The following is a 63,358-nucleotide window of genomic DNA, read 5'->3' on the forward strand; positions in this document are numbered from 1 at the left end:
AGACTTTTACATGTAAATTTCGTATGTGAAATTACCCGTTATTTTTCCTCGTCTGTATATAAACCGGTTGGTTTTTTTACTGGTAGGTATTTGGTGTCTAGGAAAATATATTTTTTTGAAACAATTTGTTTTTCATTTTCGTGTGTAAGATGCCTATAGCTATAACCGAGCAATTCATTCGAAGACAATATCCATTCGCTACTTGCACACACTTAAAAACGATTTTTAAATATAGATAGAAGGCACATTATGTGATACGTGTGATATAATATAATTTATAAATTATCGCCCTGTTGAATTGTTCTAGTCTACATGAGTTACAGGGTCCGTAGACTGCCTTAAGTTTAATTAACTTGACATTCTTAACCTAAAGGACTTAGAAATTCCAACACAATGTCAAGAATTTGGGCTATAGATTTATGTCATGCCAGATACCCTTGATCAACCCTTGACCTTTACTAGAGAGCCGCTTGAAATTAAATCAATGAAGAATTTTGTATTTAGCGTTAAGGCTTTTACAACTGTGCATGATGTCTATCATCCTGAGTTCTAGCTTTTTTAACTGATACTGTACTACACTTAATACCTAGATGTGGGACACCAGCTTTGTTATGTTGAATTTTATTCAACCAATCTTAATAAAGCCGTAAGCCGTGGCGGCCTACTGGTTTGACCTATCGCCTCTCAAACAGAGGGTCGTGGGTTCAAACCCCGACTCGCACCTCTGAGTTTTTCGAAATTCATGTGCGGAATTACATTTGAAATTTACCACGAGCTTTGCGGTGAAGAAAAACATCGTAAGGAAACCTGCACAAACCTGCGAAGCAATTCAATGGTGCGTGTGAAGTTCCCAATCCGCACTGGGCCCGCGTGGGAACTATGGCCCAAGCCCTCTTGCTCTGAGAGGAGGCCTGTGCCCAGCAGTGGGACGTATATAGGCTGGGATGATAGCAAACTTACTAAGTTAAATTTTGTTTTGGATTAAAATTTAAAGTTAAAAATACGCGTTACAGGTTGGCAGGCTATGGATTATGTTTTATGGATTATGTTCGTATTTTGTACGGAATATTCCAAGTTTAGGTATATTTTATACCTTAGGCTGCTATTTACTCTTAAACTGTTGATAGTTCTCAAGAAAACTTAACCGTTATAGTTTTCCTTGTAAGTTTGTTATACTTACTACCATTCGGATTTTTTTCAATATTTTTCCACCCACCGGTTTAGATTTTAAAGGGGGGGGGGACGCTCGATTTTAATGAAAATTTGCAATTTAAAGTTGAATATTTTGCAAACAAATCACTCAATCGAAAAATCGTTTTTGCAATCCCCTTTTGGTTTTAAAAGACCTATCCAACGATACCCCACACTACAAGATTAGAGAAGAAAAAAAAAATCCCCCCCCACTTTACGTGAAATTAACGATAATAACGCCTAAAATGTACTTTACAAAGAAAACTTTTATTTTCAGACTGTTATGTCCATACTCGTGGTTTGAGTTGCCTGGCTTTACGAATATGCTAAGATCACAATTTAAATGCCCAGCAATGGGACGTAAATAGGCTGGGATGATGTTGATGATGACAATTTAAATAAAATACAAATTGTTCATTGGATAAAGATTTTTTTCCTACACCTACTGTTATCAGTGATTTACTTATTCACGAACAGTAATACATAACAATATTCTGGAAAAGTCTATATTTGTCTAGTCTCCATAACAGCACTCTATCGTAATGTTGCTAAAACGGCAACCACTTACTTTTTAGGGTTCCGTAGCAAAAACCCTTATAGTTTCGCCATGTCTGTCTCTGTCTGTCTGTCCGTCCGCGGCTTTGCTCAGGAACTATCAATACTAGAAAGCTGTCATTTTGCACAAAAATGTATATGTAAATTATGCCGACAAAATGGAACAATAAAAAAATCATTTTTTTTTTGTAGAGTACCTCCCATAGACGTAAAGTGGTAGTGTTTTTTTTTTTCTCCTCTAATCATGTAGTTTGGGGTATCGTTGGATAGGTTTTTTAAAACCATTAGGGGGTAGCTAAAACGATTTTCCGATTCAGTGACTTGTTTGCAAAATATTCAACTTTAAAATTCAAAATTTCATTAAAATCGAGCGTCCCCTCCCCCCCTCTAAAATCTAAGCCGGTGGGTGGAAAAATTTGAAAAAATCAGGATTGTAGTAAAGTATAGCAAAAGCCGTGGTGGCCTAGTGGTTTGACCTATCGCCTCTCAAGCAGAGGGTCGTGGGTTCAAACCCCGGCTCGCACCTCTGAGTTTTTCGAAATTCATGTGCGGAATTACATTTGAAATTTACCACGAGCTTTGCGGTGAAGGAAAACATCGTGAGGAAACCTGCACAAATCTGCGAAGCAATTCAATGGTGTGTGTGAAGTTCCCAATCCGCACTGGGCCCGCGTGGGAACTATGGCCCAAGCCCTCTTGTTCTGAGAGGAGGCCTGTGCCCAGCAGTGGGACGTATATAGGCTGGGATGATAGCAAAAGTTTACCCTTAATAGTTTTTCTTGTAAGTACAAGAAAAACTATTAAGGGTTAAGTTTTCTTGAGAATTATTAGTACTTTAATAGTAAATAGCAGCCTAAGGTATAAAATATACCTAAACTTGGAAGATTCCGTAAAAAATACGAAATCCTTAGAAAAATATTACTTAATTTTTTCGTAATGGCTAAGGAAACCTGTTTCGGGCGTGTCCGACACGCTCTTGGTCGGTTTTTTTTTCACTACTTACAACCTTAGAATGGACCCGGGAACTTTTTCGAATACAACCAAATTAAATAATGTTGAAATATTAAAATTTAATAAAACAGTAAAAATCATTTATTGTCCGTTATGCAAGTATTCATTATTCAATAATTCTTTATGTAAACATATTCAAATTAATCTATAAAGTCGATTTAACAATAATTAAGTATATAAAATAGAAGAATAGAAGTTTTTTTTTTATTCCCGCCATTTGCAGTGCGAAAAATAACGTTGTGACATGTTTCATAATGAAATGTCAAAGTTGCGATCACACAATGCACCTCATTGGATTACCGATAGCGATATCGTTAGAAGCACATTGTAATACGCGAGTAGAAAAAAATATTATCTAAATCATGCCGTCGTTCGGAAGTTATGCGCATACATAAATATGGTAACCACTATAAACTACTATTACGCACTAGACCCGGTTCTCGTCATCAAATTTTTTACACCATAATGAACTTTCAAACTCATTTTTAATTACGAAAAAAAAGGAAATTTAATGAGAATATAAGAGATACTGGAAATTTATAGCGAAAAACTAGTGCTATTTTGTGAATGACAAATCATTAATAGATATATTTGTAGAATTAGATGGCCCACAATATTAATTATTACCTATTGCCACTGTATTACTCAATTCCAATATAAGTATACAATATACTGAAGATGTGCAGTCAGCATCAAAAGCAGCTGGTTACTTTAGTACTTTGTCGTTTTACAGCCACTTTCTTAGCGCCATACAAGATTGACAGTGTTAATCTGACAGAGTAAAAAAGTAACCAGCTACTTCTGATGCTGACCGTACAGTCAATGGCAAAGATATCAAGGGAGTCTGCAAGAAAGAGTCAAGGGATAAGGTATATAGGGATAAAGATATTGAAAATCAGCGCCACGGCTTGCCGTGGCATTTTGCTGAGTGGGGACCTATTTAGCGTCATGTATGTCTTTATCTATTCTATTTTTGTTTCTATGTTTGTTTTATGGCGTTATATAAATGTATTTTCTTTCTTTCTTTTTCTTTCAAAGATATCGACACGGCCAAAGTTGCAAAAATATGTATTCACGGCCTTAAGGCTTAGGGCTTAGGGGTTTGTAACTTTGGCCGTGTCGATATCTTTGCCCTTGACTGTACCTACCCAAACAAAAACCCCAGAACTATACCTAATATCCTTTCCTTATATTATGTTTTGTTCGAGAATTCGATTTTGGTGTTTCACTACGTCGTAGTATTTGGGGTACCAAGTAACCGGTATTCCACCAAGCCAAGCCGTAGCAGGAAAATCATCAAACATGTTTTAGCAATGTAGTGGTACAGATTTACCATATAAAAATCATCTTTAATACCTGCAACATGAGAGATTGACTTTAGTAGTTTGATTAGAATGAGTTAAGGAGTGAAGTGTTGCAGACGTGAAATTGAGGCAGACTTACAAAAAATAAGTTTGAATAATGCCAAAACGGGGTGATTATAAATAAGTCATCCTTCTAAAAATCTACGTAAATACGGCTGCCGCCTTTATTCAACAGTTATTTTCGATAGTTTAGAGGATTCTATAGTACCTTACACGTGTGATACGAAAAAAATAGTGAACTGATAATTTACATGATGGCGAACATAGTCAATGAGTACGTAGACAATTCTCATTATAAGAGTAGTGTTTTTTTACTGAAAGTAAGAATTTGGCTTCGGAGTTTCGTTTTCTTGTTTATGACTGTAATTGGATTCATCCTTCTGCGAATAGATTTTACTGTGTCAAAGGATCCTGTGGTCAGAATCTATCAGAAAAACAGATGGCTCCTGATCACTACCTGGTTTAACGTGAGTATGAAGCAAATCATATTTTTAAATATGAATATGAATATTAAGTTCACATAAATCACTTGAAACCTTTTCAATCAATTGACACGTTTCTTTAAATAAATAAATATCACGGGCCAATTCACACCAATTGACCTAGTCCCAAAGTAAGCTTAGCAAAGCTTGTGTTATGGGTACGAAGCAACGGATAAATATAATTATATAGATAGATACATACTTAAATACATATTAAACACCCAAGACCCGAGGTACATGTGTACATTCGTATTTTTCATACGAATAACTGCCCCGACACGGGAATCGAACCCGGGACCTCAAGCTTCGTAGTCAGGTTCTTTAACCACTAGGCCATCTGGTCGTCTAAAATGAATCTTGTGTGTCTAAAATGTATTCTTTAACGAATATTGAATTGTCGTGGAATGTCTATACACCATAACATATTCAAGTTAATTTATAAGTTGGGAGATAATTTAACTTGCATAATAGTAGATATTTCGATGGAGAGGGGGACAAAACCTTTAAAGTTTCTTAATTTTCACAGCTTTTCGCTATTACTGCTTAAACTAAGTAGCTGTACATTTGTGTAGTTACCACATTATTTACAATGTGATTGTGTGTTAAATTTCGAAAAGTAAAAAAAAAAAAACTTGAAAAATTTTATGTTTTAATTTATGCATTATATAAGGAACCCTATTGCACACCAAAAATTCTAAACTTGTACACACAATACGGTGTTACCAGGGGAAAGGGTGAGAGATGTTTTTGAAGTACAGTGCCTAATACTTTATTTATTGACAATGATATTACATATCAACAGGGAGTAGATATTATGTTACTGCCGCCCCCGAGTTGAAGATTCATGGCCCAAATGTCTCATGTCGCAATTAGTTTACCTCAAACAAGCCACAGTGCGAGTAGTTCCTGACAGTCAATGTGACAGTTGAACAAATCAATGTAAATGCCGTCGTGTGTGTTTCGAAAGTGTACGAATTATGGTGATAAAGTGAATAAAGCTCAAGGGATCACATATCACATGTAATGTTTGTTTTTTACTACGTATTTTTAGTTAATATCTAAGTTTTTTGTAAAAAATACAAATGCTAATACGGCAACATAGATTAAAAAATCAGATGCGACAACGTAGGTATCAATATGGCCGGGTGAATCATATCTTAGTGGTATTCATTTACTATTGACACAAAGGGTGGGCCTAACTTTGAGCATTCTCCTTTGAGTAGTCAGTTTAAGTAGCTAATGTGGAACTTTAGTACCCCGTTAGTGTAAAAATTAACTATTCACAACTTTTTTATAGATTTCCTTGTAATGAGGTCAGAAAAGAAGAGTGGATCGCAATGGTGCGGTGCCTTATACCGTGTTTATTACTTTTAAGCAGTTGTTTTATTAAGTCGAAATAAATTCGGAATAAGTATATGTAGTATAAGGTAACTTCCAAAGTTGTTTAATATACTTTTGTGAAAAATGTACCTTCATAAATATTTCTGCTCGAAATTGTGACAAAATTCAAACATCGTTTCATTTAACACAAACACAACCTGTTTTATTTATGTCTGTTTTCTATCTCCTTTCCAATATCCGTTCTGCGCGAAGAATTAATTTGTTGTTATCCTGCAAAAACTTTGTATATTAAATTTTAATCTAGGCTATACTTTATCTGTTTGCCACGTCCAAATTGTAATAACCATTTTTTCGCGATAGAGTAACAAAGATGTAAGCATCCAAACTTTCGCATTTATAATATTATACTGGCTTTCGACTCCCTACAACTTCATTATAATTATTATGTTTAAATGCATGATATGCATTAAATATTATAGTATAACATGATTAAAATAAAATATAGTGCTATATAATAATCATGTTGTACCTAGGTATACCTAATCAATCTTCACCATCAAAAGGTTATGGTTGCGAACAAATACGATACCTTGTTTTTATTTTTATGTTATTTTTATTTGCTTTCAGTTATTATGCCTTGTGTACACTCCGGTTGGCATATACTGCGACTGGCGCGAGTTGCGTCGCACCAACAATGTCAAACATGTGAAGATTCTCAATCAAATTAGATTCGTCTTCTTTTCGAGTATACTGTATCCGTCCACCATGGTAAGTTATCTTGCCGATTGAATTAACTTGAATTATACTTAACTTAACTAGGGCACAAGGTAAATGTGGTGCAAGGACTTCACACACATGTAGTAGATCACCTCCTGTCCCTTCTTTCTCCACTAACTTATTTTTTAACCTGGCGATCAGTTTACAAGTCTGTGGATAAGAAACATCTTTCCAAAAAGGCTTGATTAATAAATAATAAATTGGCACATTATCTAACTAAATTAATTCACTAATTAAACTACCTATTATTAATTTAAAATTGAAACAATTGAACAAATTGAAGTCCGACAAGCATAAATGGAATAGAATAATTATATGACTTGTAATAGGAATGACTATCACTATGTAATATAAAATTTAACAGCGACTAAAATTGTAAACAAAAGGTAATTATGACCGAAAATAAGCAATTATGTTTTGTGTCAAGGCTAGGGCCCCTCCTCCGCCCTGGAGTTTTCTCCCTGGTTAATTTACCAGTAGCTGTGTCTCTCGTTACATAGACCATAAGAGACTCCAATACAAGACAGTAGAATGTACTTGTCAATAACTAGTCGTTAAGTTACGTAATAGTTTATCAAAGGGAAAAGAGGATACAAGAAACCAGGTTTCCTAGAACTCTAATTACCTGATGCTGTTATATTGGTTCAGAAGGTAAACTACTATAATAGTTATTTGGGTGTTTCTTTGTTTTAATGAATGCAAATAGTTCCTTATAAAGCTGTTGCATTTAACTCTAGTTTCAAATGCACGTAATGGGATCTAAGAAATATAGAAATTATGTATGTACTCGTACGTACACCCAATGCCACTGAAAGTTAAGCAAAGATTAATAGAGTAATGAAATCTCACAAAAAGTTCAGTTTTAGATGATTTCAGTCAGTAATCTGTCATCAACTGAGACTGATATATTTATTTATAAAATAATAATCAGTCGTTCTTAGACCAAAGAATATTTATTACATATATAAATGTCATAAGTAGTTATTCTTCCCATGGTTTGGTAAAGATAGCTGTGGTCGTATCCTGATTTAATTCTTAGTAAAAATGGTAAGTATTTATTTGCATGTATTCAATCTCAGCAAATGACACATTTTAAAATGTAATTAAAATGTAATAACACAAATGACTTATTTAAATAGAAATAATAAACACTACCCTCCTTTTAAATAAAAGCCGGACAGTTTAATGGCTCAAGTCAACAAAATAGAACCTGAAAGTCTTAATCAAAACACTATCAAATACTATGTAAAATTCTGAAGTCCTAGTAAACTAAACTTTGCTCGCGACTTTGTCCGAACTGAGATAAAAATAAATTATTTGAGTTTAATAAACTCATAAAAATATAAAAAATAATTGTGAAATTTACCAGAATATTTCGACTGAATACCACTGTTTCATTGGTATTTCTGATTCTTTTTGGTACTCTAAATACCAATCAATGTATGAAAATGTGTGTCAACTACAATTCCAACATCCTCAAAAACATTTACTAGGATGTTCAGTCAAACAAAACCAATCATCTACTGAATCATTCCAAATAATTTTATAGACACCTTGTATAGTTAAGACAAGCATGAAAATATTCACATTATCGAATCTTGATGTGCCTAAAAGTGATGGAATATTCGGTGTAAATAAGGTGTTTTAATGCCGGAGCCAACCGCAAAAAGCCGCGGGAACAGCTGGCACACTAACATAAATATCACTTACGTTGTTTGCAGTTTTCCGACTGTCTGTTCTGGAAACTATGGATAAAGAATCGCGAGCTGGTGGCACCATCTGCCATAGATGTCCTTGTCCCGCTGTGGCTGCAGCACTGTCTTCACACTTTTACCTTGGCAGCGACATTCTTGGATTTACTGCTTGTACCCCGCAGGAGACCTAAGAACCTCACGCTTGGTGCTTCGATTTTAGCGGTGTTTCTCGCTGTATACGGTGTTGTGTAAGTAATTTATGCCAATGTTTATAATTGATTTGCAGTAACAAGTACCTATTGTTGTTTTTTAGGAGAGTGTTGGGACAAATTAGAACCTTAGTAGAATTTTAAAGCAGCTGACGACATGTTCATACCGCACTACTATCTTTTTGATAAATTCAATTTTGGCACGAAAAGATTCCAATTATTAGTTACGCTCGTCGTTTCGCCAAAACTCCCTACCCTGAAGTTCATTTGATAAAATAAACAACTACCTATGCAAAATTTCAGGTTTCTAGCTCCAAGAGTTTGAACTGGACGTACTCGTAGGCGAGTCGGTTAGAATAGACAAAGAAACGTAATGATTTATAATTATGTAATTATGTTTAAAGTGTGAGAAGTTAAACCAAAATACAGTTATGTTAATAAGAATCATTATTTTACAGATGTGCCCGCAGTATTACAAACGAGGAATACATATATCCACTTCTGAAGATATTCAGTGGATATCAATTCATTGTCTTAGTAGCTTTTGTCTCCGTGGAACACTATTTATTCTTTACTACGCAGTGGTTCATCATAGAGTATGTATGGGGCCCAAAGACGAAGTTTCATACATTTTTGTCCTCCGTTTCGCTTCCAGCAGGAATGAAAAAATATATAAGCGAGGCGAGCGAGGCAAAGAGGATAAATTAAACTTAAGTAATGTAACAAAAGGCCTTTTGTTTCGTCGTTTTTGGGTCTTTAGCATTTAATATTAGATGTTTTGATGGTTTCAGGCTTTAGGTATAGGTTATAGCTTTCGTTTAATGGATATTGTTTTAACATTAATTTATTCTTTACTTTTTTTTTCATTTTTTTTTCGAATTATCCCCTTAGTCACGAAAGCATAACAGTATAAGATGAATTGTGTTAGTCAATTCTGTGATACCTTAACATAAGACGACTTATTCCCTTAACTACGACTGTTCTACGGTTATAACAACACTTATTCTACCCAACTTATGCCTTTATCAACCTACACCGTGCTATAAGGGAATAATCGCTTTTAGTTCTATTTATATCTACAATGTTACGGAACAGCACAAGTTGTTTCTTTTTGTAAAAAAAATAACTGCAGACGTGTCTTTAGGTTGGATGTTTTTTTTGAGTTAAAAGCACTTCTACCTTTAGACTGATAAAAAATTGCAGATAAGTAGAAATATGCCTTTAGAAACGGTGAGTTATGCCCATAGCGTAATCGAAAAAACTGGTTTAGGGGATAGCCAGAGATATGTCCTTTTGTCACAATATATAACCAAACACGCTGAATCCAATGATGTAATAAAAGCATAAGGACATAACTCGTCTTATTCCCCTTTTCACTGGAGGCACTGAATTTACGCCTTCGCTATCGAGTACGGTCCTTAACTCATGGTAGTGGTACTGGTAACCACTGCGGCGAAGGCGATTATTTTAGTCCCGCTTTCCAGTATATAAAAAGTACTCTGTGGGTCCCGCCATGAATCCGCGAAAAACCGCGGACGGTCAGACAGACGGACAGACATGGCGAAACTATAAGGGTTCCGTTTTTGCCATTTTGGCTACGGAACCCTAAAAACCGTATTCATGCGCAGTAACTAGTTCATTTTGGCGAGAATAAAATCTAAGTATTTTATTTTTTTAATTAATTGGTACTACAGAAAAATCTGATATTTTTTTCCATTGACTACTATAAGCTTATTCCTGTCGATAAAAAAAAATCAGCCGCTTTTAAAAATGTCATCCATCGCCCATCATTACATAAATTGGATGTAATTAAGTAAGTAAATAAAGTTTGACCTTGGTGCACAAGCGCGTTTGTCGTTTTCCACATATATCTCGTGGCACTGTAAAATTCTGTGTCGAGTTTACAAAAATGTCGTATCTATTATTGGTTCTAGAACTGTTTTAATTTGTACTCCAAAAGTCGCCAGATAAACCATTTTATTCGTCAAAACTTTTTTGCGGTCGCTAAGATTTAAGCAAAAGTCGTCACTTCTTGGGACTAAGTCACTAAACTGGCAACATTGATAGCCGCCAGGAGCCCGTCGCGGTTTAAGATGGTGAACTCTCAGGAGTGGTTCTAATTTCAATCAACCTATCAATTTATTTATTTCTAATATGTGGCTACTTTTACAAAAAATTACACTGGCTCCTACACTAGGCAAGGCAAGGCCTGTTTTGTAGGTAACCAATTTATTTGTATGTGGGTGAACAAATTATGTCAGGCGGAAAGTCAACACATTTTATCATATTGAATCCATACTAATACTCGTATTATAAATGCGAAAGTGTGTGTGTTTGTATGCTTGTCCGTCTTTGCCATAGAGATAGTTTATGGGCCAGAGACGTAGGCTACTTTTTATCCTGGAAAAATGCACAGTCCCCGAGGAAACAGCGCGCGATAACCGAATTCCACGCGGGCGAAGCCGCGGGCAGAAGCTAGTAAAATTTAATAAAGTAAAATTTATACCAGCCGCTGAGTTCCACCACCTTAGGTACGATTCACCACAAGGAGGTCTTCTATCCACATCCAGGGTAGCACTCCTCCACAGTACTGTTCACTCACTAGTTTTTGCCCTACAAAACTAAGTTGTAGAAGGTACTTCCTATGGTGGTTTTCCGGACTTAACTTCGACATAGACATTTTTTATGACATTTTATCGGAATTTAAAAGCTGGCGAAGCAATAGTGACTCCCACGGAGTCGCGAGTGTCCATGGGCGGCAGAGATTGCTTACCATCAAGTGAACTGCACACTCTTAAGTCTACTATGCTATAAAAAAACATACTCGTATGTGTGCGCTATTAGGCTTGTCTTACATAGACATAGCCCTTAAATTACAGTCATTAAGACGATAACAGGACTACCTAACTAAAACTATCAATTGTAAATGCTTTCACATAAGTTTATCTTTATATTGAAGTACAACAGACGTCGAACTCCACAGATGAGTTCCACAAAAGTGTCTTCTTCGAGAGTCTCGAGCGATTTAAAGAACAAACTAACTTTAGCACTTGTTTGTGTTACGAGTATCTCGTGCTGTTAATGTTGCTTGTTCTATTTCCAAAAGATAGTGACTAGGTAACAAATAGGACTTGGGAACAGATTAAATAGAAGAAAGACCGTTTCATACGCTTGTACTGTACAGTCAGCATGGATGCATAGCTGAGGGACTACTACGAAATTCGAAAATCGAAGTTCGTATCGTACCATTCCTCTCACTCTACGGAAGTTCAAATTTTGCATTTCATAGTAAAGGACCTGATCACTTTCGTACCTTGTTGCTCTACACACTACAGCTACGTGGACCAACGTATCTTACGCGTACTATGTAGCTACAAATGTACCTACGAAAGTAAAAAAGTAGTTAGGTACTAACTTTTGATGGTGACTCTACAGTCTACAGTGCACGAACAGATAGAACAGTAGGTATAGAGGTATAATCTGAAATATGTAATACCTACGGTTCGTATTTTTATGCCGAGCAAGAATGGTTCTTTGGTTCTTTAAGACTCCGCGCCGGAAAAGACCTCAGAAGCTCTCCAATGAAACAATTAAATTAATGGAATTTCGGAACGAGATGAGGCTGCAATCTGCAAATGACATGTCGGAATATGAGAGAGAGAGAGAGAGAGAGAGAGAGAGAGATTTATTTACACATATTCGATACACAGAAAAACACGTTAGGAAGAAATAATAATATATTAGCAAACTTAAAAAGAATATGGCTTATAGGGAATATAGCAGACTTAATAGACGAATCTCAAAATCCATGAGACACGATGTGCGTGCCTTAAATACTGCACGTGTTAAGGACGCAATTGAGCGGAATCAGGGCTCTAAAGTGTTTGCAAAGAATTCGTCTATTGGGAAAAGCCAAATGACTAAGCTGAAGATCGACGATGGCTGTATCATTTATTGAATCAGGCGTTACTTTGCGGAGGTCCATATCAATGAACTAAAATAATTTCCTTGCTCACCCGCGATCTTACGATAGCTAAGCTTATGCAAAATATGCGTGTTCATGCAGTTCCTCCACCTCCACACTGTAAGAACACACACAAATCACACAAACCCATCTATCACCACCACCACCACACTACACTGACGCGTTTCGAACTCAACCAGAGCTCATCTTCAGAGTGACACAACCGTACACCATCCTACCAGTTGTTAGACTAACGAACCACAACCACCATTTTAACTTGTCACTGTAACTCCCCAAGTACCCACATACGTTTTATGAAACAAAACAAAACTACACACAAATTATTAATAAACTTTTTAACCGTCCTTCAAAACTACCTTGATTTTTATTTATTTACTGTCAAGGCATGTTTTATTAACTACCATTGCTGAAATTAGATCCAAGCCGTAGCAAGGGAGATGAAACTAAATTTACCTGCTCATTAATAATAGACCCCATACTGTTGTATCTAATTATCTCCAAGCATTCTAAAACATCGAGACGAAACCCCTTGCCACAATAATGCACACGCATATTTTGCATAAGCTTAGCTATCGTAAGGTCGCGGGTGAGCAAGGAAATTATTTTAGTTCATTGATGGCAGTATCATCTCATCGAAACCGGATCTATTGAGAGAGCTCAAAAGGTTTTAGTTTAGTTTAGTTTAGTTGGACTGGAACAAGTTCGGCATCAATATCAACGGCAAGTACATCACCCATCTTGGTTTTGCCAATGATATAATCATAATGGCGGAGTCGCTGGAGGAGCTCAATACTATGCTCAGTGACCTTAGTATCGTCTCCCAAGAGTCGGGTCTTAAAATGAACATGGACAAGACTAAAATCATGTCAAATGTCCATGTCACACCCGTGCCGGTAATCGTTGGGAACGATACACTCGAAGATGTTGACCACTATGTTTACCTTGGACAAGTTGTCCAATTGGGTAGGTCTAACTTCGAAATAGGGGTCGCCCGAAGAATACAACTCGGATGGGGAGCATTCGGGAAACTTTGTGATATCTTCTCGTCCAATATTCCGCAGTGCCTGAAGACTAGAGTCTTCGACCAGTATGTGTTGCCAGTGATGACTTATGGCTCTGAGACGTGGTCCTTGACTGTTGGCCTCTTAGAGAGGCTCAGAGTCACGCAACGAGCTATGAAGAGAGTTTCTTTGCGCGATAGAATCCGGAATACGGAAATTCGTCAAAGTCAAAGTCAAAATATCTTTAGTCAATTTAGGCTATAACAAGCACTTATGAATGTAAAAAAAATCTACCACCGGTTCGGAAAAACCTCTGTTGAGAAGAATCCGGCAAGAAACTCAACGAGGTATATTTTTTTAAACAGATTTACAATATTATTAAATTATATGTAGGTATACATCAGAAGTATTTAACACAACTTTATTTTTAACACAGTAGGTTCGCTATTTGAAGGGATCGCTAATGCGGATCGGAATTATTTCCAAATATACCTGTCCATGATAATAATCATTAACTTTATAATACGCCTTTCATATTTATGTCTTCTTGACAATAGATCTGAATTTTGTATCCGCTTTATTTATACCTTATATTTTTTAGAATTTTATTATAAAAACGTATGCAGTTTCCCAGAAACGACTTTTTGGTTTAGCCAGTCTGTAAGATGGAACTTTAAGCTTCCCTGTGTTTCTAGTAGCCTTTGGCTTATCGTCGTTAGTGGGAAAATCACATAATATGTTCTTCCTAACATACATGATTATTTTAAAAACATAAAGCGACGGCAGGGTTAGGATACCTGTTTCCTTAAAAAAGGATCTTAAAGATTCACGCGTCTTCAAATTATTAATTGCTCTAATTGCTCTCTTTTGTAAGATAAAAATTTACTCAATGTCTACAGCAGATCCCCATAAAATAAGGCCGTACGAAATAATGCTATTAAAGTAAGCAAAATACACCAACCGTGCCGTCGCCACATCGGTTAGCTGCCGTATTTACCAAACTGCAAAAGCAGCAGAGCTCAATCTACCCGCGATTGCTATGACGTGAGGTCCCCACTGTAGTTTAGAATCGAGCGTTATTCCTAAAAATACTGTTGATTTTACAAATTCAATAATTTGACCATTTAACTTTATATTAGAAACTGAATTTGAGTTAGATGAATTTACCAACGAGAATTTAATACATTTAGTTTTCTTAGGATTTAGTAACAAATTATTAGCAGCAAACCATGCGAATATCACGGACAGGGTTTCATTGGGCTCAATGAAGTCGGTATCTTTTCTACTAACCTTGAACAGTAAAGACGTGTCAGCAAACATAACTATACCCGACTTTTGGCTTACCATATAAGTAAGGTCATTTACATAAATAAGATACAGGAATGGGGCAAGAATGGATCCTTGAGGCACTCCCATTTCGACCACAGATCCCTCCGATACCGTTCCGTTAATCGCTACCTTTTGCTTTCTTTGTGTGAGGTAAGATTTAATGAGTTCTAAAGCCAGGCCACGAATGCCATAAAAACTTAACTTACAAATTAAAGTATCATGATCCACACGATCAAAAGCTTTGGAAAGGTCGCAGAATACACCTATAGTGTGATGTGATTCCTCCCAAGCTTGCAATATGAATTTATCTAAACTATGACCCGCGTCTGTAGTAGACCTGCCTTTTGTGAATCCGAACTGCTGTGGATGCATGATTTTAAGGGTATTAAAATGCGAGATCATTTGCGTCAGCATTATTTTTTCGAATATTTTGCTAAACGCTGATAGGATGTCCATGGACAGGACGATAATCAGAGGGATTATCTTTATCACCTGATTTAAAAATAGGAACTACTTTACTATATTTCATCAAATCTGGAAATACGCCTTCATCTATACAGCTATTAAAAATAAATGCTAAATTTGGAGCAACGACATCTAAAATGGAATGTAGAACCTTAACTGAGACGCCCCACAAGTCTTCCGTTTCTTTTACTTTCAATAATCTAAAAGTATTGATGATGTCACAGGGAGAGTCATGCGTGAATTTAAAATTACTTAAGTTTGGAATAGATACATTTTGTTTTAAGAGCGATTCAGCTAACTTTGAGGAAGACGCGAGACATTTTGTCATTTCGATGGGGATTTTAACTCGTTAGCTACTTTAACCGCGTCCGTTTCTAATACGTTGTTAATCTTTAATGATATAGAGGACTCCGCGTTCTTACGTCGATCGGTTTCAGTATTTATAATTTTCCAAACTGTTTTAATTTTATCATCAGAGGACTTAATTTTATTAGTTACATGGGCTGCTTTTGCTTTATTACATATAATTTTGAATAATCCCTGACATACTGGTGGAAACGTTCATCAGTAGTACACGATTTCTTATCATAAAGATCATATAAGACGTCCCTACTCCTACGTATTCCGGGTGTAGCCCATTCATTGAATGACAGTTTGTTTCCTATTTTAATACGTTTTTTACTACACGTTTTATCGTATTCCTCGCATACAGTATTTAACAATAAAGAAGAACTAGTCACTGACATAGCTGGAAAAATATGCAAGTTGAAGTGGCAATGGGCGGGCCATATCGCTCGAAGAACAGATAACCGTTGGGGGAGAAAAGTTCTCGAGTGACGACCACAAACCGGAAGACGAGGCGTTGGCGGGCCTCCTACCAGGTGGACTGATGACATCGTGAGAGTTGCGGGAAACCGGTGGATGCAAGTGGCGAGTTGTCGTTCATTGTGGCGGTCTGAGGGGGAGGCCTTTGTTCAGTCCAGTGGACGTCTTCCAGCTGATGATGATTATGAAGAGTAAATAGCAGCCTAAGGTATAAAATATACCTAAACTTGGAATATTCAGAACAAAATACGAAATCCTCAGAAAAATATTACTTAATTTTTACGTAATGGCTACGGAACCCTATTTCGGGCTTGTCCGACACGCTCTTGGCCGGTTTTTTTTATTTAATCGACCAAGCGAGCACGAACCGCGAGCGAAACGACTCCCTTTCAGCTTCGGCAAAAATGTTTTCGAATGTCCGGCTCTTTGTTTTCCTCTAACTGGACGTATTTCTCAATCAAAATTCTCGTGTGCAAGTTCAATAATTATATGTTTTTTTTTCTATCCATTTCTAGTTTTGCAAAATTTTCAAAATGGCTGCACAATATAGGCGTTGAAAACGAAAATATAATATCATATTTCGTCCATTCCCACAAGTCTAATTAATGTTATCAACATTATTTTTTTATAATACTTATACAAGTTTAAAAGGAATAAAGTACCTTTAAATAGTTTATAATATGGCTCAAATTGTAATATACATGATGTGGATGTACTTTCTAAATAAATAAATAAAAGTTATTGATATCTTGTATGAGTAGGCAAATGATTCTCCTTTCTGTTTTAAAATAATGTAATTGAACATCTCAAAATATGTAGATCCTTGACACATGTCCATCAATTTAGTTATAACAATAACCATAAGTAATTGTCATCGTAAATTGTCATATTATTGATATAGTACTTTTAGTCGTAAATCAGTTACCAGAGAGCTGCGAGAGAGCTTTGACGTGCACCATGATTCGATCGGTTACCGATGGATGGAAGCAATACTGGCTGGGAACAGGTAGGTACAGTGCTGCTGATATTGAACCAAGTTTTGGTTCCGGATCGGCTTAAATAATAAGCTTTAGACGAGACTTAGCTAAGTATAAAAGAAGAACGTTACTGAATGACAGACTAACTGACTGATAGACTAACTTTACACAGGTCACAGCCTAAACTAATGGAGTCAGAGATTTAAACTTTGGCAGACATATTTCTCGGGACACATAACCATATGCTTTGTGATTGTGACATGCTTACACTAAATGATGATTTCCGAAATGCAATTGCAAACAAAATTTATCTTTGATAATAAAAAATAAATAAATCAGTTTATTTAATTAATATAAATGACTGAGTTCTGAGGTAATAAACAAAAAAATATCAAAGAAATATTGAATTAATCCCTCTTTTTTAAGTCTGGCAAAAATAAACAAGTTTCATCATATTAGCTGTCAATTTGAAACTTTCGGCCTTCGAAATTTGTATCATAGAATTCGGGTGACACTGGGTGACACTCTTTCCCGGCCATATAATACCGACATGGAAATACCGACTCTGTTTTTCGTGTACACGCCCATAGAAACTGACATAAGCCTCTATGGACGTGTAGATACAGGAAAAACAGGGTCAGTATTTCCATGTCGGTATTATCGGAGCCGGGAAAGAGTGTCACCCTTAGAATTCTTATGCAAATCCTCCGCTTATTATGCTAAAACTATTTATTAGTTATATCTAACCAGTAACCCTTCAACAGCGTTAGTTTTTTAAAGCAGTTTACTGATTCGCGTTTTCCCAAAATTGACAAATAAATTAAAAAAATGGGCACATATTTGTAGGTATTTATAATTCTTATTATATAATTCTGTTCAGTGATAACAGAACCTAAGTAAAATGTATGCCGTGTGGGTTATTTTATTTACATACACAGGCATAAAAACTTAAGATTTTCAGAGCTTTATTATTAATAAAGATTAATAGGATTAATAGGATGTGATCCCCGGTAATTATTATGGACATGGACAGACTAGTTGTCAATATAGGAATCTTCGTGTGATACAGACACTCGTGGTTTGACTAACGTCACTAATAAATAAACTCCCTGTTTAATACAAACATGTCACTTATTAAAACAATAATTCATAGACACGTCAGCAGCATTCGGAAGTAGTCGTGTATTCCGATTTTTTACGATGGGAACGGATTATTCACTTCATCTGTAAACCAAGTTAAACTGACAGAAGATTTTATGCTAGGCTAAGTGAGCATACATGGGTAAATGAAACGTTTATCTTGTTGATTTCCTCGCACATCTATGGTGGAAACGCAGCCTAAGAGGACTTTTTGATCACACTGCGTCTTTTTAATCACACTGCTACTTTTTGTGTTTTTTTACTGCGTCTGTTAATATACCCTTAAAATTGTTTTGTTTCAGGAATTTTACCAGACAGAACCAACCGTTTAGAGGACGTTTATTTACGATTTTACAATGGGTGAGATTTTACATGAATTTAGTACGCTACTACAATTAAAAATGGTTAGGTATTATTTAGCAAGAAATTTATTCGATTTATTGGTTTGTGTCCTGGGGAAGGACATAAAATAGTTTTATCCCAGAAATTGTATAATTTCCGCGATTCTTTGAAAATAATGCGTAATGATCTTGTGTTATTTTTTTATTATTACATGTTATTATGTTATTGTTGTGCTTCTACTGTTTTCACTAGGCTACCACTGTTAACTGTCAGTCGCTGCGTTTGTGACCATTTATCGTGACTTCTGTAGAAATTAAGCAATTAAAGAAGAATAAAATACCATTGGAAAATTATGTCATTTATTCATCGCGTATGTTATTATGATAATGTCTAATTCATATGTTGTTTTTTTGCAGAAGCACAACAAAGGAGTATGTAACATTCTAATTCATGATGTAACTTTTGTAAAATTTGCATTCGAGAGAAACATGTTGACTTTCTTACTCAGTGAGGTAACTCGATTGTATGAAATAAAAGGATTCGAGAGAGACTATAAAGTTATTTTAATTCATGTACATGCTGCCGATACTGGAATCACCGCTTATCCCCTTACAGGTAATTAATTATGATGTAACATATTTTTATAAAGTGAAATTTTTAATTCATGCTTTTCTGCTGCCGATACTTTTTTTAAGGTGAACTTATCCCCTTACGAATCTCTACCAGACTGCACTTAACATGATGTAAGGCGTCACGTATTTTTTATGGTGTGAAATAGGTATTTTCTTTTAATTTTATATATATTTTGGCTGCAATTGAATTGGTTAAATTTGATTGTTGACTGTCCTTGCATTATCATCCAAACTACATTTTTACTAAAATATCATGTCGATGCCATCAACTTTTGAAGAGTTCCGGCGTGTGGAGACGAGCTGATTCTTTCTTAGTGTCTGCGTATATGTTTCTATATGATGCACCCGGAAAGGCTGGATGTGATGATAGACATGCGAAAAAACGGGTGAAAACAAAAAATGGAAGAATAAGAGCTTAACGATTTTTACTTCATATCGTGCTATCTTGGTACAGACAAATACATCCGCAATAAGCCTACGATTACAAATTTGTACCCTTTTTCTTAACACAGGTCATGGTGCTAGCATATTTAGAAGCAAAACCTGACACTAATGTCGTAGTATTGGACTGGTCCAATATGGCGCTTGGCTCATATTTGTTCAACGCCGCCGGTAAAAACGTCAAAAAGGTAACAGACAATAAACACAGTAAAAATGTGAAAAGACACCCTTATTCATAATAGTACATTACTGCAGAGGCCGGGAAAGAAAGGCTTCACGGCCGAGTATGTAGGTATAGACGGCCGAGCGAAGCGAGGCCAGTTAGGTATACGAGGCTGGCATGTTCTTTCACGCCGAGGCTTGTATAGTGCTTTTCTCAAACATGCACTTAAATAAATAAAAACTCCTCGAAGTCAATGTTTTATTCGTAAGACAACTAAAATTGTACCAGACTCAAATTATAACGACCATCTATAGAAGTGTTTACTAACCGACTTCAAAAAAGGAGGAGTATCTATGACCCAGTTTGTATTAATACTTTGTTATGTAAATTAAACTGTCATAAAACGCGTCGGCAATATTTATATATTTACATTAGGTATAGAATATTCATAGTCCTGTGAATTTATTCAGGAAAAAATAAATTAAGTTAGAATTTTAGATGTTTTAACTTTATCGTATTATAATGGCCTTGGGTTTCATATGTGTCTTTTTTATCACCTGAGATGATGATGATGATGAAACAAAAGACTTTGCCTCTTTTTTGCCTGAATAAGAAAGCATGTTGTACATTACATACATGTTTAGCAAAACGAAAACGATGCTATGCTTTGAGTTAACAACCAAAAAAAAGGTTTGTAACTTGCTTATGAAATCAAGGGACGATAAATAATTGTGAAATGGTGACATTTTGCCGCGGATCGGCAAGCGCCGCGTAGGAGACTTCCACCAACGAGATGGATGGATGAACCGGTTAAAGTCACGGGTTCACGGTGGATGCAAGCCGTTTCCAACCGAGCCAACTGGGGGTCTATGGGGCAGTCCTATGGCCAATAGTGGACGTCCTAAGGCTGATGATGATGATGAGTGACATTTTGATCTCATATTGTGTAGAAAATTTTAGCACATTAAACAAAATAATTCAACTTTTTCACGGCGTTTTTTCTTCATTACCGTTGGAGCAAAATAATTGAAAGAGATGCTTGTCAGGGTTAACGTTTTGTGAAGATAGTAGGTACTCATGCTAAATCTAATTTGGTCCAAGTCCTTATGACTTGTGGTTGTAATACTTAATCGTGAAATGGATATGTAGGTGAACCTCGCAGTTAAAATGCTGGAATATCTACCCTGAAAGCAATATAGTAGGTAATGATACCCTCCACAGGTAGGAGCAGCTGCAGCCAAACAATTAAACAGATTGCTGGAAACAGGAATAAAACTGGAAGATCTCCACGTAATAGGACACTCGCTAGGCAGCCACGTCGCGGGGTACATAGCGAGAGAACTGAAGAACAAGTACAATAAAACTGTCAAAAGGTACGTAATTTAGGATGAACTCTGGTTGAGTTCGAAATGCGTCAGAGTACTTAGTGTGGTGGTAGTGATAGATGGGTTTGCGTGATTTGTGTGTTCTAACAGTGTTGAGGTGGAGGAACTGCGCATGGACACATGTTTGTATCTAAGCAAAGTATTTAATTGTTTATAGTTCATTAAAAAGTTTTCTTCTTATTTGCTTTAGGCTGACATTATTAGATCCTGCCGTGATAGGATTATTGCCGGACGTAGTCTTGGAGCATGTGGGCGCGGACGACGCAGAGTTTGTGGAAGTCATTCATACGGATGCAGGCAGTTATGGCACTACTGCACGGACTGGTACCGCGGACTTTTTTCCCAACGGTGGGAAGGGACCGCAACCCGGGTGCCCACCATCACCGCGATTCGCGCTTTACCCGATCACAATACGTAGTGAGTTTAGCAACGTAATGTAAAATAATCAGAGATGAATGAATGCAAAGAATCCTTAATAGTTACCTAATGAAGGTTATCACGCAATTAAGACAAAGCACGTGGAAATAATTTCTATGCTATTGTCTCGCCGTCACTTCCCTTTTCCAGGCACAGTGCATATAGTGACCACATAAATGTACACAAGTATTCGACATTACTAAATTTATAATATATAAGTATGATACAAATTCAATTGAAGTCGTTAAAAATATTATTCGTTTTTAGGGTTCCGGAGCCAAAATGGCAAAAACAGAACCCTTATAGTTTCGCCATGTCTGTCTGTCTGTCTGTCCGTTCGTCCGATTTTTTTAGGTTACCTCCCGTAGACGTAAAGTGGGGGTGTTTTTTTTCTCATCCAACCTTGTAGTGTGGGGTATCGTTGGATAGGTATTTTAAAATCATTAGGAAGTTGCTTAACGATTTTTCGATTCAGTGATTTGTTTGGAAAATATTCAACTTTAAAGTGCAATTTTTCATTAAAATCGAGCCTCCCCCCGTCCACCCTCTAAAATCTAAACGGGTGGGTGGATAAAATTGAAAAATTCAGGATGGTAGTAAGTTTATCAAACTTAAAAGGAAAACTATAACGGTTAAGTTTTCTTGAGAATTATTAGTAAGTAGTTTAAGAGTAAATAGCAGCCTAAGGTATAAAATATACCTGAACTTGGAATATTCCGTACAAAATACGAAATCCTTAGAAAAATATTACTTAATTTTTTCGTAATGGCTACGGAACCCTATTTCGGGCGTGTCCGACACGCTCTTGGCTGTTTTTTTTTTTAATTAATGCCTCATACGTATAGATAGCTAAACAAAAAAGCCTGGATGAGGGTACATCAGTGATTCCTTTTTTTACTTTTAAGAATAGTACATGTTAAATCTAGATTATAAAATACTTGTTATCAACACCTTTTACTACGAGTTTTGTAAACTCATTGAAGGTTCACCATTCATCATTTACTTAGTATTCAACAGGTTCGATGCTTCATTTTGCTTAAATTCGTACTTTACAAACATTGTCGTTGATATTACAATCTGATAAATTAGTCGTTTTTTTCAGAAATGTCTAGCCACAGCCGGTCATGGTGGTTCTATGCAGAGTCGTTACGAAACCCGAAGGCGTTTCCAGCATCTCCTGCCAAATCTTACCGCGAGTTTAAACAGAATCCCACACCTGATGTTGGCATGGTCTACATGGGCATAGCCTGCGATACCAGGTGACCATTGTACATTTAAGATCAACCAGCATAAAGGTCTCTACCCAGTCCGTATCATACCAAGACCGTAATAGGAAAGTGTCAGGCAAAAATATGCTTTGTATTGAAAAATATGAGACTGTTCCCACTAGCACGTTTCTTAACCAGCCGTTGCCATCGCGAGCCATGCACGGAGCATCAAAAACGGTGCCGATACGCTTCTTATGGGTATGACACGCCGTTGACATGTTGTAGTCCGTATGTCCGTATGTTCCTGTTACGGTACGGTACAGTCACCAGCACCAATATCTGACACAACAAGCGTGCATAAATATCTGATACGACTTTATTTCTAGGCCGGAAGAACGTGTCAGATATTTTTGCACGCTCCGCTGTGGCAGATATTAATGCTGGTGACTGTACAGTAATGGTATGATACGGTGCAGTGGTTAGAGACCTTTCTAGTGGCATGGAGTAGAAAGGCGTGACGTGGCTAATTTTACCCCCTACCCTCACGACTTCAAAAAAAGTATAAAGAAGACTTCTTCTTCACTGAACTTGTATTACTTTTCCATCCATTAGATAGGTGGGTAGTCATCAGTCCTGCCTATGATTTTTAGGGTACCATAGTCAAAATTACAATAACTGAATCCTTATAGTTTTGTCCTGTCCTTCCGTCCGTCCGTGTGTCACAGGTATGTTACTCAAAAACTACAAGACGTATATTGATGAAACATGGAGTGTAGGAGTATTGTGATGGCCGCTACCCCATTTAGTTCAAATTTATATTTTTATTTTAAAATTTCTTTAACGAACGGAAATATTTATCTATTCACTCTATTTCAGCGCCCGGGGATCCTACTACTTGATGACAAACTCACAAACCCCATTTGGAAAAGGAATGGACGGTATCTACTTCAGCAGAACAAAACAAGAAAAATTTAAACGTACAGATAAATATTTATAGGAAAAGAGAGATTAATAAATGAACTAAAAGAATTTCTTTGCTCACCCGCGACCTTATGATAGGTAAGTTTATGCAAAATATGCCTGACGCATACAAGGGAACGCAGGAACAGCCTGCGGCCGCCGATCAACCAGCGCCGAAAGTAATTGTGAATGATGATGGCTTCACTCCGGTTGTAAATCAGAAACGCCGTATAAAGCGCAATTGCAATCAGCGTGGGATTATTCCTGCAGCGTCGTCCTTTATCCAAGCTGCAGTACCTTTGGTGGGCATCTACCCATCGCGGTTGGACACGAAGACGACGGAAGAGAAGGTCTTCGAGCACATCCGTGAGGCAGCTCGGGGTCGGTTGAAGGGAGCCGAGGTTTTTATTCGCCCGCTCGAGTCTAATAGAGCCAACATTTTCGCTCCTTTAGACTTCAAGTGCCGGCTTAGCACCAGCAGATGTTCCTGCACTCCGATTTCTGGCCAGAGGGCGTGGTCTTTGAAGTGGTATTTGAAGTTCCTTTAAGAAGATACTATTGTAAAAAAATTGTTTAAATTTTATTTAAACCTTGCCTGTATATATCTTATGACACAAGAGGCGGAAGCTTGGGGAGTATTGACTAGTTGTTAGCTATCAAACACAGCGTCAGTATACCAAATTTCAGCTAGTTTTAAGGGATTTTATGTATTTGGTCAATTTTGGTGTAATAGTCGGGAGGGCGAAGGGGTATTTAGGAACCCAAGGGGCGGAGGAGTGGGGAGTTTTGGACATTATTTTTCTAAGTATTATGAGTAGGTACATATATAAATTCTTAGCTAGATATTATAAATGAAACGGATACAAAATTCAGATCTATTTCAAGAAGACATTAATATCAAAGGCGTATTATAAAGTTAATGATTATATCATGGACAGGGATATTTGGAAATAATTCCGATCCGCATTAGCGATCCCTTCAAATAGCGACCCTACTGTGTTAAAAACAAAGTTGTGTTAAATACTTGGGATGTATACATATCATTTAATAATATTGTAAATCTGTTTAAAAAAATATATCTCGTTGAGTTTCTTGCCGGATTCTTCTCAGCAGAGGTTTTTCCGAACCGGTGGTAGATTTTTTTTGACATTCATAAGTGCTTGTCATAGCCTAAATTGAATAAAGATATTTTGACTTTGACTTTGACTTTGATTTTATGTACCTGAGCTATATAGTTTCGTTTCATCAAACTACAATTTACGGACACCAAGTTATCTAGGGCTCATAAATCTTATACATATAATAATAGGTTTAACTGGTAGCTTCGCCTACGTAAAAATTTCCTTCACGAGACACCATGCAGTATTTAAAACTATTAATTAAATTTACTAAAATAACTGAACTGTTGTGTATATTGTTCTTGTGGTTTATGAAATATACGATGATAACCGTTTACATTGTGATTTTTCTCTAGCAACACACTTAAATAAATAGTAGTAAAAAAACCGGCCAAGAGCGCGTCGGACACGCCCAAAATAGGGTTCCATAGCCATTACGAAAAAATTAAATAATATTTTTCTAAGGATTTCGTATTTGATATGGAATCTTCTAAGTTTAGGTATATTTTATACCTTAGGCTGCTATTTACTCTTAAACTACTAACAATTCTCAAGCAAACTTAGCCGTTATAGGTTTCCTTGAAAGTTTGATATACTTACTATCATCCTGAGTTTTTTTTAATTTTTCCACCCCCCCGGTTTAGATTTTAGAGGGGGGGGGACGCTCGATTTTAATGAAAATTTGCACTTTAAAGTTGAATATTTCGCAAACATATCAATGAATCGAAAAATCGTCTTAGCAAACCCCTAATTATTTTAAAAGACCTATCCAACGATATCCCACACTTTAGGGTTGGATGAGAAAAAAAATCACCCCCACTTTACGTCTATGGGAGGTACCCTAAAAAATTTTTTTTAATTTTTTTATTGTACTTTTTTGGCGGCATAGTTTACGTTTATATCCGTGCAAAATTACAGCTTTCTATCATTGATAGTCCCTGAGCAAAGCCACGGACGGACAGACAGACAGACAGACATGGCGAAACTATAAGGGTTCCGTTTTTGCCATTTTGGCTCCGGAACCCTAAAAACTGAAAACATGCTTTACGTAATGGTAAATAAACCTGCATGACTGGAGCAGTCTTGGTCATATCAGAACCTGGATTCCATTCTTGGACTAGCTCTAACAAGTGCAAACAGGGGTACGTTGTTCTGTCTCGGATTTACGATGCCTGCCTTGCTGCTCACTCATCAGACTCTAAATACCATTTTGGTTAAAATAAGACGATTTACACACGCCTAAAACACGGCTAGGTACTTACGTATACTGTGCTGTCTTGGAGTTCCAGTCCAGCTCCATTATTAAATCAGCTCAATGGTCATCAAAACTACGCATAAATTCCAAATTTCCTGTAAATAATACAATTATAGGAAGTGGGTGAAAATCATACATTCATAGTTACATTTAGAAGTAGGATACAAGTTACAGGTAAAGCTAAAATATATAAAGCTTGTTTAAAACGTCTTAGGCTGGGCATAGAATTACCGATTCTGTTCTTCTCTGCCTAGAATAGAAGAAAAAAGAATAAAAATCGAAAGGCTAATTTATGCGAATCAGTCAAAGTGTTCCACCCGTCATAAACTTACTAGCCTGGGTCGGCAAGAAAACGGGAAGAGAATTGCGGGCTACCGGTGGACGAGAGGCGTGTTGTCGTTGATTGTGCCGTTCCAAGGGGAAAGCGCTTTTGTACAAGAACAGTGGACTTTACCGACTGATGTTGACGATGATTCCAACGAGATTGATATATGTATATGAGCGTAAATCCCCGAAGACTCAACCGCTAAGGCTCTAGAATTAGACTCTAGTCTAATTTTTGGAAATCCCCAAGAAATTTAACAAAATTCCTGAATTCCACAACGTCAAACCTAAAGATTTATACGAGCAAAACCGCGGAAAACCATTTATATCACGTCTTGTTAGGGTTTTCAAATGAAAAAAATATTTTGCTTCAACTTCATGCACAATTTTAAATAAACTGAATGATATTGTTTAAAAATAGCTAGTGGTCCTCCAAACTATAACGAATGCGCTACCTGCAGGAGGGTGATAAAAGCAATCCTCTGATTTAGTGAGAAACGCCTGCGTTGGGTAGGTACGGCAGGAGTAGATGCGTAGCCCATTGGTGGTTCCTGCTTCATAATTTTAAGGACCAATTCTTGATTCCTTAAACTTTCTGTAAATACTATAGATTACGAAACCCAACCATCAAAAAGCTGACTCGAAATGTCACGGAACTGAATCATCTTTGTGGTATGTTGTGAGGTAATCCTTAAAACCTATATTAATATTAATAATTAGTACTAGTTCCAAAAATACTGAAAAACATGCCAAGAGCGTGTCGGACACGCCCAAGATTGGGTTCCGTAATTATTGCGATAAAATCAAGTTTTTTTTTTCTAGGGATTTTGTAATTTTTATACGGAATTTTCCAAGTTTAAGTTTAGGCTATTTACTTACTTACTACCATCATGATTTAAAATTAACATTAACAATTTAATTTAAAATTAACAATGTAATTTTTATTTTACTGATCAAATCTACACACCTCAGATTAAATAAAAAAGTAAAGATGGAGAGCGGTGGTGAACAGCCGAGTGAGGCCGATCAAACTACACCAAACACCAATCCGTGTGCTTACACAGTGGCACGCACACACTTGCAACCAAACTACACCAAAACCTTATCACTTAGCAACGCATTCCCGTGGAGCATGACGTATCTTAAACTTCGACAAATATAACTAATAATGCCAAATTGTGCCGTGAAAGGATGTAAAAGCTATCCATCCAAAAATAAAAAACAGGATGGAATCACTTTTCACACGCTAGTAAACTCGAAAACCAATATTTTCATTAAAAATCGAAATAATTTTGTTTGAATTTCGCTTTGAACACAAAACGTCAATACTAGTGTTGCCATTATAATAATTGTAGTTACCCTATTATTGGGTAAAAGTCGCCTAGGTAATATAATCTTTTTTTTTATTTTTAAATTTTATTCTTTCTATGGCTCTATTGAGAACGTGACACGTAACGTAAAATTATTTGGTTCTTGTAAAAGTTCAACGTTTTTTATTGTAGTAACGGTATTAACGTGACACGCAACTTAAAGTTATTTGTTTCCTGTAAACGTTTACTAACGTATTTAAATGTAGTTGTTTTAGGCTGGTTTATGAATAAAGCAATAAATAAAAACGTTATTAACGACAACGATAACGATATTTTTGTAGTTGCGGGGTACTGGAATTATTATGGCAACACCGGCCTACGAACACATGTTTATAAAACAGGCCTCACTTGGCTGTTTACCGCTCTCCATCTTTACTTTTTTAATTAATCTGAGCTACACACATGTAATTTCTAAGTATTATTTCATTAAAAAAAAAAACTCTACGATTCCATCATCAAATCGTTTAAAACCCGTAGGATCACTTGACATATTCATAATAGGTATATTTTTTCTGTTAAACCCGTTTTGAACATCGATCAAATTAAAAATAACGTAACTTTTTGCTGACTGTGTCTATTGTCATCCAAACTGCATATCCATACCAAATTACAAGTTAAGCCAACTACTTCTAATAATAATAACCTTTATTCACAATCTAGTATGTATAATATTATAATTTTATTTTGGATCTACAGACATCGGTACAGATTGTTTTGCTTTAGCATAGGCCTCCCTCGAATTTTTGCATAGGTTCCAATCATGCCATTTTCGTCTCCACATTTTGTCCCTGCCGCTGCCTTTAAATAATCATCTCATCTCTGAAACAGCCTTTTTCTTCAAACCGATCACTTAAATCGGATTAAATTAGACCTGCAAGATGTGGCTTTAATAAACACACAGACATTGTAAATTAATTAATAAGCTTGTATGAAATAGATTTTTGTAACACATAGTACCAGAAATGGCCATTGTTTTTAGTTGTAATCTACTTTGTGAAAGTCTAGATATGAAAACTGCCTCTTTCCTACAACATTATTGCAAATTTACTACATTTTACACGCTGCAGAATTTATTAATCGTGAACCAGCTATACAAGATACGAGATAGATAGATACGTATCAGAATTTTTCATATAGTCATACATAACATTGGTAACTTCCCTTCGGTGCAATGTAAACAGCATCTAAACACGCTTGTTAATATTTTCAGTTTATTTTTATTGTGTAGTTATAATTATAATTATGATTGATTGTTGCTCAAAGTGACCCTTATGAAACGCATGACTACCTGGATTGTGGTTTTCATTCAAACAACCCTAGCCATATTCTCAATTTTCGACGACCCACTATGGGTCGAAAGCCCGATCTAGCTGGACAGAAACCATCACTGCAATTCTGTATTAGTACTTAGTACTAGCAAAAACGACAATAAATACTCCCGAGGTCACGATTCCGTTGATAATTTTGTGTAAGTACCCTCCAATAATTAATTATTAATCTCGAAGTGTCAATAAGAGCGTTGTCGTGCGTAATAAAATCATTTACTTTCCGTAATTTCTTGAGTGTCATTCACAGTGTTCATTAGATTAATTTATAAGTTTTTAGTCATGGATCGTGAAGTTAATGGTACGTACTATTTTTTACAATTATTTCAATCGTAAATACTTCCACTTTTGCTGAGTAAAATGCCGAGGAAAGTGATGAGTATCACATTTTTAGTGCATATGTTAAGTTTCTTAGACCAGAAACTACATGTACTATCTTGTACCATGGCTGTAATTTTTTTATGTGGTAGTCTCATTCATACAGTATTGGATTAAGTACATTTGAAACTGCGGACGACTACGGAACCACGCAATTATTATTATTTATTATAGTTAAGCTGAAGCCAAGTTATTTTTTCAGAAACCGAAATAATTATATCTAGGAAGAATTTTTACCATAATACCCAAAAAATGAAAGAAATAGTCGCTGAAGTATTAGAATATATTTCAATGAAATTTCATAACAGTGAAGTAACAAAAGCTTCTATACGAAATATTAAATTGGCTATTCCCGAAGCTATCATTTTGCATTTTTTATGACTGCTATTCTTATTTTTTAGGTCCCATTTGCAATAATGTTTCGTTTCTATTAAAAATGTATTGACCAATTTTAGTTGATCTCTTTTGCCGTAGTAATTCTTCCTATACAAAGGTCAATTTACACTGGTTATACAAAATTGTACAAAAAAGACAATTATTTTTATTTTGGTCTATTAAGATAAACTATACATAAACAAACTGATTTAGAGTGTAACAGTTATTTGTTATGCAAGGCTGGAAAGTAACTGTTTGGCACGAGTGCTTATATTGAAAGCCGAGCAAGCGAAGGACTCTAGGATTGAACCACGAGCGAAAGAATCCTGAGCGTAGTCGAGGGTTTCAAAGACACGAGATGCTAAACAACTTTATAACCGAGCGAAACACACAATTTTTCACCTCACGACAGCGAGAAAAATGTAGATGGAAGAATATAAATTGAACACCCTTATAAATCAGTTTCAGGTTATGCTAGCTAGCTTATGCCAATGGCTTCTTCTAAATCGCCGAATTCTCATCCCATGGAAATATAAAATACATCCATGATCTTGTCTCCATGAAAAGAGGGAATTTCGAAGTCCAAGTAAAAGTTCAGCTTTCTAGATCCAGGGTTTGGGTTGGACGTTGATAAGTGAGTTAGCCAGTATTTTTTAACTTAAAACTACTTAATAACAAGAATGAAACCACTAACGCATTTATATTATAATGAAATAATTTATGACAAACCACGTTTCAGAACGTGTCATTGTGCTTTTTTTCGGGTGTGTTTCCAAATCTCTTTTCATAATTTGATATCCTATTTTCTTCTTGTTTGTTCTGTATTTTTTTTTTAATTATAGACGCATTTGGAATAATTTCAGAAAAATAAGAATAAAATAACAGATTACTTAATTAAAAGATTTAAATATTAATTCAACAATGTATGAAGAACTTTCTTTGTGAACACATCAATATTCAACGCTTACTTCCTCAACCTCGTATCTACCCGAAATGTATACAACAAATCAACACTATCGTACTTACCATAAAGATGATTCTAAAGCTATATTGTGGTCAGATACGAGGTTCTGAAAGTAAGTGGTCTATATGTATTTTCAAGAGGAACCCGCTCGCGATAACGTTCGAATTTCAAAAACTCTTTCCAGCCAAGAGGATAAAAAGCGACTTTCCACGCAGATTTTGGAGGATAAAGACAGCTTTTTCGAGCTAGTGAGGTGAAAAATAATTTTGTCCAGCTAGATCGGGCTTTCGACCCATAGTGCGACCGGATGGCCAAGTGGTTAGAGAACCTGACTACGAAGCTTGAGGTCCCGGGTTCGATTACCGGCAGGGCAGATATTTGTATGAATAATACGAATATTTGTTATCGGGTCTTGGATGTTTATATGTATTTAAGTTTGTTTATCCGTTGCCTAGTATCCATAGTACAAGCTTTGCTTAGTTTAGGACTAGGTCAATATTGGTGTCAAGTGTCCCATGATATTTATTTATTTATAATTATGTACATATTTTTAAAACACCTTGTATTCACTATTAATGAACTTTTGAACATATAGGTCATTTTTTTAAAGAAAGAAAGAGGAAAGAAAGAAAATACATTTATTTGACGCCATAAAACAAACATAAGGCATGTCAGTCAATTTAGTCATACCTAGTTATAATTGAAGTCATAAAAAATCATAATGTGTGGTTGTAAATCAGTTACCTACGAAAAGCTTGAGAGCCTTCACGTGCACCATGATCCGATCAGTTGCCGTTAGATCAACGATAGGTCGAAGCGATGCTGAATGAAACAGGACAAGGTGACTGATATCGGCCGATTCAGTTTCGTATTTAAAACAAAGTTTTAGGCTTAGACACGGGTATGTTTACACGGTCTTACAAAATACTCGCATAGCGGAAAGAGGGTTAAATGGTTCCTTATAAAGAGTCCATTGACAATATTTTAAAAGGAAAAAAATATGAATCCAACTCCTTTGTTAATTTAATAGAGCCTGGAAAGACCGTAATAATTACTAAATTTGGACAAGTTTATTATTTTGATTCATCTTTGAATGGGTTTAAGTGTAGCATTATGTCCCTTTTAGTGGATAACATCTCATTCCTTCATCCAAAATTGTGTAAATACTAACTATATTTGTTTCGGCTCAATTTTCCCGTTCATTTGTAAACCGATTTCAAAAAACCGGCCAAGAGCGTGTCAGACACGCCCAAAATAGGGTTTCGTAGCCATTACGAAAAAATTAAGTAATATTTTTCTAAGGATTTCGTATTTTATACGGAATCTTCCAAGTTTAGGTATATTTTATACCTTAGGCTACTATTTAAGAGTAAAACTACTAATAATTCTCAAGCAAACATAGCCGTTATAGTTTTCCATGAAAGTTTGATATACTTACTACGATCCTGAATTTTTTGAAATTTTTTCACCCACCGGTTTAGATTTTAGAGGGGGGAGGGACGTTCGATTTTAATGAAAATTTGCGCTTTAAAGTTGAATATTTCGCAAAAAAATCAATGAATCGAAAAATCGTCTTAGCAAATCCCTAAAAATTTAATAAAATCTAAAAAAAAAATTAATAAAATCAAAGGTGACAGAAGAAGTTTGTTGCAAATATATCTCGCTTCCTATGATTGGTGATATTTTGTCCAGATGAATGAATTTATTAATGAATAACATGAAACTACCGTGAGACTTACTGATATTAAGTGATATTGTACCGGATGACTCACGTCTTAAATCGAGTTTTGCTCGACATGTTTCGGGCTAATAGAAGGGCTACAAATATTAGCCCGAAACATGTCGAGCTAAACTCGATTTAGGACGTGAGTTATCCAGTACAATATCATTTAATATAAAACGTAGGTAAGATGTTAATTAATAAACTATGTATCATTATTTCAACTAAAATTCGGAGACTGATCTGATCTAATTTATATTGCATAACCCTTGATTAGTAAGTAAACGGAATGGAATACAGCCTATACCTACTGGCGGAATGGATACACTGTAGAAAAAAAATCTACAAAAGACCAATTTTAAAATTAAATTTGGAAAATACAAACGCCATCTAGTTAACGGTTCTTGTAGTACATAGAACGCCTGAACGATGTTGAAAGGACTTTGTGCGCCATTTTCCAGATCCATGCTAACTAAACTTAACGCTGTGATAGATGGCGCTGTAAGGAGTATTGTCCGAAATTAACTGGTTTTACTACATTTATAAATAATTATAATTTTATTAAAGGTTTTGGTTTATAGTTTTATTTTTCTTGGAAAATAATGTTCTGTAATGCAGCTAGAAAGTTTAATCATTCAGTTTAATTAACAGTTTTTGATCCGCAAGAAGAAGTATGAAGTTATGATTACTTATAGGTACCTTCCTACTAGTTACATTACGAGCATGTAGGTATGGAAAAGAGTGTAAAGAAGCATAACTTTAAAACAGGTATATTTAATATACATTTTAGATAGCTTGATAACTTTAGTTTTTACAAACAAGTATTTTTTTTCTTTTATAAAAGCAAGTAATCTCTAATAAAATCTCCGACTTTTATTTTTACTAGAATTGGTGCTTTGCTTTCCCTAGCGGTCGGTTTTTTGTTTACTGTGTGTGTGTGTGGGAATACAGGCGTGAAGTTTGTGTGTGTGTAATTTTCTGTCAAAGTCAAAATCAAAAACTTGAATTTTTAGGCAAGCCACAGTAAATTCTTTTATATATTTTTAGAGTCTACCCCGCGGTCTAAGCCGTGGTGGCCTAGTGGTTTGACCTTTCGCCTCTCAAGCAGAGGGTCGTGGGTTCAAACCCCGGCTTGCACCTCTGAGTTTTTCGAAATTCATGTGCGGAATTACATTTAAAATTTACCACGAGCTAAGCGGTGAAGGAAAACATCGTGAGGAAACCTGCACAAACATGCGAAGGAATTCAATGGTGCGTGTGAAGTTCCCAATCCGCACTGGGCCCGCGTGGAAACTATGGCCCAAGCCTTCTTATTCTGAAAGGAGGCCTGTGCCCAGCAGTGGGACGTATATAGGCTGGGATGATGAAGGGATGATGTAGAGTCTGCCAGCATTTTCGGTAAAACGTTAATTGCCATGAATAATGCGTGATAAAAGTGATCAGGACCAACTTTAACAAGCTCAACAATTATAGGCTAGCGCTTCGCTCCCATAATTAGCAACATTAGTATTATTTTGTGTTTACAAGCTTTTATTTAACTTGCCCTGTTCGTTTCTTTATTTATTTATTTGTTTGTTTGGGTTAAATCTTGAAAGCTAACTTTAACCCATTTCCAGTGGTCCGATTGACTTGAAATTTGGCACTACTTATGTAAATTTGGTAACAATACAATAATCTTGTAGTGTCATCTTGGTGGTCCTGCCAAGATCGTCTCCGCAGGAGGAAACTCGTCAACGGTTAATAGTTCTGACTTGAAATTTGGTATGGATATGTAGTTTAGATGACAATGCACGTACAATCAACAAAAAGTTAAATCTGCAAAATAGCTTGTACTTATTAAAAATGACTTTTTAACAAAAAAACTTATTAGTTTTTCGTATTCAAGTGCTTAAATTTTCATTAAAAAAACATGCGAAGGTAAACACGATAGTAAACAACTTGTTTGTGAATGTAAAATTATAATCAACGTGTCAACTCCGGGTCCCGATCCCAAAATACTGGCTCAGTCTAGTTTGAGATCCACTGTGTAATGAGTGGTAATCTCCTGGTGTAGCAATATTTTTTTACAAGCTTTTATTTAACTTGCAATGTTCTTTCATTTTCATTTATATACATTCTGCGTTGTGTTTGATTTTGATCATGTCTCCCGAATCAATCTGTATTGTCATAAGAATTAAAAAGGTTACTATGGTATCATTAGTATTTTGCCCCAGACTAGTTTCCCCTTAGCCACAAAGCATTTGTGACCGGAGATGGCAACGAACCCTTTTGCCTCTGCCACCAGATAATTTAACTCCCGTTATAAGTGCTTGCATTAATAAACTCGTTTTTTTATTTTATTTTTATTTTTTTTTTCATATAAAGCACATTTTTAGCCCCGCGGTGCAACAACATGACTCATTTGAAGTAGGTACCTATATTTATTATTTATGGGCACTGGCTAGAAAAAGATCTAGATATAGTCGTTCAACTATTCAGCTGGGTAGCTAACATTATTAAATTAAACTGAGCTTGATACTAAATTGTTTTTTTTTTCCAGAAAGTGATCATTTAGTGGTCAAATATGATTTATATTTATTCAGAGCAAAATAAGGTGGAAGGAAACCCTATTTTGAAAAGGTCCGGATTTCGGAGCACACACAAAAGTTGACACTTTTTTAGGGTTCCGGAGCCAAAATGGCAAAAACGGACCACCTCCCATAGACGTAAAGTGGGGTGTTTTTTTTTCTCATCCAACCCTATAGTGTGGGGTATCGTTGGATAGGTCTTTTAAAACCACGATTTTTCGATTCATTGATTTTTTTGCGAAATATTCAACTTTAAAGTGCAAATTTTCATTAAAATCGAGCATCCCCCCCCTCTAAAATCTAAACCGGTGGGTGGAAAAGTTTGAAAAAATTCAGGGTGGTAGTAAGTATATCAAACTTTCAAGGAAAACTATAACGGCTAAGTTAGCTTGTTAATTATACCTAAACTTGGACGATTCCGTATCAAATACGAAATCCTTAGAAAAATATTACTTAATTTTTTCGTAATGGCTACGGAACGCTATTTTGGGCGTGTCCGACACACCCTTGGCCGGTTTTTTTAAATTTTGACATCGCAGAGACAAACTTCGGGTTTATTTAGGTACGTGGTAGGTACCTACTTGCAGCTGAAATTGACTGGAAATCAAAAATACGTAACACCCAGTTGACCTAAAAAGGTAGGCACGGCAGTCAACACTGGCAGCCGGCCTCGGCTGTCAGATTTCCATTTACCCCCTGACAGCCTACGACGTCAAATCCGCCTCTACTCTGCATTAAGAGCACTCTCGTCTCTAATTAGAAATTAATTGAATCAGGGCGCCAAAGAGCCCTTTACTGGTTACCAACTACATAAAAGACCCTCCTGTATCAGTTATCTTCAAATTAGGTGGTAATTGTACCAACTGCACAGGGAAAAAAAATGTTTGTTCAAAATTGGAAACGACTTTCGAAATCGAGATGTGTGTTGTGGCCGTGAGTCAGTTGGCCACGAGTTGCTCGCGGCGGCACACGCGCGCCATGTTCCGGGCGGTGACCGACGGGTGGAAGCGATACTGGTGGGGAACAGGTACGGAACAACCAATCACGACTTCCTCAATAAACCCCCCAATTATATCACGTTCCGACGTGAAAATCCGCTCCAATTACATACTCGGTCTCTTTTTGTACTTACTTTGTAAAAGTAACGGGAACAAATATACCGGTGCGAAGTACAAGACTATTTACGTCTACGCTCGGCCGGTCCGTGCCGCTCGGTGTTTCTCGGCGCACGTGGTCGTATAAGAATTTGACAGGTACGTGTTATCTCGCGAAACTGATAAGAATGTTCGCAAACCGCCTTCCGGTAGTCGCGTCAACCTTATCTTGTAAATAAATAACGATATCGTCGTCTAGTTGAAGGTTGCTTGACAATTATCGTTTGTGGTATACATTCAAGTGCAAAAATAAGGTATTCGAACTACTCTAAAATATGTTACTACGGCCTTATTCCGTCGGAATAAGAGTCTTGTACATATTTTTGAAACTTTGAATAAGTTCATATTTTTACACTTGACTGTACCATATACCTACGTCACTGTAATTAAGTAGTAAGATCTTTGTAAGATCTTATCGCAAGAATTAATTGATTAATGGTGACAATGATTGCGATTTGTGATTCATAATAGTTCAACTGGGTCCATATTGACTTTCATAAAATTCTTATTTCTATTTTTTATTTTACTACCCATTTGTGTTCATAATAATCACTCTTCATAATTTTTTTCCTCATACATTTTTTGTTCTTAAATTATTATTACTAACATCCTCCATCCTCCTAACACAAGTATTGTCATACTTACCAGGAGGGGCCGAACATAAATACTGTGTAACATTAGTTGATACTGAATAAATATTTTTGTTTTTTTTTTATATTTTTGATTTTTGAACATCGGAACTCATAACAGACAGTGTTAATTTTTTTTTACTCATAATGGCCATTACTAAGAACACATCTCAACTCATAATGTTGTTTTTCAGAAAATTTTCCTTCATAACAGATGAATATTATAATTTTCTTATGAATAATGGCATTAATAATAAAACATTTGAACTCATAATATTGTTTTTCATAACGGTAACTACCTATTCAAAATAAGCTTTACTTATATCGTTAATTATTTATATTATATTAGTATTAGTTTAAAATTTGGTACTGGCGCTTCGCTGGCCGCTGCTGCGGCATGCTCGCTTTGCTCGCTCGGCTTGCGCGCTGTAAGGTCTTCGCTCGTCGTCGTACCTAACGGAATCCTTCCTTAAATACATCATTTCGCACCATCGAAAATTTTCCAAGTCCCCGCGCGTCAATAATGCGGATAAATAACACAAATATATTATGAAAACAAATATTAGTATTAACAAAGTTATGAATATTGGCGTTATGTATTAGAATGATTAGGAGCTTAAATCGTTAGTTTAAGAAAATATATGAAACTCAATATTAGTAAGGTGTATGATTAGTTATATTAAAACATTAAAATATTATGAATTCCGATGATTAAAAATGAAGAGTGATCGTTATGATGTAAAATGGTATGAGAAACATTTTCGGACTTCCGATAATAAGACTTAAAATATTATGTGAAAAAATGTGCACCCAGTTGAACTGTTTAATGCCATATAAATTATCGAGTTTTATGCCACGAATATTATAAATGCGAAAGTTTGTAAGTCTGTTTGTTTGTAACTCCATCACATCAAAACCGCTGAACCGATTTAGATAAAATTTGGTACACAGATAGTTTGAGTTACGGGGAAGGACATAGGATAGTTTATATCCTGGGAAATTACATAGTTCTCGCGGAATATGGATCCCGGGAAATTACATAGTTCTCGCGGGATAGGGATAAATGAATTCTACGCAGACGGAGTCGCGGGTAAGAGGCTAGTAATTAGAATAAATTCAAGTGAAGTAAATTAAAATTTCAATGTAGAAACTATACCTAATTTACACGTATCTATCACGCTCTAGTTTGCACGGCACGGGACTACAGATTCATGTTTAATTTATTTTCCTCTTTCAATAATAGTTCTAAAACACAGTTAATCGGAATTCTTATTTATCATTCACTTTATATAACGCAAGTTAACTCTGCTATTTTTATCTACTCTCAACTCAAATACGTATACGTTGATAAATTACTAAAAACAAAACTTGTACGTTCCCGCTGTTAATAAAATAAACTTTATAAACTTTCTTTCATATTAATCATCTTCTGATAATTACGAACACAACATATACCTTTTATTTTAAGTAAAAATACTTTTTACCAAGTTTTCTAATAAATCCGCAATCTTATTTTGTTGACTGTATTTGCATTGTCATTGAAACTACGTATTATCCGTATATAACAAATAATTATCAAGTCAATCCGGTCAGTAGAAGCGAAAGTTGCAGATAAAATTTGATCCGAACATACTGACAAACAAATTGCAAGTTAAATAGATTGTTCAAATACAGTTCAATCTGTCGAACTATCCACAAGTTCACCATTAATTTTGGTTTATCTAGGTCAAAACATCTTGCTTTTTCTTTCCTATTCCACATTCCTAAACATTATTACTTTTCCGAATTTACCAACCACGTCTTTTAGTCACGCCAGTTGTTGTTTCAGTAACTAAATTACAGTAATTACCTATAATAGAATATTCAACGCTAATTTTTCCCCTCCATTGCATGAATAGATTGATGAACAAACAAGTTTATTAATCAAACAGTCTATTATCTATCACTGTGACGGGAAATCGATATCAATTACTTTACGTGCGAGACGTCGCGATGGGAATTATGTATTCCGACTCCGCCGGAAATCTAACTTTTAACCCCTGGTCACATTACATTTTTACAAATAATGGGCTATTTTAAATAGCTTGGTACTAATAACATACATTACATGCATTTTCTGTCTTAAAGAATATAGTGGCACGATTTTTTAAAATTTGTTTGCTTTTGATTTGGTTGGATGTGTAAATTCAATGGAAATAAGCACTGTTACCGGATATAGTGTTCTAAAAATGATATTTTTCTACTCCTCCTCAACGAACACGGCGAATCCAACGGTTAATGGTATCGACTTAAAATTTGGTACGGAAATGTATGACAATGCAAGTTGTAATCAACAAAAAAGCATGAATTAAAAATGATTTTGTATCAAATAAACAAATTTTTAAAATAACATCACACGTCAATTCATATCAGGTGGTAAAAATCTACGATTAGCTACAAAACTACAGCTGAATTTAAATTTTCGACTGTTGTCATGGTGGGAGCTGTAAATGTAAAATCCTCAAATTCAAATTAAGCATTTTGCCATTTTGACTGATTATACCTACAAATTTGTCTACTGTAGCTGCCGTGGAAAAATCTGTAGTTGAATACATTGCTTTTGAATCAGAAAACAGTTGTCTGAATCTTTATAAAAATAAGTTAGTCCGCAAGTTAGATTATCAAAAAAATATATTAAAAAAGAATATTATGAAGTTAGAGACCGTTAAAGTTCCTTGAAATGTCTCGCCTTGGTACACTTTTTACTTAGAGGTGATGTCATGGTCCCGCACTCCCGAACTTGTTTACGCTTTAATTTAGTAATTTTTTATTTGATTGATGATAGAAAAAATCATGTCAAATATATTTTATGATCTAAGTTCTAACCAACGATAATATAACAAGATAATAAGATGTACAAAGGTGAACTTATCCCTTAAAGGGATCTCTTCCCGTTAACCTTAAATAAATAAATAAAACTAAAAAATATAATTATAATATAGCAATGCATGAAAACTAAAAGGTACATAGTAAGTGACCAATTGATTCCACTATTGCTATTTAATTTCCTCTCAATCGAAGTGAAAAGCAGAGAGTAAAGCTCGAGCATTAAACCCATTTTCCCCTCGACATGTCTATCCACCCTCGCCGTACCGGCTTGGGTGGCTATATGAACGTCATGGATAAAATGGCTCGTTATATGCTTTTTTTGTACAATCTACTATTTACCCACGACACTACCCTATTCTTAACTTATTTTCAACCGACTTGATACTAGTAAACGGTCACTAGTATTTCAGACAGTCAACCAAAAACCCAAGACGTAAGAACAAATATGATTGATTTTGAAAATGAGAACTGAAATTTTATTTCATTTAATTACAGTGTCTTGACAGGCGAAATATAGCTAGATGGTGTACAATGAGATCCCTTTGATATTAAAGTCTTGCGATTAGCTCATTTAGTTATTTAAGCAATCATAAACGTGACACAAATACCAAAGTAGGTACTTATTCAAACGGACCCCACGATATTAGCCAACTATCCTGCAAGTGAAACCCTCATTCAATCAATATCGCATAGTAGTCGTGTAGAATTCAATTACTATTTAACTATGAACGCCTGTTAATATGCACGTGGCATGCAATTGGCATCCTTGGCCCAGCGAAGCAATGAAACCTACTAGAGATGTGAGTCATACCTAATTGGTTTTCCTCAATTGCGAGAGCCACGATTCACGGCTATTCTGTATAATTGTTTTGGTAAACGGTGTGCGAGAATAATAACTGGTTAAATTTTTATTCCATGGTGAAATTGACTACCTATTTTGCGCAGTATTTTGGTCATAAATAATAATGACTATTTACTTGTCGGTAAGCCTTGATTTAGTTTTGTAAACGTCATTTATGTATTTAGGGTGTAAACTATTGTTATCTAAATCTTTGAAAAAATTATAGACTACATGCATACGTTTGATACATATATAAGACAATTATAACAAAACAACCAAGGCACTTATAGGTCAGTTCTTTTTGTCTTCTTTTTTTAACTGTTAATTTCATGTATTTTATTATATTTTTTTATTCGACTGGATGGCAAACGAGCAAGTGGGTCTCCTGATGGTAAGAGATCACCACCGCCCATAGACATCTGCACCAGGAAGATCACAGATGCGTTGCCAACCTAGAGGCCTAAGATGGGGTACCTCAAGTGCTCAAGTTTTATGTGCAGTTTTTAAATTGTAAATAAACAATATGCATATTTTATTCTTATAATATTGATAGATATAAATTTAGTTCCAAACAATCAATCAATCAGGCCTACGCGTCTATTCCAGACGAATTTTGGCGTGGTGCCTGTGCACAACGTCAAGTTCCAATAAACTTAACATAATTACCTACATTACACATGCGTTCATGTATGAGTTCATTGATACAAAACCGATTTACGATTTAATGATACTAATCACAATGAGTTGACTGTCGAACATTTGATAGGGCAGAAAAACAGCACATTATACTTCGACCGGTGATAAATGTTTTAAAGTAGATTGTAGAGCTAAACACGCAGATACCACGCGCGGAATTTGGTATCAATAATTTAATACTACAGGAACAGAAAACAATTTTATTCCGTGGATTTTAAATTTGATTGACTTAAAGTTAATTGCAGACACTTTAAACTTGCTTCCTAATCAAAAAATATCTGTCTACTTAACATTAACTTGATAGGTTTACTATTGTTAAAAATACGAGAACGGTTAATTTATCCGGCGATTGAGTAAAAAAACAGGATTTTGCATGAATTGACATAGGCAAGATAGAGGTTGATATCATTTAGAAAACTAAAATTCATTTTTTGTATTAAATCTGTTGTGTTCAGCTTACTTGAACGTTTTAAGATGGACAATAATCATTATGCAATAAATATATCCAAGACAGTGACCAAAGACAATATCTTTCAGTTTCATCTTTAGTCAGTTAAGTCTCTACTCAGTATCAAAGGGCTTTATACTCCATGCCATCAGCTACATAACAACAACCCACCGAGCCCCTAGTAATTGTTAGATGAGTAATTGGGACCATATAGCTTTAATATGGACCGAGTGTCTGTGTCTCTATTGATGCGGTTGTGGACAAGGAGGGCAATTGATTACATTCCTATGGGGGTAAAGGTCACTTTCAAAGACGAACCCAACTTCTATTCTGGACATCTGTTCAAATATTTATGTTCAATCAACTTTATGGTGTAAATAACCTAGCAAAGCAGTAGGCACTTCAACACACTAGTAAATGTAGCGAAACATGATAAATTTATAAAATATCTTAACATTGTTCTTGAACAGTGTCTGAAACTAAGGTTGTTCGAGCATTTATTTTACTTGATTTTCGTGGGCACATTTTTGTTGACATTGTAGAAGATTCTGTTACAGTTTCCAGTTTATCTAGTAGAAGTACCGGACATTAAAAATTATCGAAAATATCATCAACTTCTACAGCTCATTCATTAAAAATCTGACCACGAAAGTTGAGGTGGTTAAAACGTTCTAATAATGACCAACAGTTACTGTAAGAATAGTCTACCTATACCTAAACATACCTATGGTCCGCTCTAATTTGATTGTATGTCTTTTTTAAATATCTGGCAAAAATCTTCGTGTTTCAACTGTCATTTTACCTGATTCCACCATAAACATCTGCAACTAGTAATAAATAATTGATCTAAATTGTGACTTAAATAAAAGGTTAAACACGGAGTCTTCATTATATAGGGAAGGTAGGGGAGCACTGGGTAGTCGGGAGGTTCGGGCACCACCTGATAAGTCAAGCAAGAGGTTAACAAGATACTTTTTGTATACTGTGTTAGTTTAGCTAAGAAAGTGACAAGACCGCACGGCCAAATATTATTTGTCACTTTGTTTAGTTCGCAGTGTCATATTATGTTGTAGATCATTTCGTGCGTGCTAAAGTTAATATTTTGATGTTTTTTCGAAGGTAAATTTTGTTTACAGGTTTTTATAGTTATATCATCGAATATTGCAAAAACTTAGCTTTAAGTGACAAATTTTATACTGTTCTTCCCGCTCAGATTTAGATTCAGGGCATTTTTAACAGAGTTTCCAAAATGACTAACAATTTTGAGACTTATTATAGTTGTACGTACCTACTGGCATTCTTCGTAATAATAAATATCTAAGAAACAAAAAATTTATTCTGTTAAAAAAACATCATTTTATTACGGTTCAAGTAAAAAAGTGCCCATTGCTCCCTTACCTCCCCTATTAGATAGGATTGCCTAGACAAATCTTACTATTGCTTAATTGTTGAAGTCCATTAAGTCATTAGAATAAAATGAGAAAATAATATTTAAAGAAACATGCATAAATATAATAATATAGAAACATAACCACTGGCAGTCAGATAATAAAATTTGAATATTGCACATATAATATAATTTCATTAATATCACCTTCAATCGACGATCACTGATCAGACATCCGATGTCAGAATGTCACCTGTCAGTTTTTCCGGCCCAGACGCGCAGGGCACAAAAGTTTTCCCGCCGTCGAAGGTCTGATGTGACAGCTGACAGCCACGGCCTCTAGGGCTAACGGCACTGGCCCGGATTGTGCCATTAAAAATTTATAAAGAGCCAGACACACTGATTATTAAAATAGATAACAAATTAAAAGGTAATATGGCATGAACGAATGATGTAAAAGAGAAACAACTCAGTAAATTTACGTATTGAAAAAAAAAGTGGCTCGGAAGCGGTAACGTTTCGTGTGCTCTGCCTACCCCATTACAGGCGAATACAGGCGTGATGTTTGTGTGTATAACTTCAAGAAATCCTTATTTTCATAAAAATAGATTAAACTAGCTGATGGGTGCTTCAACTAGTTTTATCTCATGTTAATTTACGTACTTGGGCTAAAATTCGAAAACACGCGTTTACCCAGAGATAAAAAAGCTTAACTCGATTGTTCGTACCCAGAATTCCCGACTGAGTAAATTTTATCAAAATCATCAAAGCCATTTCCCGGGATCTCAAAATAACAAAAATTTAAAGAATTGCTTCTTTACCTTTAGGTATCAATGATAAAATAACGTGCAGTCAAAGTGGTGCAATTCATAAAACACTTTTTCGGGTCACTTTTTAAGAGTCTTGCTCACGCAAAATCAGGCGCTACATGACGTAAATAAATGAAAGACAATCAAATGCTCGACACGATTACATTTGAGTTATAGCTGACATTGAGACATAAGTAAGTATAGGTTGATAGATACACATTTAAAGATCATTTGGGCTTTTAGTAACTTCAATTTGACTCCACAAAACAGCCAAGAAAATTTCACGGCACTGCAACAGCTCGAGCATTTTCATCTTTTCTGAAATTAGGTTAAGTGTCAGTCAGCATTCTTGTAACTAGCGTGGCTGTTCCGGAATTCAAAACGTAACTTGTATAATGTAACCCGAACGAAATACATCACATCATTCTGCCTTTCGTTTAATTGCTCTCTCTGTCATTTATTTCATTCTCACTTTTTTCTCCTATTACAATCGAAAGTGCTCCTGATTCTGAGTAGGAAAACGAAATTTTATCCAAATCTAAAAATAGTCGTTTCAATAACTTTTTCTGAAAACGCCCATCTCCAGTAATAAGTACTTTATGGTTGAAAAAGAAAAAATATTCCGATTTCCTACTGAATAATCATAATGATTACACCATAAATTCACCCAAACGAGCCTCAATTGCGGAAAATCATTCAAACGATGTAATAACAGTAATGATACTGCATAGACTTAAATAAAAAACGAGCGATCATTTTATCTCAGTACACCTTAGAAACCTTGTAAGAGTTATCATGAATATACTTAAAACTTTTTCGGTGATACACATTTGGACCTCTGTTGCTTTGATCCTAAAATTTAATACTGTGAAAGCGGATGAAGATATTTATCTGTTTTACAGCGATGATGGTGTAAAATATTGTTCATTGTTCATTACAACCACTCTTAAAAATGGCCAAAAATGTACTTTTGTAGTTATCGTTTTTAAAAGATCTTAAAAAAAAATTGTGGAAGAGTGTATTGATACTAGTTTTTTTTTTCATTTGATTTAATCACTTAATTTTGATGACTGTTATCGTCAACGGAAAGAGTGCTAATGCTGACCTCTCTCAATAAATTATACGATCACCGATCCTACGCCACCTGCATTCATCGAAATCCTACACTACAACCGGATTGCGATAATATGATCCAGTTTTTAACGTTATCTGTTCAAAACGACTATGTTTGTTTCAGGAATTTTACCAGACCGAAGCAATCGCTTAGAAGATATCTATTTACGATTTTACAATGGGTGAGTTTTTCCGTAACCATTTCAATACAATAAGATATAATTCTTCAACCAAAACCGTTATCATTATTTATATCCATACTAATATTATAAATGCGAAAGTGTGTTTGTGTTTTTGCGTGTTTGTCCGTCTTCCACGCCGTAACGGAGCCACTGATCGACGTGATTTTTGACATAGAGATAGTTTATGGGCCCGAGAGTGATATAGGCTACTTTTTATCCCGGAAAAATGCACAGTTCCCGAGGGAACAGCGCGCGATAACCGAATACCACGCGGGCGGAGCCGCGGGCAAAAGCTAGTATATATAGCTACCTACGCGCATTTCAACTACCGTGTTTATGTAGATACCTATTTAGATTCTTATATTATAATACATAAACTTGATTACCGAAGGAAATACTACACTATTTAATATTCTAAATTTAATTTAATTTAAATTAAATTATTTAGTTTAATAGACACGCTCAGTTCGTCCATGTTATTCCTACACAATATTTTAGACTATCGCAGGAATGACTTATTTTATGAATTATATTCGGGTTTTGTTCCGCGTACCTTGATTTTAACGAAGCTCGATATTTTACATGGCGCATGCAACTGTGCCGAAATATCGAGCTTTGTTACAATCATGTTATTTCCATTCAAATTCAAATTAAGAAAAAGATGACTCCATCAGCTTTTTGATGACTCTTCCAACGTCGAGGTTGACTAAAACATGGCATGTAGGAAAACATTTTCCTGGCTTCTGTAAATGTATTTTATAATGTTGCCCTATTTAAGAACATGATAAAAGATGTTACATGCCATGAAGCTGTATCGCTCTATGATACCCTAGTTAATGTGGCGAGTTCAGATTAGTAACGTTACGTAACATGCAATGAAATAATTTACTTGTTCACATTGCTGCAATGTCTCTTCAAAGGCAAGACCAGAATTGGGATGTCCCAATTTTTGACAACGTATAATAAATCGAAAACCGTTTGGAGAAATTGGCTTTGTGAAGAGTTTTCACAAATCAGATTCCAAAAATATGATAAACCGAATTAAATAAACAATATTTAAGTAATGACCTTCATTTGACCCCTGCAGTGTCCCGTCACAAAGGCAGTTCTAAAGCAGGTCTACACTAAAGAAAATTGACAGTTTGAAATGTTGCTGTCCTGCTTATAATAGCAAAGAGTGACAAAGACAGAACTTTAATCACATGATGCGCACCCGGCTTTAAACAGTTGTCATTTATCGTAAAGTCCGAAATGTATAAGAGTAATTTCCAATGTATTTTTACAAATTAAATTAGTACGTTACAATGAAATATAAAAAAATATCAGATTTTAATAAAAAATATCTATTTACTATCACACCATTATACAAACATAGGAATAATCGAAGCTAAAAGAAGAGAAATAAATAAAACTATTTGTCATGGTTCATTTAGGACCCTAAGCCGTGCTTGTATTATTGTCACATTGTAATGCCACAGATTATGTTATGTACGACCTGAATTTTTCTAGGCAATGGAACGTGGCTGTCTCACTGTGACGTCATCCAGCGTATTTCGTAAAAAAAAAATACTCATCTAAATTCAAAATCGATGAAAATGGTATCATTAAATATCCTTTTCTTCCCAAAAATAAAATAAAAAGTATAGGTTTTTTTTTGGTGCATCCCAACTTTGCCCAATTTTCTGATATTGCCTGGCGTCCTGAGAAACTATCCATTTTGTCCCGACTTTTGAAGACAACACCAAGTTCTGAACGATTCCTATGCTTATTTTGAGTGAATATCTATTACCATTACCGTTAATGACTGTTTATCTCAGAAATTTTATTCTGTAGCTTGAATTAAATATGATTGTAACATGCGGATAACACAGAATTGATGAAAACAGCCCAAAATATTTCCAATAGGGTAGGTAAGTAGTTCAATTCAAACCAAATTATCAAACCTCGATCACCTCCGATGACTATACAATCGTCCCGAATTTTTCCCTCCAAAATTTAATACTAAACTCTGGTATAAACCACCATCACTTTCTAACAAACTAGAAATTACGAGCAACTTTGCCTACGGGTCGTGGTAGACCTAGATATGGCCGGCATAAAATGTAGCCTACGTTACTGACTTGCCGATAATATTTCTAAGTTTAACCATTACAAACAAATATTCTCATAATCCGGATGCCTTACGCGTGCGCATGCAAGGTATATGTTTCACGCCCACGCTACAATGTTTTATTACAATACACTATTAGATATGCAGTTGAAAAGATAGAAATTAAACATTCTTTTATACCAAACTGATATAAGAATTCCCATTAGTACGCAACACAAACAATTTGCATAGGGCTTTGGTTTATAGAACAATTTAGATGCATATCAGCATCAGATGGGATACTGCTGTAGTGTGTACTGTCATCATGCAGGTGCATTAGGCAGGTGGTAGGACCTTGTGCAAGGTTCGCCCGGATTGCTACCACCATCTTGCTCGCTAATCCTGCCGTGAAGCAGCAGTGCTTGCACTGTTGTGTTTCGGCGTGGAGAGTAAGACAGCCGGTGAAATTACTGGCACTTGAGGTATCCCATCTTAGGAATCTAGGTTGGCAACGCATCTTTTTTTTTACGTGTGGCTGGCAAACGAGCAAGTGGGTCTCCTGATGGTAATAGATCACCACCGCCCATAAACATCAGCAACACCAGGGGTATTGCAGACGCGTTGCAATCCCCCTGATGTTGCTATGCGCGGTAGTGACCTCTTACCATCAGGATAAGAAAAAAACTCTATCCGTAAAATAGATATTTTTTAACGACTAAAGAATGAAATCAGTATTTTACTAATTATTAATTAGTCATTTTTGAACCCATTAAAACTAGGTTTGTGTCACGTTGGTTCAAAAACCAATTAATTGCATTGAAATTTCCTATTAAAAATTTTCAGGAGCACAGAAAAGGAGTACGTGGATTTTCCTCTAAACCAGGCGGTTCGGTTGTTCGAAATTAAAGGTTTCGAGAGAAACAACCCCACTGTTCTCTACATACATGGATTCATCGAAACGGCGAAGCAAGAAAGTGTCCAGGTATTTCGAAAGCTTGATTTTACGACATTTTTATGACCTTGACAAAGTCGCATTCAGTTCTGCAGCAAAAACAACGTCAAAAACTGCTTTGTACGTGGCTTCTTTTCATTCTCCGAATACGTAAACTAATATCAATTAGGTGCCTCGCTGTAAAACAGCTACGCCTGGGTGACCTGATATTGATTTGCATAGAATGTATAACATTGTGGAAAGTAGAACTCTTGCTACTGGTGGGGCCATCAAATTATTGTTAGTAATTACTGAATTACTGAAGATAGGTTGAATTTCTCCACACAGTTGCAATAGCTCGTGCCTCTCCTTTAAATTTTAGTTTAATTACCTCCACAAAGTAACGCTTATTCAAATTATTTTTCTTGTAATGTACAATTACATTGATACCTATGATATCCTATTTAGGCGTCTAAAACTCGAAAACAAGCGTTTTCAAAGTTAGATCGATTGTTTACCCCCGAAAAGCCCCATAGCAGATTTCATTAAAAAATTTAGGCCTGAAAGGTATTCGGTTCTAAGTTCGGCAGAAAGGCCTCATTCAATTAGTGGAAGGGTCTGGATAAATATTTATAAATGATCAATATTTATGGCAATATTCAGCACCCTCTACGATATTCCTCGCACCGTCTGAACGTGGCTTCCGCTATTTTTGACTCTTAAACTCACTCTTTGTCGGACCTTAACTGATTGCTCCTCTCATTCTCTAAAAGGTTGACTGGTAGAGATCCCTTAAAGGGATAAGTCCGCCTTTATACAAGTATCTCAAAGTTAGTCAATTGTATTTTTTTCTTTTCTTTTGTCTAATAAAGAGTTTACATATATACATACATACAAAACTCTTTTATATTATAAGCCAGGGACACAGAAGAGTAGCCAGGAACACCTATGTAAAAGATCCTCCGAAAAAATCTAAACTAGACGGACTGTTCTAGGCTTATATTATAACCGTGAGTTGTACCGTTTCATTGACTGATTTTACAATTAAAATCTCCTACTTATAATCTTACGTTCAAAGTAAAGGTTCACAAAACATGATCCAACCACTAATTACTGCCCATTGTTCTTATACACAGGTCATGGTGAGCGCATATTTAGAAGCGAAACCTGGCACCAATATCATACTGTTGGACTGGTCCAATATGTCCCATGGCTCATATTTAGTCAACGCTGCTAGGAACACTAGAAAGGTAAGCTTCGTTTTTCTCCTAGTGACAGTTTTCTCTTTTCCAACTTTTCCTTTTTTTGTTCAGGATGTCCCTAGCATAACTATTTATTAGGCTCTTTAAAAAAATTGGGCACTATTAAATAAGTAGTAAAAAAAACACTCAAAATATTTTTAGTGCGGATGTACCTAGGTCAATTGGAGCTAAATGTCCCAGGATATTTATATTATGTACTGAAGTATTTACGTTATGCTGAAGTGAAAAAATACAGCATAAAAATGTCATGGTGCACGTGGTGTGATTATCTAAATCATAATTCGATCCGTTGGCTTCTAATTTTGTCTTGTGGTCGATACACTTACTTATTTACCGGCATCTATTACGAAGGAAACTTTATAAATAAAAATAAATAAATATCACGGGACAATAAACACCAATTGACCTAGTCCCAAAGTAAGATTAGCAAAGCTTGTGTTATGGATACTAAGCAACGGATAAATATAATTATATAGATAGATAACATACTTAAATACATACTAAACACCCAAGACCCGAGAACAAACATTCGTATTTTTCATACAAATATCCTACAAATATCTGCATCGACACGGGAATCGAACCCGGGACCTCAAGCTTCGTAGTCAGGTTCTCTAACCACTAGGATATCTGGTCGTCTAATTTTATCTTGTTTATTAAGTGAGAGATACCTAAACTTCTAAGGACCGGAACACAATAACTCTATTCAAATTGACGCATGCATCAATTAAAATTAACTCCAACATTTCCGAAGCAAACAGTGAAAAGTCGAAATAAAGTCTGGCAAGGTAAATAGTTTTTAATGCGTTACATTGCGGTGCTCAAGTGATCATTTGTAACTTTTCGACTCCTCTGCGCGCAATGTGTTGCTACTCTTACGATTTTTGTTACATTGTGCACATAGTTTTAGTGATGAGACCTTGAAGTTTCTTGGTACGGCCATTGAACCGGTTTTACGTTCATAATTATACGGAGTCGTTGTTTTCAACCTTCATAATGTTTATGAGTGGGTTTATGTCTTGTTGATGTTTATGATTAAATTTTTTATTTAGTTAATGTATCAGTTTAGTCAGGTAAATGTACCTATGTAACCCATAGGTAAATAATTTGATTTGAGTAAGTTTATGAATGGGTTAATTATTGAAATGATTGAACGCTTCACAATCATTTTATGTTTTTTTTTCTCTACGAAATTATTCTAAAATTAAAATTAAATTGCTTTTTTAGGTACAGTCACCAGCATTAATATCTGCCACAGCGGAGCATGCAAAAATATCTCACACGTCCTTCCGGCCCTAGAAATAGAGTCGTATCGTATTTATGCACGCTTGTTATGTCAGATATTGGTGCTGTTGACTGCACGGAACTATGAAAAATATCAGTAAACAATTTTGAAAATAAATGTCAAATGTCTGGTTCGACTAAACGGTATAAAAAATCCCATATTCCTCGTAATACCACCAACTTCTTTCACTAGTGGTCAGTTTTATAAAAAAAAGTAATGGGTAGCAGTCGCTTTAAGGTCATATTCTAAGGAACTACTTAACCTTTATAGGTAGGAGCAGCAGCAGCCGAACAATTAAACAAGTTATTGGAAAATGGACTTAAACTGGATAGTTTCCACGTCATAGGACACTCGCTAGGCAGCCACGTCGCGGGTTACACAGCGAGAGAACTGAAGAATAAGTACCACAAGACTGTCAGAAGGTGCGTATTCCTTTTGCGCCAGCGTGGCTTTACCAAATTATAACAAGTACTTACTGTCAGTCAGCATATCTCTGTCAGAGGCGTTACGAAGCTAAGGTATAACGAGGTAAAAAAACATCAAAGGGATAACCTTATTTTGTTACATTCGCTGAGCGTGGTTTTCCTATACCTAAGTAGATTTCTTGCTACTAAATTATATTTCCATTAGTAAAGTATCGTTACGTATTTGGCGTAAATATTCTGAGTGAAATATGAGCATTACCTCCAACTTATCGCGTGACATCCTGCCCATTGTTTTTAGTTTTCATGCTTCGGGTTCGATTGATTCTAGTCTTTTGCGCGCATTTTTAGCAAAGCTGTTCAAAACTAAAATTATAAATTACACATTTCCAGGCTAACAGCGCTTGATCCTGCCTTCCCAGCGTTTTATCCTGACGGAGTTATGATGGACCACGTAAATGCGAAAGACGCGGAGTTTGTGGACGTTATCCATACGGATGCGGGTGGCTACGGTGCTCCAGTGCGGACAGGAACTGTGGACTTCTGGCCCAACGGAGGCAAGAGCACGCAGCCTGGGTGCCCGCGGTTCGCTCCCATACCGCTTTCGGATGATAGTAAGTGGTTGCTATTGAAAGAGTTTGGACTGATCCTCATACTATTCACAGATTATGTACCTACCCAGGTAAAGTTATTTACTACGTAACAGATTGTATCCTCACATGGCGGCCGCTGTATTCATCTACCAGCCGCCTCACCGCCAGTGGTTCAATGGCACTCACAGAATACATTTTCAAGTGACAACAGACAACGAAAATAGTATCGTACATTTTAGAATCGGAACTCAACTTAGTGTTTTTTATCTGCTGCGCTGTCAATGGCCTCTTTTCTTCTTTCTTCTGTATTCGCCCCTCGCACAATAACTAATGCCTGTAGAGTTATGAAATAAAACAAGTACAGTTTTATCCGACATTCTTTATTTCACGTTATCCAACGGATTTTCCTTCACTACATGTTGCCTATATCGATGGGGTAGTAACCCTATTTATTGTGTAGTATGATAGAGCCTGCCTATACGATATCAAAAACTTTGTCACCGCTCGTAAACAGCAATATTATGCATTTACATTATTAATGCGCTAGAGCATTATCATTAAATTGGAACAAAATGCAGTTACCTATAGGTTTTCAAGCCAAAGCTACATGTGCAAGCACACTGACATCATAATAATAATTACTTTTTCATAATGTACTTTTATTTTTACAGACCTGTGCAGTCACTGGCGGTCGTGGCGATTTTTTGCAGAGTCGGTGCGGAGTCCAGAGGCATTTCCGGCGTCTCCAGCCGAATCGTATCAAAAGTTCCGGGAGAACCCCACGCCTGAAGTGGGCATGGTCTATATGGGCGTTGATTGTGATCTCAGGTAACTATTTTATTCATATTTAACGAGACCCTTTAGATTCTGGTCGCACAGGATGCGTTCAGTGTCCCTCGGTCCGAGCATTTCATGTACATAAAAAGTGAGGAAAATATATATATTAGCCGGCTAGAAGCAAAGAATTCAGAACCCACCTTTGTGACAGGATCTTGGCATGAGGCACGCCATGGTTATTCTTAGCGGCAAGCGATTCGATAGGAGCGTAGGTAAGAAGTGCGGGTATTATTGGCTGTAGCATTTAGAGATTGTCCAATTCCCGTGGCAGATTATTATTATTATTATTATTGAAATAATACACTAGCAGCTCTTCGAGCTGATGCGTGTACATCACTGCACTTGTGTTTTTAGTCTTTCTTTTTTAAGTGTTTGTCGAGATTGCTGAACGTCCCGAAATTACTTGATTAATTTGCGATAAAGTGACGAAGACCTAGTACCGCTTTCGTTGACACTTCTGCCGTATTCAGAGATTTATATCCCACTAAGTAATATTATAAAATATTCGAAAGTTTGTAAGTCTGGTTGATTGTTTGATTGTTACTCCATTACGTCAAAACCGCTGAACCGATTTAGATGAAATTGAGTACATAGATAGTTTGAGTTACGGGCCAGGACAAAGAATAGTTTTTATCCCGGGAAATGGAATAGTTCCTGCGGGATAGCTTTAAACGAATTCTACGCGGACGGAGTTGCGGGTAACAGGCTAGTTACTCGTATTACTAAAGAGCTCTTAGTGCAGATAACTGTTTACTTACTTACTAAGAATTCAGCCTATGCAGACAAAATAGCTGGTTAAAACTAATTAATAATAATTTCTGGTGATAATGATTTCAGTGCCCGGGGCTCCTACTACTTGACAACAAACTCACAAACGCCGTTCGGAAAGGGAATGGACGGCATCTACCCTAAGAGCAAAATACAGCAAAGATAGACTGCGTAGAAAATTGTGAAGGACAATCGTCGGAGATATCTGTACACCTCGATTATTTACCAAAATGTGGTTCCTTAGCGCTATAGCACTACTCCGCACCTTGTCTCGTATTCACGTACGTAATACTGATAGCATCGCAAGTATAGACGCATGTGTAATGTGATTACTTTGTAATGGTACGTATGGTGTTGTTATTTGCTGCTCCTCCGCCGTCAAGGGGCAATTATATTTCCGACGTATTGTTACTTCAAGGTTTCAGATTTTACAGTAACACGGACACAAACAGTACGAGCCTTTGCAATCCAGATTTTTTAAACGCGTCGTCGCTGCGCGATGACAGCGTGTTTTACTTTCCATAGAGAAACCATAAAACTCGCGTTAAAAACGCAGTGAACACAGGCCCTAAAACCGTTTGTAACGGTTTAACTTTATAAATCTTTTTATAAGATTGACTACTTATATTCGTATAGAATAGTTGAGCCAGAGGAATCACAATGGTAGGGACTAGGTGTATTATAAATAGTTGTTTGTTGAAAATATTACATGACTTCAATTTTATTTTAATTTATACATATATTTTATTTATTGTCTACTGCTGTTGCCTGTGACTTCGCGGGAGCTACGCAGTTTTCCAAGATAAAACTATTTTATTATATCCTTCCCCGCGACCTTAACTATCTTCATTCATACCTTTTGTTTAAATCGATTCAGACGTTGTTGCATGATTGAGTAACAAACATCTTCGCAAATTTCTGATTTGTTATATTATTAGGTTAGGTATGATAGGATACGTGTACATCACAGAATACAATGATATGAAATTGTTCAATTTTATTTCTAGGTATACAAAATCAGACTGACTTTTTTAGGTATGTTTGATTGTAAAAGGAATTGAAAGAATGAAATAAAATTGACAACTTGTATGTCTTGCCAATAAGTAGAATACTTGACTTTACTCTAGGTATTGTTAAAGTATTTACGGGCTGGGATGTTTAGTCCTTAAGTTGGCTATACGTACCCGATTTTTTAAAAGAACGTTCTTCTGCAACCACCGCACGCCAGAGTACAATTTATAGTTGTAGAGTATAATTAAAGGCGATCTTGCTTTTAAACCAATTCAAATACGCAGGATACGTTAAAGTGCATAAGTGTTTGCGCAATACTCATGTGCGCCCCCTCGTCTATCCCCCTCAGATCTGTCAGACTACTTGGCGCTAGCATCATAATCCCACTTTGACACTTGTATCACGTTTGTGATTGGTTCAATAACTAAATGAGCCAATCGTAAGCAAGACTGTAATGTCAACTGAAATTTTTGATACTAACGCCATCTAGCGATATTTCTACACAGAAGGTTTTCTATGGACCAACATTTTTAACGATCAATGTATTTTAAAGATCTTTTAACATTAACATCAGGACTGATTTTAAAGAAGTAATCACAATTTTCATCGAATTAAAAATTATAAAAACTTGATCTTGTAGCATACCTAGTAATCACGCACAACTATTGTAGGTATTAAATAATTATGTAATAAAATCATAAAATCGTTTTTAATTTTAAGAGAAGATACGTAAGTACTTCCTTAGTTTATTGATGTTTCTTCTAAAAAAATAGGACATGAAAAACGATTTTTTCGATAATTTTGAACATTACTTACAAAAAGTCAATAGTAAAATAACCTGTTATTATTTTAAATCGATGATTTACTTTAATTCACATACTAGATGTGACAGTGTTCAGTGAGTACTTAAATAATAGCTTTAACGGTATTAAATTGCGGAAAATACCGTAGTAATAAGTTTCGACAAGAATGTGTATGAACTTTACAAACGGTTTTATACGTTTGATTGTTATTATTTGTTATTAATTATTATATTAAAAGTACGGTTTGCCTATACATTACAACTTTTATTCCAATTTATTACCTCCCCTGCAAAAAGTAAATATAATTTTTATTTAACCCTTTTTTAAAACTCTATCATTTTAGAGCTTGACATATAATAGTAGAAATTAAAATAGCTCATAAAGAATGAAACTGACTCGATCGGAAATATTTAAGTTTCAGAAATAATGATGTCAAACAAATTTAAAATGTGTCAGTTTCGTTTTGTAGAAACGGTCGAGGTCAAAAATATGGTTACATTTTACAACCATGTCGCTGGCACTTAGTGTCTGAACTTTGGTATAAAATTGTTAGACGGCATACAGTGACAAGGTACCAAAGTGTAAAAATATCTTTGACGTCGACTGTACAAATGACGGTGCCACTTTGTCACTTTTTTGACTAAAAATAAGTACTTGAACATGCACAATAAATTACTTTATTTCAGATCTCTAAAATCTATTTAATTTGTAAGTATATGTCTTACCATCTAGTATTTGTCGATATAAATTGAATTGAATGTCGCAACGGTGGCTAAACTTGGATTGATGTACAGTCACCTGCATTAATATCTGCCACAGCGGAGCGTGCAAAAATATCTGACACGTCCTACCGGCCCTAGAAATAGAGTCAAATCAGATATTATGCCCGCGTTATTGTGTCAGATATTGGTGCTAGTGACTATACTCTCTGCCGACACAATTTTTGTTTTGACAACATTTACCTTTCTTTTATGGAACTTGTGTAGGATACATTTTATTGATTACAGTCTCTTGCTGTTAAAATTAAATTGACATTGATTAAGTATTCATTCATATCAATCTCACAGAAAATGTAAAAAGCACTTTAATGTCTTTGAGTACCTACAAATTCCAGTGCAGTTCTAGAAGAAACGATTTCTTGGATGCAACATCTGCAACAGAAACGTTACTCCTGATACCCTTATTGGGAATTTAATCCCAAATCGCCTGCCTCTTTCTAACATAAGGTAATGATGATAGTCTGAAAATAAAGAAACACTATTTTAAACAAATCTAGACACGTGACAGCGTGTCCAGCCAAGTTCAAAGAAAAAGGAACTGGCGTATATTTAGGTACACGAACTATACTCAGCGGCCCAAAATTTGGCCCACTCTACATATAAAATCACTGCATACGTTTATATTGGACGACCAGATGGCCTAGTGGTTAGAGAACCTGACTACGAAGCTTGAGGTCCCGGGTTCGATTCCCGTGTCGGGGCAGATATTTGTATGAAAAATACGAATGTTTGTTCCCGGGTCTTGGGTGTTTATTATAATTATCTGTTGCTTAGTACCCATAACACAAGCTTTGCTAAGCTTACTTTGGGACTAGGTTAATTGGTGTGAATTGTCCCGTGATATTTATTATTATTTAAGGGCCAGATTTTTTGCCGCTCAGTATATTACGGGCTACTTTTGACCCCCTCACGACTCAAAACCTATTTAATCATCGCGTACCTACATGAAATTTGTCACATTTATTCAAGCCTCTTGGCTTGCCTGGAATCTAAAATTTCATGAATGTAGCTCAAACAGTTATTGTTATGTATTAACGATTAAAAATCGGCATTTTTATGACTGACTCATTTACTTAGCGATCAAAAAGCTACCTAACCCACTTCCAGATTACTTAGAAACTTGATATTTGGCATCACGGTAGACTCTTGGGCGTATATAAAGGAAAAAAGCTGAGAACTGAAAACTACACTCAATTGGTAAGATTAAGTTTTGCCCTACGTAATCTCTTTTTCATCTCTCCTGTTCGGAAAGTTTAATTTTCATGGGTAGATAGCCGGGTGGAAAATTGCGTTTTCATCTCTAGGGTGGAAAGTATTTTTTTTTTAATTTTTCGATTAGCCACGGAGTCGAAGATAATTTATGTAAAGAATTACGTCAATGACACTTTTTTTTCACGTTTCGATATGGCGATCTAGATGCACGTCGTGACCAAGGAGCTTATATACAACACTGGAGGTTGAATGTCGAACATCCGTCTGAAACAAGAAATTAGATCTTTATTACATCACGAACATATTCCATCTCTTTCTTTAGTTAGGTTAAGATGGAAGTCATTCGTGAAATGTGAAATAAAGAGATGGAATATATAAATAAGTAATAAAAGTCAAACTTCTTCGTTCGGCGTTCAACCTCCAGTTTTGTATATGTATAAGATCCTTGGTCGCGACCAACTCAATTTTTTTTTATAGTCGGCCGTGGCAAGTGGCCAGGTCGAAAAGGTACCGTTGGAGGTTGGATATAAGTAAATTCAATTTATTATTATTCTCATTTTTTTGTAGTATTTTACTTTCCTCACAGTCGAAATGAAAAGTAGAGTGTCTACCTCGGGTGAATTTACCCATTTGCCCTCGAACTATTGGCGCTCTTACTTCGTTCGAGCGCCAGAAATATCTTGGGTGAAATGAGTCACTTTCCACCCTTGGTTATCTATCTACTATTAAGTGCCCACAGCCTATACCTAGTTTTGTAACTACGCCTACACATACAACTGGACCTCATTGTGATCCGTTTTTCCACCTGACACACTGCATTTCCACCAGAGATGTGCGAGAAATGTGTTTTTCATGAACCAATATCTATCCGCGTTTCGCTGATCTGTTTCCACTAGAGCTACGCTGTGCGAGGATAGGTAAAAGAATTTCTATAGATTCATGACAAACCCATTTCTCGTAACGCATCCTTACACTTTGGTGGAAACGTAGCATTAATGCTACATGTTGCAATACAACGAAAGTAAGAAAGAGAAGAAAGTAGACGTATCAGGACCTACTCATCAGCATATTCCAGAAAGCCAGGAGGGTAAACTCTTCGTGTCGTTACTGTTACTTCCGTCACAGTATCTGACCGGCCCAAAGCATTGTACAGCTCTGTCACGAATTTGCTCGTCCAGAAAACTGAGAAAACGAAGACGCCTACGTAAAGTCTGGAACAAATGTACACCATGAATTAAAAACAATCATTTTGCTCACCCACGACCTATTCATACAGCTCCTCCGCCTCCACGCTATAAAAACACACACACATCACATAAACCCAACTAGCACCACCACCACCCTCTGACGTAGTGACATAGTGCCGTAGCATGTACGTAGGAATAAACAAGAAGGGCTTTTCTCCAATTTTTACCTATATTCTATTAAAATTAGCGGGTTTGACGCTTTGTACCAGATTCGCGGAACGCCAGATTCGCATAATGCCAGATTTTCAGATTAACAGTATACCAGATTCGCAGAATGCCAGATTCGTACGATGCCCGATTTCAGATTCGCAGAATGCCAGGTTCCCACAATCATCAACCCGGCCTATAAACGTCCCACTGCTGGGCATAGGCCTCCTCTCGGAATGAGAGGGCTAGGGCCGTAGTTCCCACGCGGGCCCAGTGCGGATTGGGAACTTCACACACCATTGAATTTCTTCGCAGATTTGTGCAGGTTTCCTCACGATGTTTTCCTTCACCGTAAAGCTCGTGGTAAGGAAAGAGACGTTTGTTGGAAGAAGGCCATTTTGAGAAGTAGACATTTTAGGAAACAGACAGAACGAGCTTGAGCCGAAAATGGTAAATAATGCTGACAAGAAACGAATCTGGCATTCTGCGAATCTGGCGTTCTGCGAATCTGGCGTTCTGCGAATCTTTTACTATGCGAATCTGAAAATCTGGCATTATGCAAATCTGGCGTTCTGCGAATCTGGCGTTCCGCGAATCTGGCGTTTTTCAAATCTGGTACAAAGCGTCAAAACCACTTATTATATGTCGCCTAATCTTAAAAACTGCTAGATCATTAAATTCCTAGACATTATCATGAAACACCGCCATAGTCAATTGTATCAATGAAGAACGTGCTACGTGTTTAAAAACTAATTACAAAAATGGAGATATGCTCCATTAAACCTATAATTTAATTAAAAAAATAATATTAAAGGTACTTACAGAGTAAGAGCCATGCTAAGCGCACCACTTCGGATAAGTATGATTTTTTATTCTCAGTCATGTTATGAGCAGTACCTGTAGTGTTATGAAACCGAATAGCGACTGAAGCTCCATGTTTGCTTTCAGGCAAAAATAATAATGCGTATATAACTGCCGTGTTGATATATCAATTATTGTGATAATAGCTTACTATTACAATCGTTGTTTAATCTCTTTGAACTGATTCACGTTTATCCGGGTCGGAGACTTAGAGGTTGTCCAGATGGCATCATTTACGCGCGTGTACAATCAATCTCGCGCATTTTGCTGTTTGCGCGTAAGACACGTGCCAGTCATGATGGGAATATCGAATCGCGCGTGTTGCGTGCGAGTCGAAGTACTAGGGAGGTACACCATTGTTGCGTCCAGTACCCGCGCAATAGCTGCTTGCGAATTAAAAAAGGAACGGACATCAACGCAAAATGGCCGTCCAACCGAAAGTCAGTCTCATTCCCGTAGAACTGTCACTTTTTTCAAAAGCTTTTTTTAACATCACTAGAGTCCCGAATCTCAATTTAGATTTCCTATTAATTTCACTTGTCAAAATGACAATCTTGCGCTCCCCGTCTGTCTGTCCGTCCGTCCGTCTGCGGCTTAGTTTAAAGAATATTAACCACGCAAACAAAGTAGTACAATTAAATTTTGAAATAAGATTTTTTAGGGTACTTCCTCTCTCTACACGTAAAGTAAGGCGAGAAACACCTGATTAAGGAAATACAAAGTATATTTTTTCTACCCGTAGTAGACACGTTATTGTTAAAATAGGAAAACAAATTACAAAATAATATGAGGACTTCATGGTACAACATGATGGGCATCCAACCTTAGTAAAGTAATTCAACTTAATGCTCCGAATAGGATCTTTTGAGACTTTTTCATGGAAGGAAAGCCATTTGTTTTGGTTAAATTTTTAATTTTCATTCTATTCACAAATCAGAATAACTCAGCACATTTATCTATCTTACTCTACTTTTGTTAATAATTATAAGATTAGAAACAATTGGATGTATTAAAATAAAATTCAGCACTATTTATATTACCTACATCTGAGTATAAGTAGCTATTAAAGGTATTAACTGCCATCCTATCATAGCATTTTATCAAAGATTGCATTTTTAACCGACGAAAAAAATGGAAGAGGTTCTCAAGTCGACGCGTGTCATATTTTTATATGTATGATCACGCATAACTTTTTACAGAGTAGTCCTGTTTTGCTAATTATTTTTTTATTGGAAAGGAATACCCCGAAGATGGACAAATATAAATTTGCAAAAGAAATTCCAACCCTAAGGGTAGGAAAACAGGGGATGATTGATTTTTTACTTATACTGATGGTAATGTATGATTATTTTATTTACCAGTGTGAAGTCGGTGCCTCAGCAATAGCCAGCAGGAGTGAACCTATAGTCGTCTACCTGCTTCTATCACTCCTCCTGGCTCATGCTGAGGCACCGAGTTTAAACTGGTACCCAGATTAACGTTCAATAAGAAAGGTTTACTATTTTTTGCTTTTCAGTTTTTTTCGGCAGTTTAATTTTTTTGTTAAAAAGTTTTTTTGTTATGAAACCGGTTGGCGTATTAAATATTAACACAACATCCGTTAATATGTAAAGTGGAATAACATCTAAACCTATTCATTTAAGGCTTTTCTGTTATACATGATTATACTAATATTATTTATATAGAAATGGACATTAACAAATGGCTGTCCTAAATTATTATTTAAGGGCCTGTTGCACAATTTTCAAATAAAATTCTGATATTTTTGTTACTGTCTTTTTTTCATTCGAACGAATTAAACAGAGAGTTACCTCATAAAATATTAGGATTTTATCAGAATGTATAACAAGCCTTATTGTGTTTTCATTCCGGATATTTCAGCAAATGGTTCTACGAATATCAATGATCACAAAAGCAAAGATTTTTTTACCGAAAGTTTTCAATCAATATCATGTCACATATTTACGCACTCTAAATTGAAAATCCCTGAAAATTTTGAAAGGTGCTTAGTTAAATTTAGTAACACTTGCAGAAATATAGCCAATTAAAATTGTATTGTTACAAGGTGTAAATATACGTAGACTAAGGGCCTGTTTCACCACTCAAAGGTAAATGTGATACCATCTCTGTTTTGTCAGACAAAACAAAAAGAGACGGAATTACCTTTATCTGTCGCATATAACGTACCAATGAGTGGTAAAACAGACCCTAAGATAATTAATTGCAATCATTTTTTGTTCCAGGAGCGAGTTTTAATCTGTCAATTCACTCCAAATTTAACCTTTTTTTCACGTTGGACGCCATTACTTGCGCCAATTGAGATTTTCCCATAATTTCATCTCCTGAAAAGATATTTTTTGAAAATTAATGAATAAGGTAATTAAGTAGTCAGAAAAATCCATGTCATAGATTGATTCAATAGTTATTTTATTGTATTACGCCATATTCCTGGAAATACGTGATCGTTGGATTAATTATCTAATCCTTTCCGCCAACGTGTGAGCCTGACCCTGACCATTTAACGCGGAAACGCTGCCTGCCCCTAAGAACTATGTCGTCGAATGAAATAATAAATTGTATATTTTTTTATTTTGAATCTTATTAGTTGTTTAATTATAATACTAGAAGTACATTATATTGTAATAATATAAATACGAGTTGTCCGTCGCTTAATATTGAAGAGGGTGGTCTCACCTAAGTTAGAGAGGCCGCTAAAGTTTGCGATCGCATTCCCATTGGTATCTCGCTGCATCTCTACCAGACTTCTCCCTGAATAATAGAGGGTGGCCGCCAAAACACCGACCAGAAGAACTCTGTATATAATAAATAATAGGACATAAGCTTCTTTTTTTTTGGACAGTTTTGACGCTGTTGGTGTTTTCACCGTTACGTTTCGCCTTGGCTCTGAAGGGCGTGCTCGGCGAGAAGGCACAAATGCTTCCAGGGGAAAATAAGCGTACTCGTAATACTACGTTACTAAATATATGCCATATTAAGGGTGCCTTTCCACCAGAGTTATGCTACGCTACGTTGCTATGGATGTGGTTGATATCCACATTCCACCAATCATACTCATTCGTCCAATGGCATAGCACTGGTGGAAACGGGTTTAACTAAGCTATGTTTTTTATATGGTAAGATGCGAGCTGTGGATGCGTGCTCTGGATGCGTGCTCTGGATGCGTACTATGGATGCGTGCGTCTACTCGAGCTGCGCATCATCCTCGCACAGCTGCCTCGCGGCTGCGCATCTTCATATCGCATCTTCCTCGAACGGCTGGGATGTGAAAACTATTTACGCTACGAAACTATGTGACCATTTTCACTAATGCTGAGCTATGTAGCCATTCGAGGAAGATACTCTCCCGTTAGATATAGGTAAAACTGTGCGACGAAAATGGTGCCGGTCGACATCTCAACATCTCTGACCATCCGTAACACGCATCCAAACACGCATCAGGAGCACGCATCCGCACGCATCCGGAGCACGCATCTTTTCATATAAAAAACCTAACTTAGTTGAACCATTACCATTACAGTGTGGACCAATTAATATTTTTGGTGGGTGGATATTAAAACACATCAATAACAACGTATATAAAGCCCTCCTAAGTGAGACTAATGTTGACAAACGTACTTGTGTATTCTAAAAAATATTAACTTTTCTTTGTTTTATTTGTTACGCGTGTTTATTA

The 63,358-nt window shown here is 36.0% G+C and overlaps 4 protein-coding genes across 11 annotated transcripts in view; all 4 read left to right on the forward strand.

Annotated features, from left to right (window-relative positions):
• The window catches only part of LOC141432120 (putative fatty acyl-CoA reductase CG5065), a 10,410-nt gene extending 10,286 nt beyond the window's left edge, over positions 1 to 124 (forward strand). For all 5 annotated transcript variants that reach the window (XM_074093553.1, XM_074093551.1, XM_074093552.1 and 2 more), the window contains one exon: positions 1 to 124. This exon is cut by the window's left edge and continues 460 nt beyond it. The gene's annotated coding sequence lies outside the window, so the exon portion shown is untranslated.
• Positions 125 to 3,897: 3,773 nt separating this feature from the next.
• Positions 3,898 to 9,478, forward strand: LOC141432121 (androgen-dependent TFPI-regulating protein-like). 2 transcript variants are annotated; one of them, XM_074093557.1, is made up of 5 exons: positions 3,898 to 4,395; positions 4,512 to 4,588; positions 6,572 to 6,712; positions 8,443 to 8,663; positions 9,083 to 9,478. In XM_074093557.1, the coding sequence occupies exons 1-5, from the start codon at positions 4,392 to 4,394 to the stop codon at positions 9,330 to 9,332; spliced, it is 693 nt and encodes a 230-aa protein (XP_073949658.1). In that variant the 5' UTR covers positions 3,898 to 4,391; the 3' UTR covers positions 9,333 to 9,478. The 2 variants fall into 2 exon arrangements, with proteins under 2 accessions (XP_073949658.1, XP_073949657.1); XM_074093556.1 differs by having other exon boundaries at positions 3,899 to 4,588.
• Positions 9,479 to 15,019: 5,541 nt separating this feature from the next.
• On the forward strand, positions 15,020 to 25,349 carry LOC141431762 (vitellogenin-2-like). Its single transcript, XM_074092940.1, has 9 exons — positions 15,020 to 17,235; positions 18,649 to 18,706; positions 19,105 to 19,123; positions 19,171 to 19,303; positions 19,795 to 19,949; positions 21,146 to 21,297; positions 21,500 to 21,726; positions 22,829 to 22,985; positions 23,811 to 25,349. Exons 1-9 carry the CDS (start codon positions 17,187 to 17,189, stop codon positions 23,929 to 23,931), a joined length of 1,071 nt encoding a protein of 356 aa, XP_073949041.1. The 5' UTR covers positions 15,020 to 17,186; the 3' UTR covers positions 23,932 to 25,349.
• A 4,125-nt stretch (positions 25,350 to 29,474) lies between these two features.
• On the forward strand, positions 29,475 to 55,671 carry LOC141432122 (pancreatic lipase-related protein 2-like). 3 transcript variants are annotated; one of them, XM_074093559.1, is made up of 8 exons: positions 29,475 to 29,587; positions 45,360 to 45,417; positions 48,350 to 48,488; positions 49,574 to 49,687; positions 51,255 to 51,406; positions 51,800 to 52,020; positions 52,671 to 52,827; positions 53,674 to 55,671. In XM_074093559.1, the coding sequence occupies exons 1-8, from the start codon at positions 29,569 to 29,571 to the stop codon at positions 53,768 to 53,770; spliced, it is 957 nt and encodes a 318-aa protein (XP_073949660.1). In that variant the 5' UTR covers positions 29,475 to 29,568; the 3' UTR covers positions 53,771 to 55,671. The 3 variants fall into 3 exon arrangements, with proteins under 3 accessions (XP_073949660.1, XP_073949661.1, XP_073949659.1); XM_074093560.1 differs by lacking the exon at positions 29,475 to 29,587 and adding an exon at positions 36,134 to 36,317; XM_074093558.1 differs by lacking the exon at positions 29,475 to 29,587 and adding an exon at positions 44,905 to 45,032.
• Positions 55,672 to 63,358: the final 7,687 nt, after the last annotated feature.

This window comes from Choristoneura fumiferana, chromosome 10 (genome assembly GCF_025370935.1).
Source record: "Choristoneura fumiferana chromosome 10, NRCan_CFum_1, whole genome shotgun sequence".
Taxonomy (NCBI): Eukaryota; Metazoa; Arthropoda; class Insecta; order Lepidoptera; family Tortricidae; genus Choristoneura; species Choristoneura fumiferana.

Coding starts and splice junctions, on each gene's coding strand:
- LOC141432121 (XM_074093556.1), top strand. CDS start 4,373: ATGATGGCGAACATAGTCAATGAGTACGTAGACAATTCTCATTATAAG. Junction 6,713..8,442: donor TACTGTATCCGTCCACCATG/GTAAGTTATCTT, acceptor CGTTGTTTGCAG/TTTTCCGACTGTCTGTTCTG. Junction 8,664..9,082: donor CTCGCTGTATACGGTGTTGT/GTAAGTAATTTA, acceptor ATTATTTTACAG/ATGTGCCCGCAGTATTACAA.
- LOC141431762 (XM_074092940.1), top strand. CDS start 17,187: ATGATTCGATCGGTTACCGATGGATGGAAGCAATACTGGCTGGGAACA. Junction 21,298..21,499: donor TACAATAAAACTGTCAAAAG/GTACGTAATTTA, acceptor TATTTGCTTTAG/GCTGACATTATTAGATCCTG. Junction 21,727..22,828: donor TTACCCGATCACAATACGTA/GTGAGTTTAGCA, acceptor CGTTTTTTTCAG/AAATGTCTAGCCACAGCCGG.
- LOC141432122 (XM_074093558.1), top strand. CDS start 44,918: ATGAATATACTTAAAACTTTTTCGGTGATACACATTTGGACCTCTGTT. Junction 45,418..48,349: donor TATTTACGATTTTACAATGG/GTGAGTTTTTCC, acceptor AAAAATTTTCAG/GAGCACAGAAAAGGAGTACG. Junction 52,828..53,673: donor GGCGTTGATTGTGATCTCAG/GTAACTATTTTA, acceptor TAATGATTTCAG/TGCCCGGGGCTCCTACTACT.